Source organism: Dama dama, chromosome 2, assembly GCF_033118175.1.
Source record: "Dama dama isolate Ldn47 chromosome 2, ASM3311817v1, whole genome shotgun sequence".
NCBI classification, from domain to species: Eukaryota; Metazoa; Chordata; class Mammalia; order Artiodactyla; family Cervidae; genus Dama; species Dama dama.
The window spans coordinates 13,836,940-13,908,369 of record NC_083682.1 but is presented as its reverse complement, the minus strand read 5'-3'; the positions used below and the strand labels follow the sequence as shown (position 1 = coordinate 13,908,369).

The 71,430-nt window shown below is 48.2% G+C and overlaps 1 protein-coding gene across 4 annotated transcripts; it reads left to right on the top strand.

Moving 5' to 3' along the window:
• The first annotated feature begins 14,672 nt into the window (after window positions 1–14,672).
• Window positions 14,673–59,105, top strand: CD6 (CD6 molecule). Of its 4 annotated transcripts, none has more exons than XM_061166400.1 (13): window positions 14,681–14,960; window positions 45,657–45,725; window positions 46,683–47,033; window positions 47,579–47,890; window positions 48,611–48,913; window positions 50,386–50,451; window positions 53,053–53,193; window positions 53,539–53,634; window positions 54,846–54,968; window positions 56,550–56,621; window positions 56,845–57,108; window positions 57,395–57,496; window positions 58,007–59,105. In XM_061166400.1, exons 1-13 carry the CDS (start codon window positions 14,900–14,902, stop codon window positions 58,069–58,071), a joined length of 2,025 nt encoding a protein of 674 aa, XP_061022383.1. In that variant the 5' UTR covers window positions 14,681–14,899; the 3' UTR covers window positions 58,072–59,105. The 4 variants fall into 4 exon arrangements, with proteins under 4 accessions (XP_061022389.1, XP_061022383.1, XP_061022377.1 ...); XM_061166394.1 differs by having other exon boundaries at window positions 57,392–57,496; XM_061166406.1 differs by lacking the exon at window positions 54,846–54,968 and having other exon boundaries at window positions 14,673–14,960; window positions 57,392–57,496.
• Window positions 59,106–71,430: the final 12,325 nt, after the last annotated feature.

Below are 71,430 nucleotides of genomic sequence, written 5' to 3'. Positions count from 1 at the left end.
CATTCTCCACAAAGTGGGTAGCAGCACACAGAAGGCCCTGGTTCTGTTGGGTTTTTGCAGGACAAGGTTGAGAACTGATGGTTTGTTCCATTCCCATGACCACCAGCAGAGCCAGGGGCCTTTAAAGGAGTGGAACAGAGTGGATGCCTTCCCATGGCTATGAAAGAAAGCAGGATATTCCCAGGGCTGAAGGTCTGGCATGGATGCAGACTGGTCTGTGAATGGCCATGGCCCCCGGGGGCAGATGGCGTAGAGGATCCGCCCTCCTATTGTCTTCCTGTCCCCTGAGCACTCCTGAGTGTGAACATCCGTGGATTGAGGTTTGGGTTGGGAGGCAAAGCATCACAGATGATGTGCTGTGCTGTGCTTTGTCGCTCCCCAGTGTCTGACTCTTGCGACCCCATGGACTGCAGCCCGCCAGACTTCTGACAAACGGGGATTCTCCATGCAAGAATACTGGAGTGGGTTGCCATGCGCTCCTCCAGGGGATCTTTCCAACCCCACACTCCAGGAGAATTCTTTACCGACTGAACCTCCGATCAAGTTTCTTCTGATTTCCCGAGGTTGGGTTAACCCTCAGAGTCCCCTGCAGAGACTTGGTGTCATAAGTGCCTTTTTACTTGTCTCTTTCTCCCACTGGACTAGAGACTTGGGGACGGGGATCATGTCTTCTTCAGTTCTGTGTTCCCTGGTACCCTGCCTGGCACCTGGTAGACACAACCTCTCCAAGGGAATATATCCGGGGATTGGACACCTGAGAAAAGGCTCTACTTTGACCTCTTTTTTTTGTTTGTTTTAATATTTATTTATTTGGTTGCACGGGGTCTTAGTTGTGGCAGGTGGGATCTTCAGTCTTCATGGTGGCATGAAAACTCTTAGTTTCAGCATGTGGGATCTAGTCCCCTGACCAGGGATTAAACCCAGGCCCGCTGCATTGGGAGTGTGAAGTCTTAGCCACTGGATCACCAGGGAAGTCCTCTGTCTTATCCTCTTAAGAACTGTGTAATCTTCAGTAAGCTGCTAAACGTCTTCAGTTTATCTGGAAGATGGAGGAGAATAATACTCCCTATCTTCTAGAATTTTTTTTATGAGCATCAAAATGAGATAACCTAGCACTAGAGCTCAGGAAATGTCTTCATTTTAGTTAACGAATGAATTAATTAAATACACATTTGGAAATTGCTTACTGCATTCTGGGTGCTGTTCAAAAGGCTGAGGATATAGCAGTGAACAAAGCGGACACAAATCTCTGCCCTCATTGAGTTGATGTGTTGAGAGAGACAGACAACAAACAAATGAATAGAAGAGAATAGAATAAAACAGAATAGGATGTATTTAGTGTCACATATAATAAAGGCTATAATGAAAGTTAGATAAAGAGATAAAGTTGACCGTGGAGGCTTCTTAGACAGAGCATATACAATAATAATAATTTATTATAAATCATGGAGAAGGAAGTGGCAACCCACTCCAGTATTTTTGCCTGGAAAATCCCATGGATGGCAGAGCCTGGCAAGCTACAAACCATGGGGTTGCAAAGAGTCAGACACGACTGAATGACTTCACTTGCACTTTCATTATAAATCAGGGTTTCTCAACTTCAACATTATTGACACTTTAGGCTGGATAATTCTTTGCCTTAGAGTTGTCCTATGCATTGTCTCTCCTGCATTGCAGGTGAATTCTTTACCTCCTGAGCCATGGGGTTTCTCGGTGGTGCTGGTGTTAAAGAATCCGCCTGCCAAGGCAGGAGATGCAACAGACACGGGTTCTCTCCCTGGATTGGGAAGATCCCCTGGAGGAGGGCATGGTAACCCACTCCAGTATTCTTGCATGGACAATCTCATGGACAGAAGAGCCTGGCAGACTACAGTCCATGCGTTTGGACACGACTGAGCATATTCATGCACACTGTGCCTTGTAGGGTGTTTAGCAATATCGCAGGCTTCTATTAACAAGATGCTAGCTGAATCTTTCCCCCTCAGTTGTGACAACAAAAATGTCTCCAAACATTTCGGTACGTCCCCGGGGGGGCCCAATCATCCCTGATTAGGGACTATGGCCATAGATAGATATCTGCTGTGAGAGGGTGTAGTGGGCTGAATGGTGGCCCCCCTCAAAGAGATGTCCACATCCTAACCCCTGGAACCTGTGAATATTATCCCATAGGGCAAAAGATGGCATTTATGGCTCACTTGGATTATCTCAGTGGCTCCCATGCCATTTCAAGTATCTTTATAAGAGAAAGGCAAAGACAAGAGATAACAAGCATTGGTGAGGATGTGGAGAAAGGGAGCCCTCTTGCACTGTTGGTTGGAAGGTAAATTGGTGCAGCTGCTCTGGAGAACAGCATGGAGTATTCTTACAAAGTAAAAAATAGAACTATTGGATGATCTAGCAATTCCACTTCTGGGTATCTATCTGAAGGAAATGCAGTCACTATATCAAAGAGATATTTTTACCCCCCATGTTCATCACAGCATTACTCAAGACATGAAAGCAACTTAGGGATTTCCCTGATGGTCCAGTGGATAAGACTCCGTGTTCCCCATGTGGGGAGCCTGAGTTGGATCCCTGGTCAGGGAACTAAGATCCCATATCTCAACTGAGCCCTAATGCTACAACTAGAGAAACCGTTGAGCCACAAGGTAGACCCAGAGCAGCCAAAATAAATAAAGAATAAATAAATAAACTTTAAAAAAGCAACCTAAATGTTCACTGATGGGTGAATGGATAAAGATATGGATGAATGGATAAAGAAAATGTGGTACATATATATACACAGCAGAGTATTATTCACCCATAAAAAGAAGGAAATGCTGCTATTTGCAACAACATGGCTAGACCCTGAGGGCATTATGCTAAGTGAAATAAGTTAGAGAAAGACAAGTACTATATGATTCCTCTTATATGTGGATTCTGAAAAAAAGAAATAGAGTTTATAGAAACTGAGAATAGGCTGGTGGTTTTCAGAGGTGGGGTGGGGAGTGGGGGAAATGGGTAAAGGTGGTCAATTAAAAAAAGAAAGAAAGGCAGAGGGAGATTAGACAGACCCACACAGAGGGGACAGCACTGGGAAGAGAGACGCAAAGACTGGAGTGATGCTGGAAGGAACAAAGAGTGCCAAGGAACTCCTGTTGTCACAGGAAGGTGGAGGGTACTTCCCTGGTGGTCCACTGGTGAAGACTCCACGCCCCAAAGCAGGGGTCCGGGATTCGATACCTGGTCTGGGAACTAGATCCTGGATGTGCAAATAAGAGTTCACATGCGGCGACTAGAGGTTCTGAGTGCAGCAACTAAGACCCAGGGCAGCCAAATAAATGAATATTAAAGCAAACCAGGAAATCAAAACAAAAAGGTGGAAAAAGCAAGAGACAGATCCTCCCCTAGAGCCACTAGCAGGAGTGTGGCCCTGCTGACTCCTTGATGTCAGATCTCTGGACTCCAGAACCATGAGAGTAAATTCTTGTTGTCTAAGTTAACAAATCCTTGGGAATTTGTCACATCAGCCACAGGAAACAAATATAGAAAAGACATGTCATCAGTGAATGTGGATTCACAGTTAAATATTACAATCCAAGGTTCACATTTCCATGGGAGAATTTTATGAAAGAGGTTGTTGATATGGATGAGGGTGACCCCCATTTGCAAATCACACAAAACTGTGAAAACTTTAGCCGGTTTGGACTCCAGACCCCACATGTGTCCACAGAGCAGTTCTATGTGGATAAAGTAAACACATTTGAAGTTCAGGTCCTCTTCTCAGGGCCCCAGAGCCAGCTGGAAAGGGGCAGGATGACGTGGCTTAGAACTAGTAGGACAAAAAAAGCCTTGGGGATTTTCATCACTGGTAAATTCAGAACGAAATGACATTGTTTGTGGTCACCCTTGGCCACAACCTAACAGTGATTGTCAAGATGATGAGATTATAGTTTCCCCCCCTTTTCTTAATTTTCCAGAGAGTTTCTCTGCAGTGCTTCTAAGATTTTGATTGTTCACAAAGATCAAATTTGGCATTGGGGGTATCATTCTGCTTGACTCTGGGCTGATCAGGCCCCATATGGAGTGTTGGGTTCAGCAGGTACCACATTGCAAGGTTCACTGGGGAGCGATCAGTGAAATGTTGCCTGTGGGAGAGGAAAGACAATGGGGCAGCATGCGCCCGTTGTCAAATCTCCATAAGGCTGCTCCTCCGTGAGGGCTTCTGTGTCACCAGCAACGTTTGTGAGGAGAACCAGGATATTCAGCATGTTGGGTTTCAACTCTTGGTACCATAGCCCTTCTGGTCAAACCAGCAGTTCTCAAAGTGAGGTCCATGGAATCCTAATGGGTACCCGAGGCCCTTTCAGGAATCTGTGAGGTCATAACTATTTTCGTAAAGAAAGTAGCTTTGAAATAACCTACAAGGACCTGCTATATAGCACAGGGAACTCTACTTATTAGTCTGCAATAACCTACATGGAAAAAGAATCTGAAAAAGAGGAGATATATGTATATGCATAACTGAATCACTTTGTTGTACACCTGAAACTAACACAACTATTGTAAATCAACTATACTCCAATATAAAATAAAATTTTAATTAAATTTCAAAAGTGTGAAGACATAATTTGCCTTTTTCCTGACCTAATTTGGCTGGTACAAAAGCAATGATGGGTAAAACTGCTGTCTTAGCATGAGTCAAAGTGGGGGCATTATATTCTACTGAAAGTGAAAGTTGCTCAGCTGTGTCCAACTCTTTGCGACCCCATGGACTACACAGTCCATGGAATTCTCCAGGCCAGGATACTGGAGTGGGTAGCTGTTCCCTTCTGCAGGGGATCTTCCCAACCCAGGGATCAAACCCAGGTCTCCCACATTGCAGGTGGATTCTTTACCAGCTGAACCACCAGGGAAGCCCTATATTCTACTAGTAACCATTGAATGCTTCACTTCCTTGCACTCAGAGTAAAATACAAAAAAATTGCTAGCTTTACTTAAGAATGTCCTTAAGGAAGCCCCAGGAGTTGGTAATGGACAGGGAAGCCTGGCGTGCTGCAGTCCATGGAGTTGCAAAGAATTGGACACGACTGAGTGACTAAACTGAACTGAAGAAAGCAATAAGCATCACTACTATTATTTATTTGGCTGCATCAGGTCTTAGTTGTAGCACACAGGATCTGTCATTGCCATGCACAGGCTTTCTTGTTGCAGTGCGAGGGCTCAAGTTGCTCCTAGGCACGTGGAATCTTAGTTTCCCAACTAGGGATTGAACCCATACTCTCTAAAATTATGAATACTATTAAATCACAATTCTTAGGTACACAAACTTTTGATACTCTATGTGACAAGATGAGGAGTATGTACAGAACACTTCTGCTGAATATTACAGCATAGTGTACATATTGCAGCAACTGTGCTATTGTTTGATTTGCCAGATGAACTAGTTGGGTCTTTTATTATTTTTTCCATAGAATACCATCTTTACTCGAAACTATGGTTATTCAGACTTAAGGATTTGGCAGACAATTTTTTGAAAATCAATGATGTGAGTTTGTCACTTCAAAGAAAACAACTGACAGTATTTGTTGCCAATGATAAAACTGGAGCTTTTAAGTGAAAAATTGGAATTTTAGAAAACTTGTATTTGCCACAGTCATCTTGATAGACTCCCTATACTTAGTTTCCTGATGGGATCAGAGATGACATTAATTAATTGTATGATGAAATATGTCAAATTTGGAAGATCTACCATAACTCTGTGAACCAACATGTTCCAGAATGACCAATGTATGTTATTTCAAAATCACGTGCAGATAAAAGATCCATTAGAAGTGCAAGATAAACCAATGGATTTTAACAGTGCATTAAAGTTCATTGATTTGATTCCAGATTCCATATTGCAACTAACCTTTAGAAATTATCACTTGTTAAGTTTTGTAGAAGTATCAGAGAAGACTATCTAAAATTACCTAAAAAGGTGATTAAAATATTCCTTCTTTTTCCAAATGCATATCACAAGGCCAGATTTTTCCCATATTCTTCAACCAAAATAGCATATCTCAGCAGATTGAATGAAGAAGCAGATGTGAGAATCCAAGTGTATTCTACAAAGTCAGACATTAGAGAGACTGGTAAACATTCAATACAATGCTACTCTCCCCAAGAACTTTTTTGGTTTGGAATATATATTATTTTTTCATAAAAAGCATTCCTTATGTTGATGTGTAATAAGTTTCTTGTTGCTATTTATTTCTTGAGGTATAATTAAGTTACAATATTGTGTTAATTTCAAGTGTACAGCAGAGTGATTTAATTATGCATATGTATTCTTTTTCAGTATTGTTATTATTTTTAAATAAATTACATATTTTAAATTTCTCAGTTTAATTTCTCATATGGTATATATGAATAGATATAACCCACATAAACAAAGCTCTTCGGAGTCCTTGACAGTGTTTAAGACTATCAAGAGATTTTGAGACCAGAAAACTTGAGAGTTGCTATTTGTAGTGAAAGGTGGGAGATAACCACACGAAGATTTAGGTAGCTGCCAAACTGAGGAAGATTCAGGGGATACAAAGGTCTGGGGCCTGCTGGGGCATTACCTCTAAGGTGAAGAGCAATCTTTTGCACCTTATATCTATTCCCTGTAAGAATGGGGTAGTACGTGGTGAGCCTCTTTGGGTTTTGGTACATACATCACATTTGAGGATTCTGTTCTGACTACTTATCATGTGACTTGGGGGGCTGCTTATTCTGAGTGGGGCTCAGAGAAAAGAAATTTTGTTTTTTGTTGTTCATCATGGATTTTTTTTGTGTGTTAACTTTTTTCCTTCTACTTTGCCTAAAGATTCTCTTTCTTTGTATCAACTTTCATTTTTTATTTATTTTTTTTGCCACACCTTGAGGCATGCAGGATCCTAGTTCCCCTACCAGGGACTGAAACCATGCCCCCTACAGTGAAAGCACAGAGTTCCAACCACAGGACCACCAGGGAAGTCCCCCAAGAGAAGATTCTTGTAGCAGGTCCAGGAAGTGGTACCAGCCACTGTGCCATCCTGGCCATAAGACCCAGGTGGATAAGGATGCTGTGTGAAGGCTCTGGAGACTTCTAATGGAGGAGAATTTGCAGCTGGAAACTTTAGGGTCCTGGAGTAAAGCCATGATTCCTGCCACAGAGAATCATTTGTCATTTGAAAATCATCTCCTAGTATGTTACTGGGCCTTCATAGAGACTGTGCTTTGATGATAAGTTGCCAATGACTCATTGGAAAAGACCCTGATGCTGGGGAAGACTGAGGGCAGGAGGAGGAGCAGGGATGGAGGATGAGATGGCTGGATGGCATCACCAACGTGATGGACGTGAATTTGAGTAAACTCCAGAAGATGGTGAAGGACAAGGGAGCCTGGCGTGCTGCAGTCCATGGGGTTGCAAAGAATTGGACACGACTTAGTGACTACACAACACCACCACCAATGACTAAGCAACTTGAGCACCCAGCATGGTCTGGGTGTTATCATATACACTGGGTTGTGAGATCTGGAGGAAGGGTAGCAGTGATTCACTGGACAACAGCTTCGGGCCCAAACAGGCCCAGACGATGCAAGTAAGTTACATGAAGGAAGGTCCCCACCTCTGTGGTCTCCACGTTTCACTTTTAACTCAAACTTCTGGCCTCAAGGGGGCCACCCTTCTTAAAGGTGGCAAACCTCAGGACTGTTTCACAAATGGGACAGCACAATGGTTGTTACAAACTAGAAATGGACAGAAACAGCCTCACTTAGAGGTAATTCTAAAGGACAACGATAAAGGGAAATACTCCTGGTGGAGGAGATGTGAGAGTACCGTTGGTCGTCCACTGCCCGTGGAAGGAAAAGTGACTGAAGCTGTGGATATACATGGACTCCTGGGCAGCAACCTGGAAGGAGCCAGACTGGAAAATCAAAGACAAGGATACTTGGGGTAGAAGCATAGGGATGGGTCTGTGGGAGTGGGCATAAAGCATGCAGTTCTTTTCTTTTTTTTTTAAAAAGTATTTGTTTGGCTGTGCTGGGTCTTAGCTGTGGCACATGAGATCTTTAGTTGTGGCATACGGGATCTAGTTCCTTCACCAGGGACTGAACCCTGACGCCTGCATTGGGAGCTTAGTGTCTTAACCACTGGACCACCAGGGAAGTCCCAAGCAAGCAAATCTTTTTTTCTTATGTTAATGGCCAGTAGAGAAGGGCTACACAGAGATATCTAACAAGCAAGCAGGCATACTGGCTTTTCCTGCAGGGGTTTCCTGCATCTCTCCTTTGGCCACACTGGTGCTGGTACAGTGGGTGGCAGGAATGGAGCCTACACATGGGGTAGACGTTTCTGAGAACCATCTCATAAGTATGAGATGGAGTACTAGTTGCACATAGCGTGACCAATTCAATGGTGCATCCTTTTACTGACTTTCCTTCTTTTCCTATTTCACTGCTTCTTGTTCCTCTCTCTGCTCCCTGGGATCCCATTCCCAAATAACCTACCTGCAGGCAAAGCTGTATTTGGGGGAGGGGCAGGCTAAGCTACTATCTAATTAAAATTGTAATCCCCTCTGGCAACTTCTGCCGCCCCCACTCCGACCCACAGTGAGGCTGAATTGCCCTGTGGTTAGAGCTCAGGGTTTGGGGTCAGACAGACTGGAGTTCAGAGCCTAGCCCTACTACTTCTTAGCTGTGGGAACTTGAGTAAACCACCTCTTTAATTTCAGTTTCCTCGTCTTCAAGGATGTGTTAAGGATGGTACCTATTTAGTTGAGTTATTGTGAGAATTGAGGAGGGAATCCCATGTCAAGTGTTTAGTGCTCACTAAGTATGAGTGGGCATTGAACTTCCCCCTATGCCACATAGCAGGTGGTGCAGCCCCAAGGCCTCCCTTCCTTCCAGTCACAGTCAGATTTCCCTCAATAATGTTGCTTGTTCCTCTCTGCTGGGCCAAGGTCAAGAGAGAGATACAGGATGAAAAATGCCTGCACTGTCCACAGGATGCAGAAACATGAGGTGTTCTTGTACATTGATGTTCTGGCTTGAAGAAAGACATGGAAGCAACCCAAATGTCCCCCAGAGGAATGGGTAGAGAAGATATGGTACATATATACAATGGAATATTACTCAGTCATAAAAAGGAATGAAAATTGAGTCATTTGTGGAGATGTGGATGGACCTAAAGACTGTCATACTGAGTGAAGTAAGTTAGAAAAACATAGATCATATATTAATGCATATATGTAGAATCTAGAAAAACGGTATAGATGATCTTACTTGCAAAGCAGAAATAGAGACACCGACATAGAGATCAAACATATGGATATCAAGGGGGAAAGAGGGGAAGTGGGGTGAATAGGAGATTGGAATTGACATATATAATACACTATTGATACTAGGTATAAAATAGATAATGTTAGTCGCTCAGTCGTGTCTGACTCTTTGTGACACCAAGGACTATAGCACATCGGGCTCTTCTGTTCATGAAATTCTCCAGGCAAGAATACTGGAGTGGGTAGCCATTCCCTTCTCCAGGGGATCTTCCTGAATCAGGGATTGAACTCGGGTCTCCTGCATTGTGGGAACATTCTTTACCATCTGAGCCACCAAGGAAGCCCAGTGAGAATCTATTGTATAACACAGGGAACTCAACTCAGTGCTCAGTGGTGACCTAAATGGGGAGGAAATCCAGAAAAGGGGGGATACATGTGAACATAGAGCTGTATTCGTTTTGCCATCCAGTAGAAACTAACACAACATTTTAAAGCAACTGCACTTCAATCAAACCAATATTATAAAGCAATTATCCTTCAATTTAAAATAATTTTTTAAAAAAGGAAAAGATTAATTTAAAAAAGTCCTGGCTCCCAGAGTTATAAAAATGAGCACATGGCTTTGGGCCCCAAGCTTGTGTACCTTCCAGCTTCCTGGAATTTTGTGTCTACAAAACACAGGCTGCTTCTGGTGTATCACATCAGTTCCCAGTGATGCTTCCGCCATCTGGTCCTGCCTCTTCTTACACTGTGCCTTCTGCCAGGAGCACCCTATACCTGTTTCTGTCTGCTGAAACTTACCCATCCTGTGTGTCCTGCCTTTCTTATTTGACTTCTTTTTCTTGCCTTTCTTGGTTTTGTGTAAGGCTTTCTCTGCTAATTGTTCCACTAATTTAACATGCACATTTACTTTAACAAAGTTAAAAGCCAGTCAAAATTTTGTGTTCTTGCAAATGACAGGCCTTTTTAAACTCTGATTGCTCCTTACTGATTCCTTTGTTATTATTTCCTGCTTCTTTTTTATCTTGTTTTTTCCTAATCCAACAAATTAGACATTCTTACAATTATTTTATATTATTGATGCTTATTTAATTTATGTCTGTGTTCACATATTCCTTTGATCACAATTCCTATTTGAATCTTATGCTTTCCTTCCAAGATTATTTTCTTTGTCCGTAATTCTAGAAGAACATATTTCCCTATGTGAGCATCAGTTAGAAATGCTCTCAATTTTCAATCTGAAAATGTATCTGAAACGTATTCAATCTGGACAGTTATTTTCTCTCAGCATTTTGAGATGTTATTCCACTGTCCTCTGGCTTCAATTATTGATATTAAGAGGTTAGTTGTCTGTCTACTTTATAGATCGTCTTCTCTCCAGTTATTAGCTGTCTTGCTACCATAGGTGTTTGGTGTGTATTTCTTTTTGTTTATTATTCATGGGCTGGGGAGCTTCCAGGATCTGAGGACTGTGTCTTTCATGAATTCTGAAAATTTTCCATTTAGATCTATTCAAGTCCTTGTTCCATCTTCTATATCTCTTAAGCTTTGTTTCATATTTTCCACTGCTTTGTCTCTCTGTGCTGGATTTTTCATAAGTTCTTCAGATATATGTCCAGCTCACAAGTACTCTCTGGAGCTATGGTATTCTGATGTTTAATCTGTCCTTTGGATTGCTAGTCTTGAAGATCATATTTTTCCAATATAGAGGTATTATCTTATTTGTTTTTCAAATCTTCCTAGTCATTTGAAATAGTCTCATTCTGCTTTTCAGGATAAAGTGTGAGGTTGAAATGTTCCTTCTCGCAGGTTCTGTGTGGCACAGTCTGGGGAGGAGCTGGGCACTGAGTGGGGCTGAAGAGGTGGCCCAAACCTACAGACCAGCCTAGCCCTGGGTCCAGCCTCAGCCTGAGCTCCATCTTGGTCCTAAGTATTCTCCAGGCTTCTGCCCCTTCTCTTCTAGTTCTGCTGGGGAAGTCCAAACCTCCAGGTTTACTTCTCCCTATAAGACCATCAGAGACATGGCCAGAGACCCTGACTGTATCAGTCCAGGGGCCTGGTGGTAAGGTGGGGTCCCTGTCTATCTGAAGTGCTTAGCAACAAAGCAGACGTGGAAAGGTAAAAAAAAAAATAGCAACAACAACAACAAAAATAAAATAGTCTCTTTCCTCATTTATACCATTGATTACTAATTTTTATTTCTTTAAGCATATGAAATATCTTTATTTTTTATTATGTATACCATAATTCCAATATCCAAAGCTTTTGAAAGTTTGAGTTTATTATTTATTGACATGTGTAATTCTCACTTAAAATGCCTTGTTGTGATGGTTAATTTTATGTGTCAACTGGACTGGGCCATATGTCCAGATATTTGGTTAAAAATTACTCTAGGTGTGTCTGTGAGGGTGTTTCTGGATAAGATTCACATTTGCATCAGTAGACTGAGTGAAGCAGGTTGCCGTCCCCCATGTAGGGGGGCCTCATCCAATCCACTGAAAGTCTGAATGGAAGAGAAGGGCCAAGTAAGAGAGTATATCTCTCTCTGCCTTTCTTTGATCTGGGACACTGATCTCATCCTGCCTTTGGACCTGGACTCAGACTGGGCCTGAGTCATCATCATCAGCTCTGTCAGTTCTCAGGTCTGCAGACTTAGACTAGAAGTTCATCACCAGCTCTCCTGAATCTCCAGTTGCAAACTGAGATCTTGGGACTTCTTAGTCTCCAAAATCACATGAGGCAATCCTTATAATAAATCATATTCTACTTGTTCTGCTTCTCTAAAGAATCCTGACCAATACCCTTGTGTTTTGAATTTTATGGTTGGTTTTTTTTTTCGCATATGTACTCCTGTTCCTGTGAACCTTTTCGATGGGGATTCTTTGAGGCCTGAGTTTAAGCTGAGTTACTCCAGAGAGGATTTTCCCATTTGTTTCTCCCAAGTGCCTAAGAAACAACTATCTACTTTCTTAAAATTCTCCTGTTGTTTTTAAATTCAGGGTTGATGTTCCTTTTTCTCCTACTCAGAGTCAAGGCTGAGCCGAACGAATTCTGTACCAGCTCCCTTCCAGAGATTTTTCTCTCCAGGGTCATCCACTGTGGGTGTTGTTCACTGTTGTGCCTTGAACAGGAGTTTCCTGATTCTGTTTTATTCTTTGCTCAAGCTCTAGGTTTTGTCCCTTTAAACTGAAGTTCTTAGCCGCTTGGGATCAGCAGGTACCTCAAGTAACCTTCTGCTGTCAGCGATCTTTTCGGATTTGTGCTTTTTGTCACTTCTGAACTCCAACAATTAACCTTAATTTCCTGCCACCTCCGCTAGGCTTTTCTAAAGATGCTTTATACAGTGATCCCCCAAACTCTTTTCTTCCCAGTGGCTCAACAGTAAAGCATCCACCTGCAAAGCAGGTGATGTGAGTTGGATGCCTGGGTCTGGAAGATCCCCTGGAGGAGGAAATGGCAACCTACTCCAGTATTCTTGCTTGGGAAACCCCATGAACAGAGAAGCCTGACAGGCTACAGTCCATGGGATCCCAGAGTCGGATATGACTGAGCATGCATGCATGCACGCATCCCTAAACCTTTTTGACACCAGGGACCATTTTTGTAGAAGACAATTTTTCATTGATCTGGAAGAGGGAATGGTTTCAGGATAATTTGAGCACATTACATTTTTTATGCACTTTATTTCTAATCTAAGGCTGCCACTGATCTGACAGGAGGTGGCCCAGAGGCTGGGGACCCCGGCTTTATAATATTTTAATCCAGCTTTTGTGTATGTTTTTGTGTGTGTGTTGTTTCAGGAGAACTTTCCAGCACTTACCATCTCCTATATTGCCAGAGAGGGAAGCCTAACCATCTTTCCTGCCCAAACAAACATGTCTCTCAGGATGCTGCTTATCAGCAGGAGACCGCCCACTGTGCTCAACCTGTCCTGATCCGTGGTTGGTCACCTCTGTTTGTGAACTACCCGCTCTTTGAGGGCAGGGTTGTGGTTTCATCTCTTCCTCCAAAAGGGGTCTCACTAAGTGTTCCTTTTTGGAGCTGAAAATGGAAGTGGGAGGGTTATCTGCTGTATGCGCTACCAGAACTTTCCACAAGAGGGCAGCCTCAGCTGGTGCCAGAACTTCATCCACCTGGTGGGGTGGGCAGAGTTTACCCAGGGGGACCTGGTTCCCTGTGGCTCTACAAGCTGCAAATTCGGATGTCCTCTCCCCGTTCCACAGGTAGGGAGATGAAAACAAGTGAGGATGAGGGAAGTGTCAGGCCAGGCTTTGCGAATTTGAGATGGTGTCATATCAGGGAAGGGTCAGGAGAGAACCAGACTCCCCTGGACTTGGACTCAACTTCTTCATGGGTTCTGTATGGATGCCCGGATTAAGTGAGTGGTTCCTTCGTTGACTCAACAACATTTATTTGGCATTAGCTGTAGGTCCCCTGGGCTTCCTGGATGACACTAGTGGTAAAGAACCTGCCTGAAAATGCAGGAGAAAATGCAGGAGACACAAGAGACACAGGTTCAATCCCTGGTTTGAGAAGATAACCTGGAGGAGGACATGGCACCCCATTCCAGTATTCTTGCTTGAAGAATCCCATTGACAAAGGAGCCTGGTGGGCAAAAGTCCATAGAGTCACAGAGTCGGACACAAATGAAATGACTTAGCGTGCATGTAGACCCCCTAGGGAGCACAGTGGTGAATTAATTACACTTGGGCTTGGTCCCTGCCTCCTTTGGAGCGTTCTCTGCAGCCCAACTGGACAACTCAGCACTTCCCCAAAAGCCCTGGGCATCCCACCTCAGCCCCTGCAAAGCCCCCTGCCCCTCCTCTCCTGGCCCTCCTCAAGGCCCAGCGGCCTCCACACATGGCTGCCTGTTGAAAACCTGCTCATCCTTCTGGGCCCAGCTCCTGCGCCTGCCTCCCACAGAGGAATAAATGGGACCCAGTGGTATGGGGGGACTGGAGCCTTCTGTGCCATCTCCGGGGGTGGCTCCAGCCTGCAGAAGGAGGTGGGGGAAAACCATCTCTCAGGACTGTTCTGGTTTACGATATTCAAGCAGAGGCGGAGTCTCTCCCTCTTGAAAATGCAAAGCTACACTCTCCTTCCCATTCGTCATGGCACCTGAGAACAAGGGAAAGTGTGGGATTCAATTCCATGAGAGTCAGGGCTCATGGACTAGGACGGAACCGGGTCGCTCCTTCACTCTTCGAACATGTATTGATGGAGCATTTACTTACTATGTACCAGGTCTCCAGAAATAAGGCTTGCCCCGCTCTGCTCCCCTCTTCCTCAGGAGACCCTTGGGCCCCTGGGATGTGTGTGTGTCTCACTCTGAGACTCTTAGGGTTTAGCCAGTCTTGGTGGCCTTGAAGTAGAGGCAGCTGGGCTCTCCTCACCCATATTACCAGCCTGGCTTCCTGGAGACCGAAACCACAAGTAGAGCACAGAGGCGTGAGAGACACTCGCAGGCTGGGCTTGGCCGCATGCGTGCACAGGGTGCTGTCTCCTGCAGAGAAAGAGTTACAGACAGGAGCAGCCAGGGGCAGAGCAGCTGCAAGGGGCCCTCAGCGGCCTGTCCACCTCCTGGCCCTGGGATGGTGCTTCCCACCGGCAGGCACGCATAGCGGTCGGAGATGGCGGCAGACATGGCGCTCTTCTTCGTGGTTGCTGGATTGCTGACGGCAGCTCTCTCAGGTAGCCCCCTCCTCACCTCCTGCCGCTCCTGTGGGAGGGCCTGGGACCTGCCCGCCAGGCCCCCTTTCTGGCTGTTTTCTCATGCTCACATTTCTGGAGCCTTCTAGCTAAGACTACAGTCTGGTATGAGGATGGTCCCCAGCTGTGTCAACAGCATTCGGGGCCCAGGGAGGGTACAGGCACCCCTGTAATGGGCTGGGGCTGTGCCTGGACAGTGCTAAGAGGATCCCTGAGGGTCACATAATGTGGGCAGCATGCAAGTTTGTTATCGATGTCTGAGTGTCTGAGGAAGGAGACACCTCCCATCCATAGGCTAAAGATTTCTTGCCAACTTTCAGGAAGGAACGGTTTTCCTTCCAGAGAAGCAGGCTCACTGATGATTGTGTTTTCAACACCAAAGCTGAGGCTCTGGGTTCACCAGGCTTGTACTGTGCATGGTAGAGTTGTCCTGTAACAAAATTCGGGGAAGCCAAGCAGAGTAGGGGACAGTTGGCCACTGGTGACTCCACCGGGGATAGTTTAGGGCAGTGGTCCTCAACCTGTTGGGTGCCAGGGACCAGTTTTGTGGAAGACATTTTTTTTTCCACCAACCCAGGTGGGGGTGGGATGGTTTCAGAATGATTCAAACACATTCTATTTACTTGGCACTTTATTTCTATTATTATTACATCAACTCCACCTCGGATCACCAGGCATTTAGATCCCGGAGGTTGAGGACCCCTGATTTAGTGCACAAATGAACAGAAAACCTCTTGAGAGCCAGCTCCTTTCTGATCCTGAGGCCCTCATGGGGACCAAGGCACCGCCTGGAGTGACCTGGGCCAGGCATGAGATGGCGGAAAGGTTTGGGCATTGGGCTGTGCTCATCGGATGCTTGTTGGCCCCCTGAGGAGGGTGGGGCTCAAGGTGGCAGAGGTCCTGCTGCTCTGGGCCCTCACGTCTGGAGGGTAAGGAGATGGGGATGGAAACAGGATTCTGGGCCCAGAAGTCTGGGTCCACTTGGCAGTAGAGATGCTAAGTGCTTTCAATTTGATGTGAGGAAGACCCTGGAAGGTGCCGTCGGGAAGCCTGGAGCATCTGGGGGCTATGGAGGGCTCTTCTCTCTGCCTCCATCTGTCTAGAGGCATGGGCTTCCAGCCTCCTGACTTCAGACTGCTTCAGGAAAAACCGATTAGCTGTCGGAGTGGGTATGGGTATGACTTTGGCACCATATGAGTGGCCGGAAGAGAGGCCTTGCCTGTTCTCACTCTACCAGGAGCTTCCGGAGCTCGGCCCCCGAGCTGGACAGACAGATGGTCCGAGAGTGGGCCCCTCACTCTGCATCTCTGTCCTCTGTTTCTTATGAGCGGCTGGCTTCAGCTCCCGGTCTGAAAGGCCTGCAGGCCCTGGGATCAGGCCTCGCATGGTGTCTGAACGGAGGTAGGAAGCCGGGCTGGGCAGAGCCGAGGAAGGTGGAGTGGAGGGGCACCTGGGGCCTGTTTCCTAAGCTTCGCCTTGGCTCTGCCTGGCCCACTCCACTCTCAGGATAGTTACCTCATGTTTTCAAAACTGCACTTATACTCAATTGACTCACTTGTTACTAATACAAGTTCAGTTTTGAAAGGAAACTTTATGTCACAATTTACACATGGAAAACTGACATCATTTGCCACAAATAAAAGGTAAAGATAAGCATAAAAATATATGGCAGTGAAAACCAGTTCTTATCACTTGTTAGCAAACAGTTAAAAGAATGTAACGGCCCTTGAGCCCAAAGCCAGCCCTCTTTGTTAAAGGGGAGATGAGGAGGTGATAAAGACATCCTGCCTCCAAACTGTGATTTTTGTCTTGTGCTCAGTCTTCGTGACCCCATGAACTGTAGCCAGGCTTCTCTGTCTGGGGGATTTCCCAGGCAAGAATATTGGAGTGGGTTGTCATTTCCTACTCCAGGAGAAAGCCCTTTAGGCGGGAATAGTTTCTTTGCTCTGTGATTAAATGGCATTAAATGCTGCTCCCTTCAACCCTCCTAAGGGTGCCCAGCAGTATAGATCTTAGTTCTTGGAAATATGACCTGGCAATAGGGGCACTTGGGCAGAAGGGAACGTGAGAAAAGCAAAGAAAGAAAAACAGCAGAGAAGAGGGAGGAAGGAAGGGGAGCTGGGAGAATGAGGTCCATGAAGAAGTCCCAGGGCTTTGCCCCCATGGCTGCATGTGGCCTGGGCGGCTTACCGGGTATGTGGCACGTGGAGTCTGGCTCTCTCGTGTCGTGGTGGACCTGGTCATGGCTCTTTGGCGTCGGGTTGGCCTCCCCTGTCCTTCTCCCCTTTGCAGTCCCAGCTCCAGGCTCCATCCTGGGCCTTGCACTGCAGTTTCTCTGGCCAGGCTGGCCTGGATTCTGGGTTGGCCTCTCAGCAGGTCTTGGTCTGTCCTGATGAGTGACCAGGGCAGGGATCAGGGTCTAGAGACACATGTTTCCCAATTCTCCCCTGGTGCTCCCTAGAGGACTGGGCCGGGGACCTGTTGGTCCACCTGCCCTCCAGTTCTGCCTCAGTTTCCAGATCAGCCAGGGGGGGATGGAGAGATGGAGAGAAGGAGCCAGAAACCCCTGACTGGGGAGTTTTGGAGGGGTGAGTGGGGGAGTCAGGAGGCCATCGGATCTCTGCCACCCTGCATCTCAGTCACCTTGCCGTGGGACTTCTTAACTTTGGACCTCAGTTTCTGTGGAACAGGGAGCTTTGGACGGACAGTCCTTAAGGGCTCCATCAGATCTGACGCTACGACAGATGCAGGAACAGAGAACCCAGCCACTCCTGCCGGGGCCGAGCCGAAGCCAGTGACTCGAATTCCATCTGGACTGTGTTTGGCGAGGTCCTCAAGGGCTGCTGCTGTGCACTTGAAATGGCTATATGTGGTCACTTTAAAAAATAGTTTCTTAAATTAACAAATTTTAAAAAAATCTATTATTTCCTTGTCTTGTAAATACACGGACCTCATTTTCTTCATAAGTCCAGTAGCTTTTAAACAACGGCTCTCAAGGACTCTTTGATTAATATTTCAGCAAGTCAGGTTGAACAGAGGAAGCCTCCTTAAACAATAAATACCACTTACAAATGTAGCTGATTTAATTCCCTTAGATCTGTGATGTCTAATTTAGCTGCCACTACAATGTGCCATTTGGAATGTGGTCATCCGAAGGGAGATGTGTTAGGAATGTAAGATACACAGCAGAGTTTAGAGATTTGTTCAGAGAAAGAATGTAAAAATAACTCATTAAATAACTTTTATATTAATTACACATTGAAATGAAAATATTTTAGATATATTAGGTAAAAGTACTACTGTTATAATTAAGCTTACCTATTCCTTTTTAAAAATGTGGCTGATAGAAAATTTAAAATGGTGTATGGAGCTCATATTACATGTATATTGGCAATCACTGCCTTAGATATTCTACACTGCATTTATGTGTGTGTGCGTGTAAGTCACTTCAATTATGTCCAACTCTTGCAACCCCATGGACTGTAGCCTGGAAGGCTCCTCCATCCTTGGGATTCTCCAGGCAAGAAAACTGGAATGGGTTGCCATACCTTCTTTCAGACATTGCATTCATAAATTTAATGTACTTGATTGTCTTATAAATGCCTCAAATACCTCTAAGAAATATAACCTTACCAAGGGTTTAAAAGAATTCTTACAGATCTAAAAAATTAACTTATAAACAAAATGAATATTAAATTCTCTTAAGTAGTTTGATCATGTTTACAGATATTGCCAAATTCTTTTTTTTTTTTTTTGACAAATTCTCTTAATTTTTTAGGTTAAAATTTCAACTGGAGTCAATTACTCAGTCACAAACATGAGATACTTTAGTGGTCAAAAATTCTTAAACACTAAAATACAGGATTTTATACACCAATATGCAGAACTTGACCCAACTTAAAGGTACAAATACTATGGGTTTTTGTGTTTTTCATCACCTGTGTATTTTAAATTCTAATCTTCCTGGGCTTAAAAGCCACTTACCAAGGAGAAAAGAGTCATATCACTGCAGGTAACTTGACTTATCCCAAGCAGGCTGGAGTTTCCATATCAGTGGACTGAGATGAGGACAGCTTTTTTTGTTGTTTTGCCAAAATAGGAGATAGCATTCTCTTGTGCTGCTGAGAGATAGTTCATGCCCTCTGATTGGACTGGTCTCTCCACCCACAATCCAAGTTTCACAAACCTAATCCTCTCTATCTCCCCCAACCCAGGGGCTTTTACCACTTGATTGGATTAAATTAAGCAATATTCTTTTTTTTTTTTTTTTAATCTCCCACATTCTTCCTGTCTGGCAAGACTCACTGATCTATGAATAATATATGGCAGCCACCTCCATATTTCTCCTAGCTTAGTCTGGTTCTCTGGTCATACACTTGGTAGGGACAGTTAAGGTGGCGGTCACCAGGGTGGTAATGCAAGACAAGGCAGCTCCCAGGGGCTGGCATAGTCAGCCAAACATAAATAATTCCAGAGGGATCCAGAATGAGTGAGAAACACTACCCACAGCATCCCTCATTCAGTTCACATATATTGAAGCCTACTCTGAGTCAGCCTCATTTCTTACAGAAACACTCGAGAATTAAATTGGGACCCCAGCTGTCGGATTCTGAGGCTGAAGCATCAGCCGTCCCCCTGGGACAAGGAAGCAGGTGGTCCATTTGAGGTTTTGGGACAGAGGCCTGGAGGAAAAGAATGCCCCCCGCCCCCCCACCACACACACACCCTGGCATGCAGCCTTCACCATCCCTCTGCATGGACCACAACTAAATCCCATGCTGGACTCCCAGCCCTGCACTGAGCAGACTCTGGTGGGGCTGGAATGTCCGGGTCCCTCGCTTTCCCTCTTAGGGTCCTCCAACCCCTCCATCCCACTGTCATCACTGGCACCCCCACATCTGGTCAGGGCGAGGTGCGTCAGAAGAGCAGCATTTTCTGGGGGTCCACATTCCTGCCCCATCTAGGTGTTTACTAAAGCTGCCATTCTACCTGACCATTTGCTCAATAGTCTTAATAGATGCTTTAAAGTATAAAGACATTTACTTAAAAAAAAACAAAAACCCTACATATTGCTGCCTTAAAGCCGTTGTCAATCACCTGAATGGTAATAACGGTGAAAATAAACATCATGGAAAAATGTTGTTCATTTCTGGTCAGACCTGTGGTATTTAATACCATGTCAGTGACCACTTAAATGCGAATTTATAAATGTTACACAGCCAGGACAAAGATCTCATATATGTAAGTACAGGATTTAGTGGTTAATATAATGTCGTTTGTACCATAAGCTCGTTTACCCACATGAAGACCCCATTGTGTAGGTGAGGAAACTGAGGTTTAGCGAGGCTCAGCCCTGTCCGAAGTCTGTGGCTAAGACCTGCCGGGGCTTGAGCTGAAGTCTTCTGACTGGCAGCTCTAAGCTCTCTCTGCGGGGAAAAGGCAGCCTGGCCTGTCTCCCGCCTGGCTGCCCTCCAAGGATGAGGCATCTCCCCCAGATATTGTACTCTCCTAGGTTTGCAGCCTCAATACTGGGTCCAGAGATGGCCCAAAGGGGCCTCAGGGATGGGTCCTGGGGCCCCCAAAAGACTTTCAAGGGACAAATGGGAGCAAATGGGCTGCCTCCCTCCACAAGGCCCAGCCCTCATGGACTTGCTGATCATGTACCCTGCCCACCAGGCCAGGGATGATCTAAGTGAAGCTAAAGAGACACCGTGTCAAAGAGATACCCATAAGCCAAAGGAGAGCTTGCATGGCAGAGGGCTCCATTTATTCACATTTATTTAGCATCTGTCGGGAAGATCCCCTGGAGAAGGAAGTGGCAACCCACTCCAGTACTCTTGCCTGAAAAATTTCAAGGACAGAGGAGCCTGGTGGGCTATAGTCCATGGGGTCAGAAAGAGTCGGACACGACTGAGTGACTTCACACTCACTCACTGTGTGACAGGCCCTGAGCTGGCACTGAGATATGAAGGCTTGACGTTGAACGTGTTAAATGTTGAAGTGAAAGTGGCTCAGTCATGTCCAACTCTTTGCGACCCCGTGGCCTACAAAGTCCATGGAATTCTCTAGGCCAGAATACCAGAGTGGGTAGCCTTTCCCTTCTCCAGGGGATCATCCCAACCCAATGATCGAACCTAGGTCTCCCACATTGCAGGAAGATTCTTTACCAGCTGAGCCACAGGGGACGGTGGTAAAACATACAAGGGTCACCCGGGGATACAGGTGCAATCCGATGACAGTCATAGCCACCATCCATTGCAGGGGACTTACATTCTCCAAGCACCAGCCATGATTATTCTGTCCTCCCTTGACATTGGGGTGCTTGTCCCCATTTTATATTAATAGGTGGGGAAACGGAGGCTCAGAAAGTTCTGTACTTTGTCCCAGTCTGTGGCTGATGCTGAGTTTAATTCCATGGGTTTAAATCCATGATGCTGAGTTTAAAACACAGGTTTTAGAACTCCAAAACCCATGTTCTCCGTCACTGGGTTGCACTGTTTCCGGGAGCTGGAAATCAGAACAGGGAGAACTTGAACTTGCCAGAGAGGGGCTGGACACGGGGACGAGAAGACTTTGTATACGAAAATATGATGGCAAAAGACATCTTAGGCCCAAAGACACTTTTACAAAATTTATTTATTTTCTTCGACATTTTAAAAAAATGAATGCCCGCGAAAGCTGGTGAGATCCTTGACCTCCTGGTTTTGGTGAGTTACTCTAGTTATAGAGCAGGTCACCATCCGGGGAAGCTGAATTTTTCTGTGCTATGCTGTGCATGGGATTTCTCTGTGCTATTCTGGCAACTTCTTGTGAGTCTATAATTTCAAAATAAAAAGTTAAAGGAAAAAAAAAAGGCATTTCAGGCAAAAGGACCATTTGAGCAGAATCTGGAGAGCAAGGCCTAAGGCCTGTTGGGTGGGTAGGGCCCCAGAGCCCAGAAGAGCTGGGTGCCAGGCTCTCTATCTGCTGACTCACCCAGACTACTGTGCCATGAGGATGCAGTGAGCATGCCAGGCACAGAGACTGGCACAGAAACGACTCCCACAGACTATACATTTACCTGCGCCAGGCCAACCGGGCAGTGCTTTGTAAATTCATACACCTGTCTTGCCCTCCTCACAGCCCTGTGAAGTCTGATTATGAGCGCCACTTTACTGATCAAGTAGCAGGGGCTCAGAGAGGTGAAGTGACTTTTCCGGGATGGCACAGCAAATAGTTAGAAAGATAAACTGAGGCATATTAAAATCTTTTAATGCAATAAAAATTTAAAAGGCCAAAAAGCAGTTAGAATCGGCAGCATGCACTCTGACAGAAAGGACAGGTATATGAGGGGATTTTTATTTTATTTTCGGACTTTAAACTTTAAATTTTTTATTGGGGTATGGCTGATTAACAATGAGTGGTAGTTTCAGGTGAACAGTGAAGGGACTCAGCCATGCAAATACATGTATCCTTTCTCCCCAAAACCCCCCTCCCATCTAGGCTGTCACGTAACATTGAGCAGAGTTTACAATGTTGTGTTAGTTTTAGGTGTATAGCAAAGTGATTCAGTTATGCATGCATATATCTCTATGTTTTTCAGATTATTTATGCTTATAGGTTATTACAAAATATTGAGTATAGTTCCCTGTGCTGTACAGTAGGTCTTTGTTGGTTATCACAAAATTGCTTTCTTTTAGGAATGGCAGGGTCTAGTAGGCAGATGACTTAACTAGCCCTGGTCAGGTGAAACCATAAAGTCTCGATTTGGTGATGTGGGGCTTAGCATAAGCAATCCCATTTTGGGGCTCCTTGTTTTTAACAAGGCTCGCAGCTAACTATTAGGTACCAGATCTTTTTTTTTTAATTCTATTTATTCATTTATTTTTGGCTGCATTGGTGTCTTTCTTGCTTTATGTGGGGTTTCTCTTGCAGTTGCAGTGAGTTGAGGCAACTCTTGGATGCAGGCTTCTCATTGTGGTGCCTTCTCTTATTGCAGAGCACAAGCTCTAGGCTCTCAGGCTTCAGTAATTGCAGCATGCAGGCTCTGTAGTTGGGTGCACGGGCTTAGTTGCTCTGAGACATGTGGAATCTTCTTGCACGAGGGATTGAGCCCGTGTCCTCTGCATTGGCAGGTGGATTCTTATCCACTGTGCTGCCTGGGAAGTCTGGTGCCAAATCTTTAACTTGACTTATGACTCCAAATCCATAATGTTTCCCTGCCCTGGAAGATGGGCAGGGTTTGGGAATGGATCCACATCAATTTTTTCTAGGAAAGGTCTCCCATTCTCTGGAGAGTTTTCACCTCAGCTGGGCTGTCATGGAATGAGGGTGAAGAAACTCTAGAAGGGACTTATGTGTCAGAAGTCACTTCCTGGCCAGCCGAGCTTCTACCCAGCCTTGGTTTCCCCAGTTGTAAAGTGGGATCAGCGGCAACCTCCGGAGCCCAGGGTTGGGATGAGGCTGCATAAGATGTTGGCTGTGAAGTACCTGGGGAAACTCAGGGCTCCTTGGGGCCCCAAAGAGTCCCACGGCCAGGGCGTGGAGCTGGGCCTCAGGGCGGGAGCTCACAGGGACAGTGGAGGGAAGCCCGGGTTTCCGCCCACCATTTTGTAGACTCCTGCGGCCAAACTGCCTCTGCCTAAAAATGGCAGCTGAGGCAGCCCCCAGGAAGCCAGCCTGGGCAGGGAGTCAGGGCTGATGGGCTGGGGAGGAGGCTGTGGGGGCCTTGGGGGATGCTGGATTAGGGTAGTATGATGGAAAAGAGACCCCCTTCTTTTCCCCTGCAAGGGGGATGCCCCGGATCTCCACTGTGGGTCAGAGGTGGCAGAACACATCAGAAGTTCCAGCCTCTAAGTTTCCAGGTCACCCCGACCACTCCACTGTGACCGTGAACTGGGCTGGGCTCTCCCGGCAGGGCCAGCCCAGCCCAGCCCAGGGAGTCTGCGCCGAGGGTTGGGGGCCTGGGCTGCGGGGTCCTGAGTGAGGGGCTCCTCAGAGCTGACAGCTTCTCAGGGTGTCCTGAGGATCCTATCTGAGTGCCCTGCTTTCAATTTGAAAGTCACCTACTGAGCCCTGAGCCAGGGAGAACACAGAGGTGAAGTCACTGTGTCCTGAGCTGTGTGCAAAGCCACGCACGGCTCTGCCATCTTGCAGGAGCACAAAGTAATGCTTGGAAAACTGGAGCCACGCAGAGAGTTGCTGACAGAACTGGGACCAGAGTGGCTTTCTGGTCTCTGACCAACCCATCCCCACCAGCTGCCTCTTCCGAAATAGGGCTTCAGGAAAGATTTTCTCTATACTTCGGTATAAGTTTTTGCTAGTTGTGTTCATCTCTGCCAGGAGGGGTGCCTGGGAGCAGAGCTGGGTGGGGAAGTCAGGGCAGAGGTGGCAAAGTGTGTCCAGGACAGGGAGAATGTTCACTCCTCAATCTGCTTAGTGAGACCACCTATCTGTCTTTCCTTCTGCTAAAGTAAACATACTTGCCAAATGTTACAAGTTTCTTGGAGAGATATGCTGCACTCTCCAGATGGGATTCTAGAAATATCAGAATGAGATAGTTGGATGGCATCACCGAATCAATGAACATGAGTTTGAGCAAACTCCGGGAGATGGTGAAGGATAGGGAAGCCTGACGTGCTGCAGTCCGTGGGGTCGCGAAGAGTTGAACATGACTTAGTGACAGAACAACAGTAACAAGCTGAGTTGGAAGACTTCATCCCCAGAGGGCTGCCAGTCGCTGACATCTACCCATTCGTCAGAAGAGGAAACTGAGGTGCAAAGTGGGGAGTAAGGCACCCAAGGTCATGGTCAAGGGTGAGAAGTTTGCTCTGCAGGCTATGCCCTGCGTCCCTTCCACATATTATCCAGAGGGCCCACATGAGTCCTCGGTTCCCCCACCTCAATGTGGATATGTCAGGGGAGCACTGTGGGCCGACGTGGTCTGAGGTGAACACAGCTGACCCCGGTCTCTGAGACGTCAGCCTTGTGAGGCGAGGATCTGGCTTCCTGCAGCCACTTTGCCTCCACCATCTCAATGGCTCCTCAACTCCTAGCCTTCTTTCTAGCTTAGTATTTTAGGTTTTTTTAAAAAAAATTTATTTCAGCACAATTTTAGACTTCCTGCGAATCTGCAAAAATAATACAAAGATTTTCCTTGTGCTCTTTACTCAGACTCCCTGACTGGTTAATATTTTTTATCATTTTCTCTATTTTTCTACCACATTTTTCTTAAACCACTTGAGAGCAAGTTGTAGATATAATGGCCCTTTCTCTTAAACATGTCAACATGTCCTAAAAAAAAAAAAAGAGCGTTCTCATATGTAACCACAGTGCCTGTATCTAAATCAGGTGATTAACATCACCACAAAAATAATCTACAGAACTTTCTCAGATTTTTCCAAAACAATCTGCCTTAGAGGCAAAAGAAAATTCTATGGAGTGTATTGTGTTTCACTTTCCTGATTTTCTGGAGCAGTTGCTCAGATTTTCTTTCTCTTTTATGATATCGATCATTTTGAAGAGTCCAGGCTAGTTATTCTATAAAATGTTCCTCATCAGGGCTTGTCTGAAGGTCCCTCATGATTAGTTGTTCTTATTTTGTCAGGAGTGTCACAGAAGTGAAGCTGAGTCCTTCTCGGACATGGTATAAGCTCATCCCATTACCAGTGGTCTCATTTGGGTTGCTTGGATTAAGGTGTTGTCTGCCAGGTAAAGTCACTCATCTCCTTTGTAATGAATATGCCTCTCATGGGCAGATTCTCTGAGAATATTTTGGTCCTCTTCAAATCTTTACCCAGTAAAGATTTGTGATATTGTAAAGTAAAGTAAAGATATCAGTAATATTGTGACTGATTCTAGTCTGAATCAGTTGTTATCATGATAGTGTCTTGATGGTGATGTTATAAAGCCTTCATTCTTTTACAGGTATAATTGCTGACATGGCTTTCTCTGCTGGCTCAGTGGGTGGGAACCAGTCGGCTCAGTGTCCTGAAGGCTGGTGCTGACGGGGCCATGTGTGAGAGCCCTCAGGCTGAGCCTCTGATGGCCGCCATCTTGCCTGCCTCCTTGTGGCGCCCGGTGGGCTCCTCCTTGCTCCCTGGCCACCCTCCCTTCAACTTTATAGCTTCCTGCCGTTCATTTGTGGAGCTCCTATTATGAGCGGGCACTGTTTTCAGCCACCGAGGATGTGGGACAAAGCACCAGACTTTAAGGAGCTTATATTCTAGTGGAGAAAATAGACAAATAGTAAACACATTTAAAAATTAGTATTGGGACTTCCCTGGAAGTCCAGTGGTTAAGACTTTGCCTTCCGATGCAGGGGGTGCAGGTTCGATTCCTGATCAGGGAGCTAAGATCCCACATGCCTTGAGGCCAACTCCCCCAAAACATTTAAAAAATAGTATCATTTCAGAGAGGAAAATGTGCTACAAGGGAAGTAGAACCAAGGAAGGCAGATAGAGAGACTGAAATGGGGATTTAGGACAGGCTTCTGAGAGCCTGTGAGCAGAGATCTGACTGGTGAGATGAGCCGGCCTTGCCGAGATCAGGGAGCAGGACATTCCAGGCAGAGGGCATGGCAGGTGCAAAGGCCCTGAGGCAGAAGTGAGGTTGACACACTGGAGGAGATTACAGAGGGAGGGGGAGTTGGAGATGGAAAGGTTGGTAGTGTCAAGAAAAACATCAGTATGGACTTGGAATTAATCCAGAGGAAATGGAAAATCAGAGAGTTTTAAGTGTACAAGGATGTGATATGATTCATCCTTGTGCTTAGTCACTCAGTTGTGTCTGACTCTTTTTGACCCTTTGGACTGTAGGCAGCTGAACTCCTCTGTCCGTGGGATTTTTCAGGCAAAAATACTGGAGTGGGTTGTCATTTCCTTCTTCATGGGAACTTTCTGACCTAGGGACTGAACCAGCATCTCTTGTGTCTCTTGCGTTACAGGTGGATTCTTCACCTGCTAAGCCATCGGGGAAGTCCTTATGTATATACCGTTATTTAACAAATATTTTTTGTAGTCAGCTTCGTATGTAAACCTAGTAAGTTTATTTAAACCTTGAAATTCTCCAGGTTTCCTATATCTCAAACCAATGTTACTTCAATAAGTTGATTATATCCATATAAACAGATGAGTCCTTCAGAATGACTGTGTCATTCACTAGCCTGCTATCCAAACCTAAGTCAGCTCTCCCTGTGTTAAAAAGTCTTAGACATTAAAAGTAGAGAAGCATGACAATAAGACTTGCAATCCTCAGGAATGAAGAACTGGAAAAGGAATCATTTGCTTACTATGAGATTCAATACAATTTAATCTTGAATCTGAAGGTCATCTGGTTAGGAAATACTGCACAGCTGGTGGAAGGACCAGCTGGGTGGAGGTGGTGGGGACAGCGGGAGCTGTGTTCTGAAGCACTGTCTGCTCGGCAGCCTCAAATCAGGGGCCGTTGGAGGCAATAGAACCCGATCCCCTCTGGCTGACCCTAACTCGCCCAACTCACCCATTTTTACCGTGGAGACTCCGAGGCCCAAAATGGGACAGGGGCTCACCCAAGGTCATAATAATGGCCAGTCTCTATTCTACCATCTCTCCTTGTCACTCCCACCCAGTTCCAGCTGAGAATTCAGACACGATGTAAGCATTAATCACCCTTATTGTAAAAATGCTATAACAGCCACATTAAAAGCCATCTCACCCAGCACCCTCACACAACATGGCCTTTCGTTCTCGGAGAGGGACTGTGTGAGGCTCTGGGGCGTGGTGGGTGTTTAGTCTCATCAGGATGGAGGTGGGTGCGCTGAGGGGCACCGTGTTGGTTCTGATGAATATTTATCAGAATGGCTATGAGAGTGTGAATTCTGGGGTCTCAGAGGCCAGCATTTGCTCTTAAGCTCCACCACCTCCTCTGTGACCTTGGGCAAGTTTCTGAACCTCTCTGAGGGAAAATGAGTATGACCAGAAGGTCAGCATCCCAATTCTTGCTCTCTGAAGTGAAGTGTTAGCATATGTTATATAATATCTCAGTAGGGGCCTGAGCAGGCCCTGTAACCAAGTACATTAACATTTCTGCAGCAAAATATATGATTTTTCGCACATTACAGAATAAATAAATACCATGAAACAACCCTGCATCATTTCAGGTCGGGAAGGCCACTCACAGAGTTATGAAAAACCCAGTGGTATCTGAGAGCTTCAGAATTGCAGCAAAGGATTGTGTAAGTGCGTTGCCAAATAGTAAAGAAGAGTCAGGCCCCATGACAATCATTTTCTCTTTCAATCTCCCAGCATCGCCAGGAGGTGGCTGTTGATGTCACCACTTTCGTGGACAAAGGTCGTGGAGGATACTAGAGGTTAAGGAAGAGTGGCTATGTGTACACGTAAAACTGATTCACTTTGCTGCATGTCTGAAACTAACACCACATTTTAAGTCAGCACTGTATGCCAATAAAATTTCTTTTTAAGGAAAAGAAAAGAAATCCAGATCCTAGTATTAAGAGGAAGAGATGAGATTCGACTCCAAAGCCTGTGCATGTATGTTAAGTTACTTCAGTCTTGTCCAAGTCTTTGTGACCCCTTGGTCTGCAGCCCGCCAGGCTCCTCTGTCCATGGAATTCTCCAGGCAAGAATACTGGAGTGGACTGCTGTGTCCTCCTTCAGGGGATCTTCCCAACCCAGGGATCGAGCCTGCGTCTCTTACGTCTACCAGCATGGGCAGGTGGGTTCCTTACCACCAGCACCACCTGCTTCCCACCCTGCTGTGCTGCCCCCGGCCGTGTGGAGGTGGCTTCTTGACCTCTCTGCTCCCCAGGACTCTGGAGTTTAGAAACAGAGTTGCCAGCCAGTGGAGTGGATTGGGAGGGTGGGATGAAGCTGGGAATAGGTTGGGAGGTCAGTTGGCTGAGCCAGACACTTACACCAAAGCGGTGGGTATTGGTTGCTAGAGCCTAGGATGCCCACCTTAAACCTCTGCAAAACTTCCCAAGGGTCCAGCATACTTTGGCACTAACCAGACATTCAGCTGACTCTCTGGCTGCCCCAGTTTAAAGGTCTCTTTATTTTATCTTTTAAATTAATTTGTTTATTTCTGGCATCGCTGAGTCTTCATTGCCGAACACAGGCTTTCTCTAGTTGTGGTGAGCAAGGGATACTCTCTAGTTGTGGTGCGTGGGCTTCTTATTGCAGCGGTTTGTCTTGTTGCAGAGCACGAGCTCTAGGGTGTGTGAGCTTCAGTAGTTGCAGCTCGAGGGCTCTAGAGCGCCAGCTCAGTAGCTGTGGCTCACGGGTTTAGTTGCCTAGTGGCATGTGAAATCTTCCTGGACCAGGGGTTGTACCCACATCCCCTGCATTGGCAGGAGGATTCTTAACCATTGGACCACTCAGGGGAGTCCTGAAGGCCTCTTTTGACACCATGGGGAGAGACACTGGCCAGAGATCTTACCCATCATTGGGGTTCAGGGGCGGAGAAAGCAACAATGTCTTCTCAGCATTTAAGTCAGGACTCAAGCACTTTTGCAAGGAAGGATGGGGGAAGCCCCGTGGTGCCAGGCCACTGGTGGGGAGAAAGGGTGACATGTAGCGTGAAAGTTCACTGCCCCACGTGCCCTTGCCTCCAAGCCTGCTCACCCTCTGGAAAGATACAGGTTAGATACCCCCAGGTTGTTTGACAAAGACTTGGATATCTCCTGCTCTCCATGACATTCTCATCCTTGAGACCTCCTATTCATCCTCTAAGATGCCTCTCCACTGTCCCTGTCAAAGTTATGCCCTCTCATCTAGTTTTTGCAGAGCACTTGGTTCTGATGCCCAGACTAGCACTTCTACTTGATCATAATCAACTATGAGTATACCTGTTTCCCCAACCATGGTGAGGGGCCTGGTACAGAGCCTGGCTGAAAGCGGGGGAAGGGGGGAGGGAGAAGAGAAGGAGGCATGAAAAGAGGAAAGGAAGGAAGGGAGGAAGGGCACCTTCCTGACTAAGGGTTGGGATAAGCAAAAACGTGAAAGAAGTTTGAGCCACCTCGGAAGCTCCCTAGACAAGACTTATGAAGGAGAGTGTGGGGTGATGCTAGGCCCCACAGCCCAGAAGTGGGCTTGAATTTAGAGAGATCAGAGCTGAATTCCGGCTCTACCTCTTAGTGACTGTGACCTTGAGCAAGTCAGTTTGAGTTCTCATCTGGAAAACTGAGACTTCAGTGGGTCCAACGGAAAGTAATTAGAGAGCATGTGCTGTATGTAAAAGCAAGTGAACACACATGCTACCACCACCCAGGGATCCCAAATTTATTTCCTGGACTTGAACTCATGGGTCTGGCTGGCCACCTGGCCATTGACTGCTGCCGGCCTTCAGCTGCTAAATGGCACAAGATGGCCTTGGAGATCCAGGCTGAACATTCCCCCATGTCTTCTCAGCTTCCCCTCTGAAACTGGATTTGGGTCTGGATTTGTTTAGGGAGTGGAGGTGGGTGATGGTGGGAGGGGTGGGGCCCCTTGGGGCTGATGGGCACATACTGACCAGGGTTGGTCCCCATTCTGTTCCAAGTCCAAGGTACCTCCCACTGAGGACTAGTTGCCTTTCTAGGAAGGGTGCCAGTGACTTCCAACAGCTTCTAGATACTGACATTAAGGGCGCCCTTCTCTTAAGGGGGCTTTAGACCATCTCAGGAAGGTGTCAGCATCACCCCCTGAGAGTTGGGGGGATTTTCACCCCTTGCCCACACACAAGCTTCATTCACCCAGAAACTGCTGCTCCAGCAGCTCTCGGCAACTTCGACCCAGAGTCACTCCTGCGAGCCGGTGGGTGGGGACCGGCCCCCTGGAAAATCCTGCATGACCCAGCAGAGTTTCAGCTTCCACTGAAACCCAACCCTGCCCTTTGCACAGTGGGCTGGGCTCTGGGGGATTTTATTCTTGCATTTCACATACCTGAGTTCCTCGCTAAACATGGCAGGCCCTGTTGTGCCTCTGGGCCTTTGCACGTGCTGTGCCCCCCTACCCAGAATGCCTCTCTTCCCCCCTCACTTGAGGACGCTGCCTGGCACAGTGGAAAGGGTGACTCTGGAGAACGAACTTGGATTTCCATTCTGGCTCTGTCACCGCCAAGCTCTGCGACCTTGGATTAGTAATAGTTCCTTTGAGCCTCTTTGTCGGTAAAATGGGTCTCATAATAGCACCTCCTCACAGGGTTTTCATGTGGGTTCTGTGTGACAACGTATATGAAGCTCTTGTTTCAGTAAATATGCCCCAATGAAGTGTCCCTTGACCATCAGGGCCTGGCCCAAAGGTCAGCTCTCCTGCAGTAACTTCCTGAGCAGGCAGTCTAGGAAACCCTCTGTCTGGGTTCCAATCCTGCTTTGCCTCTTATAAGCCCTGGTTCTAGAAAGTTCCTTCACCTCTCTTGGACCCTAAATTTCCCCATTTGTAAAGTGGGAATAACAGTACTTTTCTGTGAACATCGTGATGAAACAAAAGAATTTAAAAAACACCCATGTAAGCACACAAGACTCATTGGCAGGGGCACGGATATGATTCAAGCAATTTACAAAGCTTTTTTCACATATGTTGTCATTTTTAAAAAGTGTTGCTTTCATTTTCATCATTTCATTACAGAATTCATCATTTCATTACAGAATTTTCATCATTCATTACAGAATTTAGCAACTTCAGGAATACAAAGAAAAATACCTACCTATAATAAAAGCTGTTGTTATTCGAGTGGCAACCTACTCCAGTATTCTTGCTTGGAGAATCCCATGGACAGAGGAGCCTGGCTCGCAAGAGTTGGACATGACTTAGTGACTAAACCAACACCACCAGACATTTTGTTAGAGAGAAATATTGCGAACACACGGAAGTGCACTGACAGTGTTTCCACAACCCCTAGGCATTCCTACCACCCAGACTGAAGAAATGCTGACATTTTTGCCATATTTTCTCAGATCTATTTTAATAAGGAAGAGAACCACACAGATGTGGTTGAAATATTTTCTTATCCCTCCCTCCCCAGAACACTCATGCTCCAAAGTGTGGTATGTCCCTTCTCTTCCATGTTTTATACTTTTATTAAACAAAAATGTATCAATACCAGATAGATAGTATGTCCTCCATATTTTCTATACACGGTATCATATTGGACATATTGTTCTACAACTTACTTCTCTTTCTCAGAATACATTTCAAAGATCTATCCAAGTGGGTAGATATAGATCTAGTTCACTTTTTTAATGAAATAATTCGTTCTATAAATATAGCACAGTTTCTTTAATGATTTCTTGCTCATGAGCTGTTAGATTACTTCTAATTTTCTCTGATTACAAGCAGTGCTGTGGTAAAAATCCCTCTCATGTCTGTGTGTGAACATGTCAGCAAATATTTTTCTAAGCTATAAATAGAGGTATCGTTTTGGAGTCAAGACATCAGCATCTTCAATTCTATGAGGTCTCATTGGCCATTTTTTCTCCACATTATAGTTACAAGAATGTGATCATTCTGTATACTTTTTTAAAAGATTTTTTAAATTTAATTCATTTATTTTTTGACTGTGGTGGGTCTTTGTTGCTGCACTCAGGCTTTCTTTAGTTGTGGTGAGCGGGAGCTACTCTTCATTGTGGTGCGCAAGCTTCTCATTGCAGTGGTTTCTCTTGTTTTGAAGCAAAGACTCTTGGTGCACGGGCCTCAGTAGTTGTGGCTCACAGGCTTAGTTGCTGTGGGGCACGTAGAATCTTCTCAAACGGGGGATCGAACCAGTGTCCCTTGCATTGCAAGGCAGATTTTTAACCTCACCCTTTGTATTTTATTTATACTCTGCTTTTACCACTTATTGCACACGTGCACACACACATCTATCACACACATACATTGTGCTTGTTGATTCTGCAGGTCTTCTTGGCTACTTACTGGGGCCAAGGTATTGGAGTTTTGTGTGGTCTTGTTTCAGTCCTGTGAGGTTTTTATTACCTGTGAGGTGAGGGAGGCAAGCTGGGCATATGAAGAGATTCACCCAAGGTTTCCATAATAAGGAAGAAGCTGGTTTTCAAACCCAAGTTTGTTCAGTTCCAATCCAGTGCTCTTTCTGCCGCCAAAAACCCGGTAGATGGTTCTACCCAAACCAGATTCTAGGACCCCATCCAAGACCGACTGAATTGAAATCTAGAGGAGGAACCTGGATGTCCTCCTCTTGCCATGGTCTGAATTCTTATTCAAGAAGATGCAGTTAGTAAAAGGCCAGTGTCTCTGGCCTGCTGGGCTCAGTTGGAGCCATATCCTTCCTGTTATGCCTTGAGATTTTTATTTTATTTTATTTTTCACAATCCTGTATGCTCTCTGGTGTCCCATCTTACCATCTGGTAGATGCAGGGAAGGTATTGCCTGGCATGGGAGCCTGAGCAAGCCTTGTGGCCAAGACCACAGAGCCTTTGCTTTTAAAGGAACTCGTTACCATGGAAACTGCAGTCCCCATCTCATCTCTAGGAATGCTGGATGACATGTTTGCAGAGGTGGGGAAGGGAATAGTGAGTTGTGAGTGTGAGGCAGCTCTGCTAAGCTTCATAAGAAAGATGGGGAGGCAGGAGGAAAGAAGGAAGTTTTGGGGCAACTGGAATTGTCCCTTTGCAGAGAAAACTGAGGCACCCTCGGACCCATCTTTATGCCTGGGATGAACATAAAGATAGTCAGTGACCAGCTGCCCTTCCATGTCCATTCAGGACTGAACAGGAAAAAGTGGATCAAAGCTTCAGAATGGGGGATGTAAGCGCAGCTGTACCAGTCCTAAGCATGTTACATATGCCACCCATGCACTCCTCAAAGCAATCCGATGCGACCCATGTATTATGCCCAGCTCCAGGTTAAAACCCATCTAACAGGGCCCAGAGACTTTCCCAAGATTGCACAGCTGGTGATTGACAGAGATGGGTTCAGATCGCTATTCTATCTGTTCCCAAGGTCCCCACTCTAAGTCATGAAAAAAGAACTTCCTGTTTGTTTCTTGTTTGGTTATTATAGATAAGCTTACTACTAACATATACGTAAAACTCTTTATATGAACATGTGGTTTCATAAAATGAATGACTGTACCCATTTGCATTCCTAGCAACACTGTGGGAGCATTCCAGTTCCCCTGTATTCCTCACCAGTACTTGGTTTGTACCATCAGTATTTTGAATATTGCCTGTTTTGAAAGTGTGGAGACGTAACTCACCAGCACCTGATTGCGTTTCCTTAATGATTCATGGGGCTTTCTGGGTAGCTCAGCTGGTAAAGAATCTGCCTAAGGTGCAGGAGACCCTGGTTCAATTCCTGGGTTGGGAAGTTCCCCTGGAGAAGGGGTAGACTATGCACTGTGGTATTCTTGGGCTTCCCTGGTGGCTCAGACAGTAAAGAATCTGCCTGCAATGTGGGAGACCTGGCTTCAATCCCTGAGTTGGGAAGATCCCCTGGAGGAAGGCATGACGACCCATTCCAGTATTCTGGCCTGGAGAATCCCCGTGGACAGAGGAACCTGGAGGGCTACAGTCCATGGGGTCACAAAGAGTGGGACACAGCTGAGCGACTGAGCACAGTACAGCACAATGATTCATGATGTTGAACGTTTTTGTGTTCATTTTTGTGTTCATATCAAATACCTGTATGTCTGAAAAAATGTCTGTTCTTTTATTAGTAACTGTTCCACTAGTAGCTAGCTACTAGTAACTGTGTTGCTACAAGACAATGAATGTGTTGGAACCTGAAAAAAGAATTTCCCAAGGGTGCTGACTGTGAGGAAGATGCATCGGTGCTAGGGAGGCTGTGGACTCTGCCACTCCCAGGATCATCCCATTCACTCTTTCCTCCCTAATACCTGCCCCAGGCCCTGCACGTGGTCCGAATTTGGCACATGTTAATGGAACTGAATGCAAACCAGCAATAGACTCATTTCTCAGCTTTCAGGATAAAGTCGCTCACACGCCCTCACTTTCTTGAGCATGAGAGAAAGAGGAGGAGTTCCAGGAACTGAACGTACCCCAAAGCCAGTGGTGTTGCTTGATCTAATCTTTGAGCTTCCTCTCAATGCAGGTTGTGAGTTGTTGTCCTTCACCTCCCCTGGGTTTGGTGATGGAAAGCGGAGGCATTCAGTCTGGCATGAAGGGAAGATGTCAGGCAGGTGAGCATCCTGGGTTGTACAATATGGTGACAAAAGACAGATAAAAAGGTTGATTTCTTTGACCCGGGTGACTGAGGACCTTCGGGTCTGGGACCGTTGAAACCTTTGCCATCACCTTGCTCTGTCAATCATGTGCTGCGTTAGCTTGGGCTGCTACAGCAAAATACCACAGATTGGGCGGTTTAAATGTTTGTGGCTTAAACAACAAACATTTGTTTCACATGGTTCTGGAGGCTAAGAAGTCCAAGATCAAGGTGCTAGCAGCTTCAGTGTCTGGTAAGGGTCCTCTTCCTGGCTTGCAGACGGCCGCCTTCTTGCTATACTCTCACAGGATAAAGAGATCTTAGGTCTCTCGCTTTTTTCCCCATCATGAGGGCCCCACGCTCATAAGCTCATCTCACCCAAGTTATCTCTCAAAGCCCCACTTCCTCATACCATCACAGTGGAGATTAGGGCTTCAACATATGAATTTTTAGGAAGACACAAATATTCAATCCATAGCCTGTGCCTTTAGTTTTCCTTGTGTCCCTAAGCCCTTCCTAGGTATAGTGAGAGAGAATGAGAAGGAACAAACAAAAATCTTGTAAAATGAGTTAAATACATTTCAGACACCAAGTTGCTGACTTTGTCTTTTTCCAGCGCGTTGCGGGGAGGGGAATCCAGTCTCATCTTGCTGGGTTTAGAAAGGCCCCAGTGGGTGCCGCCTGGTCTGTTCACTGTAGTCATGGATGTTGGTCACCTCTGGAAGCCATGAGCCATACTGTCCAACTGAGCCCCCAGGACAGCCTCGGTCTCTGTGATAAACTCAGCCTAACCTCTCCAAGTCCCTTCAAAGATGCGGCACAGCTCTTCCCTCTAAATCAAGTCATACATTACTTGTGTGAACCAGCTATGCTTCTTTCAATTTTAATGGAATTATTGCCCCTCTGGGCTTTCTTTCCAGTTGTTTTAACAATTGCCTTCCATCGAGTTTAGGGTTGACATGTACACACTGCTAGCGGGGAAGGAGAGGGTAGGACAAATTGAGAAAGTAGCGTAGATATATATATACACTATCAGGTGTAAAATCGAGAACTAGCAGGAAGCTGCTATATAACACAGGGAGCCCAGCCCAGCACTCTGTGATGGCCTAGAGGTGTGGAATGGAGGGGGAGGGAGGCTCAAGAGAAAGGGGAGATAGATATATATATATGACTATGAGTAATTCTTGTTGGTGTTCGGCAGAGACCACTAAAACATTGTAAAGCAATTCGCCTCCAATAAAAAAAAGAAACGAAAAAGAAAAAAGAAGAAGCCCAAATGCTTAGATGGAAGAGGAGGCAGTTGGCCAGAGAACAGGGAAAGAGTGTTCCAACCTGAGGAAGTTGCATATGCAGAGACTGGAAAGCAGAGGGAGGGGGAAAGACAAAGACAGAGGGAGAGAGAATATGAATGACTCCTTCTAAAGCAGAAACGTGTTCAGTATGTTCAGGGCACAGAAGGGGATGATGAGATGATTAAAGAAACCCCCAAAGGGACATGAAGAACCTCATGGGCCATGAGGGCACTTAGATCTCATTCTGTGGGCCATGGAATTTAAGAAGGAACGTTAGAAGAATCAGTCTGGGGAGAGTATGGAGAATTGATACGGGTGGGGAGCATGATGGCTGGGGTCCAGTGAGAGACTGCTGTAAGTCATCCAGATGGGAGCTGAGGGTGACCTGCTTCAGGTAACGGCGTTTGAGAAACGATAATACCTGATCTTGGAGCAGGTACAGGAAACGGGCATTCTAAAATCCTGTTGCTGAGATAGCTCATGCAACTTTCTGGAAAGCAACTAAGGAATACGTAACAAAGCTTAAAAAAACGGGTATTACTTTTGATTCAGTAATTCCCTTTCTAGGACTTATTCTACATAAATAATTAAGACTGTGCAATTCATCTCAATATTAATTATAAAAGGAAAAGGTTGAAAACAAATGTCCAGCACTGGATATCAAACATATGTATGCAAATAATATTTTAGACATTAAAACCATATTTTAAGAGAAAAATTAAAACAGATAACCAACAAGGGCCTACTGTGTAGCACAGGGAACTCTGCTAAATATTCTAATAATCTAAATGGGAAAAGGATTTGAAAAAGAATAGATACGTATATGTGTGTGCATGCGTGCTACAGTTGTGTTCAATTCTTTGCGACCCACATGGACTGTAGCCCACCAGGCTTCTCTGCCCAGGGGATTCTCCAGGCAAGAAAACGGGATTGGACTCCATGCCCTCCTCCAGGGCATCTTCCTCACCCAGGGACTGAACCCATATCTCTTATGTCTCCTGCATTGGTAGGCGGGTTCTTTACCACTAGCGCTACCTGGGTAGCCCTACCAGGAAAGTCCCTAAAATAAAGATTATAAAAGAAAACAAAGCATTTTAGAGGTTTACTGTTCCACTAGGGATCATTGTTGTTGTCAGGCACTAAGTCATGTCCAACTCTGCAACCCCATGGACTGCAGCATGTCAGGCTTCCCTGTCCCTCACTATCTCACTGAGTTTGCTAAAACTCATGTCCATTGAGTCAGTGATGCCATCCAGCCATCTCATCCTCTGTTGCCCCCTTCTCTTCTTGCCCTCAGTCTTTCCCAGCATCAGGGTCTTTTCCAATGAGTCGGTTCTTTGCATCAGGTGGCCAAAGTATTGGCCCTTCAGCTTTAGCATTAGTCTTTCCAGGGAATATTCAGGGTTAATTTCCTTTAGAATTGACCGGTTTGATCTTCTTGCAGTCCAAGGGACTCTCAAGAGTCTTCTCCAGCACTACAATTCGAAAGCATCAATTCTTAGGCACTCAGCCTTCTTTATGGTCCAACTCTCACATCTGTACAGGACTGCTGGAAAAACCATAGCTTTGACTATACAAATCTTTGTCAGCAAAGTGATGTGTCTGCTTTTTAATATGCTGTCTAGGTTTGTCATGGCTTTTCTTAGCTATTAGTAAATAAATCTAGTATTAAACTTAAAAAACAAAGAACAAAAATAATTGCTGTCCATCAACAACCTCAAGAGACTCTTCTAAAACAAAAAAAACCATTTGCTGGAATTCCACACTCTGGCTCAGGCTCCTCCCCCTAAACTCCCTGGGTGTATTAGTCATTGACTGGCTCTTCTTTTCCAACCCAGTTCTCTTCTGGCCTCAGAACTGAGACAAGGGAGTTCAGGTGGCTCTGCAGCCAGGCTGTGTGGCGAGCGGGTGGAGACGGGGTGGGGACGATTGTGGCTGGGCTGCCAGACCTCGTCTTGTCGTTGTTGTGGGGCCAGGGGACAAAAGCCATCCCAGAGGTTCCTGCCCTGGGAAAGGACAGTTTCCTCCCTTCTGCACATCTTTACAGTCAGGGCCCTTTTAGGACTTGGTCTCTGAGGCTTGACTGGGTGCTGAGTTGTATCACGTTTGCTGTTGAGTCGCTCAGTCGTCTCTAACTCTTTTGTGACGCCATGGACCGTAGCCCGTCAGGCTCCTCTGTTCACGGGATTTTCAAGGCAAGAATACCGGAGTGGGTTGCCATTTCCTTCTCCAAAAGGGTGGTACTCCCCCACTGGGAGTCGAACCCGGGCCACCTAGGTCAAAACCAGGAATCCTAACTGCTAGACATGTGGGAGACAATTGGAAATATCACCTTTGGGGGTGGGCTATCTGAGTTCAGGGCTGGCTGAGCATGGCAGAGTTGGGAGGAGTTTGGAAGCCCATTCGAGTGGTCAGAGATCTCTGCCCCTCACCCTCGGCATGGTCACTGAACCAGAAAGCAAGATGCTGGATTCCAGGCCAGTGGAGTAGACTGGCTAAGAGTGTGGGTTCTTGAAACAGTCAGCCTGGGTTCGAATCCTTGTTCAGTCACTCAGTTGCTGTCATGTCCGACTCTATAGGTTAGAATCCTAGCTATGCTATTTTCTAGCTGTGTCATCTTGGGCAAATTACTACTAAATTTTTTGCTCCAGGGTTTCCCTACTTTGTGGACTCTTTATGAGAATTCAATCAGTTAATTCATCTAAAGTATTTTTAAAAGGACTAGTGTGTGAAAGTAGTGAATAAATGTCAGCTGTATCATTGAGCTGTGCCTGGAGATTGTAGTGGGTACTCGGCATGTCTTAGGGCCTCCACTTTCCCCATCGGAGCAATGGGAAGAACCACAACATCCTTCCCTTATTCCCTATCCTTTGAACTTGAGATCCCTGAGATGGGCAATGACTCTCCTCAGTGTAGGTTGGAAGTAGAACACTAGATGCCCATCTGGTTGTTTCCCAAATGTCCGTCTGCAAACTGGGAATGGCAGTCCAGTGCCCACCCAGTGAATCTCAGGGCCAGGGGTCAGTTGGATGTTTCTGGACCACTCTCTGAAACAGTGCTGCCCTCTGTGAATATCTGGGCCCCCACCTCGAGACTAGGAGGCAAGCCATCCTGGGGTCAACTAGTCTTCATCACCTTTCTCAGGTAACAAAAGTGGGTTTGCATGAACATGATTCATGGCGGTGTCCAGGCCATCAGGCCCACACTGCTCCCAAAGCTTGTGGGCACCGCGGCCCCAGGGGCCTGGTCCCAGTCCTGGAGAGGTGGGCACTCTGCCCTTTCCCCAGCAGTGCCCTGGAGCAACAGCTGGGGAGAACACTGCACTGGGGTCTGTGGGCCTTGGGGTACACATGGGGCACTTAGACTCTCATAGGACTTATGGCAATGAAACTGCTCACAAACAAAGTACAGACTTGCCTGTTGGCTGGGGTCACAGAGGAAAAGCCCAGGGTGCAATGAGAGGCTATAATGGAGAGTTGAATTTGGAAGACCTTCAGAAGCTTAAAGCCAAGGGCGGGGCGGGCACTGGAGGGGAGAGAGAACTGTGTATCCTGCTTGTTGTTGTTCAGTTCCTCAGTCGTGTCCAACTCTCTGCGACCCTATGGACTGAGCACCCCAGGCTTCTCTGTCTTTCAGCATCTCCCGGAGCTTGCTCAAACTCACGTCCATTGAGTTGGTGATGCCATCTAACCATCTCGTCTTCTGTTGTCTCCTTCTCCCCCTGCCTTTGATCTTTCTCTGCTTAAATTGATCACTTAACCTAGCAATATATCCTTAAAAACTCTTGGTTACTTTTTTTGCAAATATTTTTTACATTTTATGTTTTCCTAATCAAACTCCCCTTTCTCTCTAGACAAATGAGTGGTCTCGGTTGAGGTTTTGTTGTTGTTGTTGTTGTTATATTTACTGTTAGAAACTACATAGCCTCAAGCTTTTTCCTTAGTAGGGCCACAGCTCAAGGTGCTCCAAGGCACTGAGCTCCCTGGAGGCATCACCTCCCTTAATCCTCACGGCAAGCCCACCCTGTGAGTACTTGCTCCTGTTATACAGAAGGGCCGCTGAGGCTCAGTGAGGTCAATGATTTGCCCGAGTCACATAGTTACAAACGGGCTCAGCTGGAAAAAAAGAATTGAGAACGTTCCAATTTCCGACTTCTGGATGCTTACTGCTGTGTAGTACTGTATTCCTGATCATTTCTTTAGGAAAGTTTCTCAGAAGTGGAATGACTGGATCAGAAGGGCCTGGTTTGTTTTTTTATTTTTGAGGCTGTTGCCACATGTGCTCACAAACACTTTACACTGATATCAAAGAAAGAAAGATATGCTTTCAGCAAATATCACCTTCCATGTTCCCCACACTGGTTCTTCTTTTTTTTAAAAAATACTTATTTATTTGGCTGCACCGGGTTATAGCTTTTGAGATCTAGCTCCCTGACCAGGGATCGAGCCTGGTCTCCCTGCATTGGGAGCTTGGAATCTTAGTCACTGAATCACCAGGAAAGTCCTCGTGTATGTTTTGTAGCCCCCTCCACCGTGCTTTCGCGTCTCCACAGCATCTCTCCATCCATCATCCACTCGGCGCGCATCTACCACGCACCTACCTGTTCCTGGAGACATCGATGGGGCCGGGGCTGCAGGTTCCCTCAGCCACAGTAGCTGGTGTTTATCTGACTCCCCTACGTGGGTGTGCGGGTGTGGCCAGGCCTGCGTTCCCCCAGCCCCTACGGGGACCTGAAACTCTCCCCGCAGGCCTTGTTCTGACACTGGGCTGGCCATCTGGGGCATCGGCTGGGAAAACACCCCACTTTCCTTCAGTGTCTGTACCTCCTCCCTCCCTGTGTCTCTCATTTCCCAGAAGCCAAGGGGAAATCCCACGGGCCTGGGTGACCCAGGAAGGGGAGAAGTGGCCCATTTTCTTGGGCTTCAGGAAAGGTGGCTCTGCAGTGCTTTCATTTTCCCTGTCCTCTGTCTCCTTCACTTCATCCTCCCCTGGTATCTTCCTCTTGCCACCCCAGGCAACGTCCTGCCCCACTCTGCTTGGGACCGGCCTAAAAAAGCCGCCACCTTCCTGGGCCAGGGGTAGCTCTCTCAGCTTCTTTCCTCTCTCACTGGGAAACCCTCCCTTCCTTTCCTTATCCCTCTTGGCCCATAAGTTTCCAGAATGTGGGCTTAACTCAAGACAGTTTTCTGGGTATACACGACAATTTGAGGCTTCCTTGATGGCTCAGAGAGTAAAGAATCTGTCTGCAATGCAGGAGACCTGGGTTTGATCTCTGAGTTGGGAAGATCCCCTGGAAAAGGGAATGGCAACCCACTCCAATATTCTTGCCTGGAGAATCCCCGTGGACAGAGAGCCTGATGGGCTACAGTCCACGGGGTCACAAAGAGCTGGACATGACTGAACAATTAACACACACACACAGGAGAGTTTCAGGTGGTAAATGAACTGAGCATTAAATAACCCTGAGGTACTTAGCAAGAAAAGTTTTCAATTATTTTATTTTCAGTGCTCTGTCATTCTTCCTGGTCTCCTCAAAGAGTCTCTATTTGATGAAGATGTATCTTTCAACATTTATAATGTGGCTTTATTTTTATTTATGGGGGGAGAATATGTCTTTATTCATTTTTATTTTTTGGCCACACTGTGTAGCATGTGGTATCTTAATTCCCTGCCCAGCGATCAAACCCACACATTCTGCATTGGAAGCATGGAGCATTAACCACTGGACCACCAGGGGAGTCCCTAACGTGGCTTTATTTTTAGTGTACTTATTTTTACAATTCCTTTCTGTTTTAGGCAAGCAGTACAAAATACCCATTTATATTGTTATATTTTCTAATTTTTCTGCATACCTACCTCTGTACCTAATCTCATATAGATGGAGTCTATATAAAATCATGTACAATCATCTACATACATGATTTTTTGAAGTGTAGCCTTTTTTCTCTTTCTTTCATCACTTGTTTCTTTTTTCTCTCCCTCTTCTCTTCTCCCACTGGCAAGACCAGCAGCATAATTTGCAGGGCCAAGTGCAATATGAAAATGTAGTACTTATGCTGCAAAATTGTTAAGAATTTTGAGATGGAGACGACAGAGCATTTGACCAAGTCCAAGACTTTCCTAAGTGCGGGGCCCTCTGATGCACAGGCCACCCGGCTTGTGGGATCTTAGTTCCCTCCGCAGGGATTGAACTCATGCCCTTGGCAGCAGAAGCGCTGAGTTCTAACCACTGCACCACCAGGGAATTTCCACTCACCTTTCTCATTTACCCATTTTCATAACCTGGTCTGTGTTCTTTCATACGTTCCTCCATGTTCACATGATCATACCAATTCCCATGGAAATCCCTCCAAATGGTATAAGTCTATTTTATTCTTTACAAAGGCTGCATAAGATGTCATGATGTAAATGGACCATATTTAGTCTGCAATTTTCCCAACACATTGGCATTCACTTCTTCCAATTGTTTGCTGTTCAAAAAACTGTAATGAATATTTTTACATTTGGGCATCTTTGCATTGTAAAGTGAATTCTCAAGACAGGGTAAAAGTTCCTTTTCAAATGAATTTATTGCAGCAAACATGTGAATCAAATTTATGGAAAAATGTGAAACATAGGCAGGAACAAGGTCTGGGAAGTGAGGATCCTACATTGGGCCCCCTGTGAACTGAGGCCTGGATGGAAGGAGGCTGAGAGGTAATGTCTACTTTTGTTTCTGCAGCACAGAAGTCCAAACACAAAAGTCAGCATCACTTCTTGGGATAAGGGACAGGAAAATGCCCATGACACAGAAAACAAATCGAGTATCGCTGATATCAATAAACTGCCTTGGCAACAGTTGTCCTTGGAGTTGACATCCCCTGCTCACTGTTTCACTCAGTCAGTCAATCAACAAACACTGTGTTGGGCACCCTGGGGGATGTGGGGCTGACCCAGACTTTGACCCTGCCCTCCAGGGTTTTTTTTTCACATATGTTGAAAACATATGTGCCTTTATGTATGAGAAATATTTTCTCAGACCCACAGAGAGGTGTACAGAAGTGAGCTAGAGCCCCCGTAATACACACATACAGTTACAGCCTCATACACACTCATATATACATGCAAAGACATACACTCAGGGTACACATACTGCCACAACCACATACACACACACACACACCACAATCACACACACAAGCACTGCAGCCAGCATTCCAATTCCCCCTTTTCCCAGCACACACAGAAATAACAATTACACTGGCGTGCTGGGACCATTGCTGTGGGAACTGAGATTCTGAAATTCTAACTTGAGGGCATCTGAATTCTTGCTCCGACTATGATATTAGCCACAGAGTCTGTGCTCTGAATTCTGAGTCATTTCACCCTCAGGAGGTCAGGCTAGGCAGCCAACCAGGGAGTTGGTGAGAACAGGCAATTAAAGGTCTGATTATTTTCTGTCTGAGTGATGGAGTAGCCTTGTCGGATGTTTGTAGGAAAGTTGTGTCTGCAGGCACACGCACGCATATATGTGTGTGTGTGTGTGTGTGTGTGTGCGCGCGTGCATGCGTGCGCATGTGCACAGGTGTGTATGCTCATCCAGGAGTGAGTCCATGGAATATTCTCAGATGAGGCCGAGATTGGGTAGCAGTCATGCCTGAATCTTCAGCTCTTGCATCATTCAGGCCAGGCCAGGCTAGGCTGTGATAATAAATACATCTCAAAAATCATTTCATTTCATTCATTTAGTTGTTATTGAGTCGCTAAGTGGCTTAATACTAAATAGCCTCACTTCTTACACAAAATTCAAGGTGGGTCAACATCCCCCTCCATCCTGTGGTTGAATCTGGAACCCAGGATCTCTAATTCGGCCATAACAGAGCAGAAAGGAGGCTCATTGACTCTCACCTACCTTGGCCTGGCAGTGGGCATATGTCTTTCTGCCTAGACATCAAGGGCTCCAAACTAAGGGCAGGGGAACCTGGAACCATAGAGGAGTTCCTTAGTAAGCACAGAGTCCCAGCCATATCCACCCTTCATGCTTCTGCAAAGCAGAATATCCCTGCCTAGCATGGAGCCCATTCCTTGAAGACAGTTCAGATCCTGGCTCTGCCACTTGCTAGCTGGGTGACTTCAGGCCATGTATCAGCCAGCATTCCAACAGGAAACAGGTGGTACCTTCAAAATAGGAGTTTGAAGGGGTGTTATTTGGAAAGAATAATGTGATAACCAGGTGCTTGGAGCAGCTGAGCTGTCACCACCCTTAGCCAGAGGAGATAAGACCACAGAGCAGTCAATGAGATCCAGAAGGAGAAAGTCAAGCAGAGGTGAGCCCCTGGAGATAAGCAATGACCTTCAGATGAAGGATGAGCCTACCCAAGGGATCGCATGAGCAGGAAGTCAGGAGGATACCACCACGACTTCACGGCTTCACTCCTTCCCTCCCTCCTCTCTCTGGGGGGGCTCCCCACTGGCTGAGCCCAACAGAAGCCCAAGGGCCCTACGAGATGCTGATTTAGTCCAAACAGGTCAGCCTCTCAGGGCAAAGTGGACAGAGGTTCTGGAGGAACAAATGGACAGTCTGGCACAGACAACTGATTTCTATTTTCTGGGCTTCCCTTCTCTAATTTCTTAAAAGTGGATGCTAATACCTACCTCACTGTGTTATTGAAGGAAAATGAAATACTGTATGCAAAGACCTGGCATATAGTCGGCCCTCGGCAAATGTTAGTTTCTCAGTGTGTGAAGATACTTCGTAGTCCAACGGCTTTCAGTCTAGGGTGTGCCAACTTCCCTGAAGTCTGGTATGAATTTCTCAAACAAATTTTTCAAACCAAAAGTGTTTTTCCTAATAATAACTCCCATTTTCGAGCTACTTATATATGTGAAGTATTTTACCGGTATTGTCTCCTTTTAGCCTTACAATACTTTCTTAAGTGTTACTGTAAATGAATTGGGACTCTGGCCGAGAGCAGTGAGTAACCCCTCTGTGGTCACTCAGCCAGTGAGTGGGTCTGGCCCCAAAGCCACAGTTGTTCCTTTCTGCTCTTCTCTGATTTCTGAGCACGTGTGCACTATAATAGATGAAGTGGGGGATGCTGAGAATTTCCGTGCCCTGAAGGAGGTAAATGCCCCCAAGGTTGAGGGCCCTGTCTTAGCAGAGGCCCCATGTAGACACTGCAGGCTCCAATGAGTGCCTCTACCTTTCACCTGTGTGCCCTCCTCAGGCCGGAGTTCACTCACCCACCACAGCTGTTGCTGGTTAATTTCAGGTCACCCATCTCCGACCCCATCTGACCAGCCCAACACCACCAGTGCAGAGAGCCAGACCTTGGAGCCAGGTGAGGAACGATCTTACTGGGCTCATCGGCAGCTTTCTGAGACCAAACAGGTGGTCTGCTGGTGTGATGGAAAAGGGAAATGGGTTTTTACGGTACCAGGGAGATTCCCTAACTTTAGACAACACTTCTCCTTCCTGACCCAATGACTAAAGTTCCACCACTAGATTCACTTTAAGATCTTAGTGCTACCATCTTTGAGAGGCTATTGATCAAAAATCATGCACATGTGGGCAAAGTATTCAGTGAGCATTTAAAGAGGATTTGTTGAGAACAAGCTAAAGGACTCTTGGTAGGGGTAGTGGGGTTCCATCAGATGGGGCCTTGATTAACTCAACAGATGTTTAAGGATCTACTCTGTGCAAAGTTTTGTGCAACCCTGGGCAGAAACAGGAGGCAGGCTCTGGGGAAGAGGGAATCACCATCCACTGAAATGGCCCATCTTTAACTCCATCATCAACCCCATGTCCATCCTTCCAGGCTCCGGGGTCATGATGGCATCCTCCTTGGTAGTAACCTCAAAATAGTGGAGGAGCCTGGGAGGGGAAATATGGCCCCCATAGTACCAGGAGGAGGTGGGGGTGAGGGAGGGGAGGAGGGATGGGGGTGTCTCTGAGCCCACAACCTCCTTTCACACAAAGTGACTCTGGAGGCGGAGGCAAGAGAGAAGAGTTTGTGGGGACTGGACACCCCAGGGTTAACTCATCTTAACCTCTAATCACCTTCGGCCCTATCCTCTCCTGATTCTAAGGAGGATCAAAGGGTCAGGGGAGGAGCCAGCCCAGCCCCCATTTTGCAGACAGGAAGGCTGAGGCCCAGAGAGGGTAGGGGACTGTCCAAGGTCACGCAGCAGATCCTTGGTAGCGCCCTTGGCCACTCCCCTCCCCCCTCCCCCATTTCCATCCCTGGGTCGGCAGCATCAGCATCTGCCGAGGTTCAGGTGGTGTCTGGCGCTTCCAGGGGAGCGACTCCAGGTCCGTCTGGTGAATGGGAGCAGCCGCTGCGACGGGACAGTGGAGATCTGGTTCAGGCAGTCGTGGCAGCCCATGTGCGGGGCGCTCTGGGAGCTCGATACCTCCCACACCCTGTGCAGCTGGCTGGACTGCGGCCAGGCTCACCCGCTGGAACTGCCGGTCCTACAGACCCCGGAGCCGCCGCTCGGGGCAGCCGCGGGGAACGCCAGCTGGGCGCCGAACACCACGTGGGTCCTGGCCCCTGCGGTCCAGTGCAGCCGCCCCGAATGGCTGAGCTGCAAGGTGGTGGAGCGCGGCTGCCGCAGCGAAGAGTGGCCAGCCCAGGTCAACTGTACAGGTAGGAGCAGACCAACCCGCACCTGCCGCCCGGCCCCTTGCCCGTCCCACCTCTCAGGCCTTCGGCCACTGACCCTCCCTCCCGTCCTCAATTCTGGCCCCTGGGGCCCAAGCATCGCCCTCTGAACTGAAATCCCACCCACCAGGGACGCAGATACAACTGGTTCCCACACCTGAGGCGCCAGCAGGGCCCCAGGCCCCTGGTACATTAAACACACCAGGTTCCCAGCATCTCTTAGCTCTTAGGCTCCCCAGGCCCCAGACCTGTTTTTCAGGCCCCGCCCACCGGGTCTCTAGCCCCACCCACTAGTCCTCGGCCCAGAGAGGAGATTCCTCAATACCGCCCACCAGGCTACTAGCCCCTCCCGCGGGCTCCCCAACCCGAGGTCCCCAGCCTTGACAGGCAGTCTTCTCCAGCCCCTCTCACTGGGTCTACAACCCTGGGGAACCACTCCCCTGCCCAGTCCCGACAGACGATCCTCTCACCCCTTCCCTTCCTCTCCCTCTTTCCTCCCATCCCCAAACCCCTTCTCCTCCCATCCCCAGAAAAACGCGATTTGAAATTGGTGGGTGGTGGCAGCCCATGCGAGGGCCGAGTGGAGATGCTAGAGCTCGGCCAGTGGGGTTCGGTGTGTGACGACACGTGGGACCTGGAGGATGCTCACGTGGTGTGCCGGCAGCTGGGCTGCGGCTGGGCAGTCCAGGCCCTGCCCGGCTTGCACTTTGCCCCTGGCCAAGGACACATCCACCGGGACCAAGTGAACTGCAGCGGGTTGGAGACTTACCTGTGGGACTGCCCGGGGCTGCCTGGAAATGGGTATTGTGGCCACAAGGAGGACGCTGGAGTGGTGTGTTCAGGTGAGTTGGCGATGCTGAACCAGGGTCATCCAGGACTCACTGTAGGCCTGCTGGGCCTCCGTGAGTGCTGGAGAGACCCACCCTGCCCGCGGGAGGTCCCAGCCCAAAGGGAAGGTGAGACCCAAACAAACATAATCCAGGAGAGAGAGTGGCACATGACCTAAGAAAGGCAGCCAGGTGGAGTTAAGAGGCAGCAGACAGTGCAGAGCTGGAGGTGAAGCCTGCCCTCCTCCTGGAGTGGGTGACGTTAGAGATGAGGCTCTTCCTGAGCGAGAGTTGGTCACCTGGTTCAGTGCAGCAAGGGGAGCTGGAGGCAGGGAGGTCCTGAGGAGGCCGTCAGCGGCCCCCCGATGAGGACCGGAAGTTCTGGTCCAGCCAGGGCTTCTCTTCTTGTGCCCGAGAATGGAGAGGGAAGAGCGATCTTGTCCAAGGTATATTCTGAGTCAGTAGGTCTGAGGCAGGGCTTTAAAGTCTGCATTTCTAATAGGATCCCAGGTGATACTGAAGTTGCCGGTCCTCGGACCATGCTTTGAGCAGCAGAGATGTAGACAGCACAGGGTCAGCCAGAGCAGATGGGGCGGACGAGAGGGGCATGCAGAGGCAGAAGGGAGAGCATCTGGAGACCCTGGGCTCTGGGGAGTCTGCATCTGTAGGTCAGGGCTGCTGGGGGTTTCCACCCAAAGGATCCTGACCTGACTCTGACCCCCCCACCCCCTGCAGAGCACCAGTCCTGGCGCCTGACCGGGGGCACTGACCCCTGCGAGGGGCAGGTGGAGGTGTACTTCCGAGGGGTCTGGAACACAGTGTGTGACAGTGAGTGGTACGACTCAGAGGCCAACGTGCTCTGCCAGGACTTGGGCTGTGGGACCGTGGCCCGGGTGCCCAAGGGGCTGCCCCACTCCTTGTCGGGCAAGATGTACTACTCATGCAAGGGAAGGGAGTCCACCCTCTCCAAATGCTTCTGGCGGTTCAACAACTCCAACCTCTGCAGACAGTCCCAGGCAGCCAGGGTCCTCTGCTCAGGTACCCCTCCTCGTCCTCCCCACTCCACTCCCCCATCCCCAGAAATTCCATCTGAATTCACAGCCTAAGAACTTGTAGCCCAAGGACTAGAGCTTGGGCTAGATCAGGAATGGCAAATACTGGCATAAGAGGGACCGTGGCCCTCACTGTGCCCAGGGTACACGGTATTGATCAGGGTATTCTTTTCCCCAGATCCTTGACACAGCCCTAGAATCATGAATCCAATCTTTATTAAGGCATTATTATATATGAAGCAGTGTTCCCTAGTGACTAGACTTGGCTCAGGAAAAGAAACCAATTTGCCATCCTAGGGCTGGTGATCACCATAAAAAAAAATTAGAAGACACTAATAATATTAGTCACAGTGTGTGGAGCCCTAATCAGATGCCAGGCATTCCTGGGGACTTGGTATGTATTTCAGTAAAGCCTCCTACCTGCTCTATGAATTAGGTTTCACCGAGTCTAAGATGGCATCGATCATAAGTCACACTATTATTGGGTTTCCCTGGTAGCTCAGCTGGTAAAGAATCCTGCAATGCAGGAGACCCCGGTTTGATTCCTGAGTCAGGAAGATCCACTGGATAAGGGATAGGCTACCCACTCCAGTATTCTTGGGCTTCCCTGGTGGCTCAGCTGATAAAGAATTTGCCTGTGATGCGGGAAACCTAGGTTTGATCCCTGGGTTGGGAAGATCCCTTGGAGAAGGGAATGGCTACCCACTCCAGTATTCTGGCCTGGAGAATTCCATGGACTAGTCCATGGGGTCACAAAGAGTTGGACGTGACTGAACAACTTTCACTTTCACACTGTTATTCTTTTATGCACCATCCGGGACAAAAATGCTGCCAAAATAAACTCTTGATGTGCCATCAATTGAATTGATTGATATTATGACACCCTATTTCCAAGGTGTTAAAATGTGAAGAAGCAAAAGCGTTAGACTTGAACAAACACAGTGTCAGCATCTCTGTGGAGTTCAGACACCAGGCTATGAATTCCGGCTCTGCTAATTACCAGCTGGGAGGCTTCATTCATGAATATGCAGATGTTGATACCAGGCACTTCACAGAGTAGCTAGGAAATCAGACAGTATCCACTATGGAATGTTGTAAGCCCCCTCCCTTACCAGTCAAATGATTATGATAATGATGAGACTGTCAGTTTCCCACTTCCTGAGGCAGGTGTGAAGAACAAATTCAATACAAGATGGAAATATTTGTGTTGTCTAGCAGATTATACAGAAGGAAGGGCTAATTCTTTCATTAGCCCTTTATTTTAACCAAAGAATCATCCTTGCCTTTAATCCATCAGATCTTCTTTATTGTGGGGTGTGGGACTCAGCCATGTGCCCCGGTGGGAACACACCCCCAGTTTCAGGCCACTTGTCTGTCCTGTCCACTTTCTAGCACAAAGCCCGGCCACCTAGGTGCTTGGGTGCATGTGCTGAGTGAATGAGCGGTGCTTTCTAACAGGTTCCCGGAGTCTGCTCAATCTGTCCACTACTGAAGTCCCTGCAAGTGGTCAGCCGGTCACTGTGGGTGAGTATCTCTAGGGGCAGTTTTTCAGAAGCTTGGGTGCATGCATGCATGTTGTGTGTGTGTGTGTGTGTGTGTGTCTGAGAAAGGGGTCTGATGGTCTGTCCCCTATCCCCCACCTCCAGACAATGAACTTAACTCCCCAACTGTCCTTGGGCTCTCTGGATGTTCTGTGCTCTGCTCACTCACCTGCCTCTGTATGTCAGCTCCACAGTTCCCTGAATCCTGACCATTCCATGGGCAGGAATCCTCTTCCCACTCTCCAGGAGCTGGTGTAGGGCAGGAGGATAGAGTTGGAGAGAGTCAGAGCTGATCTGACACCAGCCAGAGAGTGGGGACACCGAGGGTAGCAGCCAGTGTGTTTATAATGTTCTGGGCACTGGCTAGGGCTTTACAGTCATTATTTCCCAACACTTTAATCCTCCCAGCAGCCCCCTGGGGAGGTCTTCCCATGACCCTTACACAGAAGAAGCAGCTCAGGCTCAGAGGGTGGGTTGCCAGCCTGCCACTGTTGCCTGGAACCTGCATCTGAGGCTCTGAACTCCGAATCCACACTTGGTCTGTCCTCCAGCTGTGTGTAGCTTAGCCATCTCGGGAATCAACTTCTGGGGTCCAACCCTCAGCTGTACCTCTTGCTAGTTGTGTGATGCTGGGCAATTCTTAACCTCTCTGAGCCTCAGATCCTAGACTACAAAATGAGGATGAGAATCACAGTACTTCTCACCTAGCATTGTTGCTGTGAGTCTCCGGTGAAGAGCACACGTCACAACAGGGCTCAGTACACAGTAAGCATTGCCTGGGCATCAGTTATTCTTGTTTATTGATTCAGTCCAGGCGTGGAGCCCCTTGGCAGCCCCAGGATAAGCACAGGGTTCAGCCCTCATTCATAGGCTTACCCCTCCCTCTGCTCCTGGCTCCCTCTTTCAGATCCTCTCCAGAGGCGGTGGGTAGCATGGGGAGCGGACAGAAGGCCACCAAGTCCTGCCAGAGAACCTGGCGATGGATGAGGGCACAGAGTGGGAATGAAAAACTTTAGGGTAAACTCCTGTCAGGACCCCTACACTTACCCTCTCACACTTTTAATTCCTGAGGTTGGGGTAGGGGACCACGCTGCCCTCAGAGGAGCAAAGCACTTATGGAGACCTATTCTCCAAGGATCACACTCCAGCCCATGATCCAGCAGCCCCTCCTTCAGCCTCTGACCCTCTTGGCTCATGTTCACAGGTCTCCCCCAGACCCCCAGCCTAGTCTTTCCCTTGCACCTTCTTCCTGCTGCTAAATCCAGTTCCCACCCTGGCCCAAACTGCTCCATTTTCAAGAGGAGGGGAGAAAGTGAGGACAGGGAGAGGGTGATCCTCCTAGGGGGAGCAGACACTGCTGCCAGTCAGGGGGCCTGGGTGAGCTTGTCCCCCCAGCCTCCCATGTTACTGTCACTCCCCTTCCTCCAGCCCTGAAGTCTGCATACCCCAGGCCTTCTGCACTGAGCAGGAGCATGGGTGATGAGGGTTAGGGTTTCACTGTGGCCTCCATCTGTTCTCCATGCTCTGCGTTATTTTCAGCCGGGGTGGGGCCAGGAGGGAGGGGAAGGCAAGCAGTCACACCAGGGCTTCAGGGCCGGAAGGTCTGGAGTTCTGGCCCTCACCCCTGCCCTCAGGGAGTGCAGCTCCAGTAGGGGGGATGCATCTGGGCCAAGGGAAGGAGATCTCTCTCTCTCCTGATGATCTGTTCCCTGCCTGCAGAGGCTCAAAGCCACCTTCCCTGGGAATCCAGCCCTGGTCTAACCCACAGAGAATCAGTGTCCCTTGGAGGGATGCACGCCTGTCCGTACCTTCATCACACCAGGCATCTCACTGAATTGGACTGAGTCAGCTTGTCCATCCATCTTCCCATTAGACAGAGACAGAGACCCTCAAGGCCTGTGACACTGCTATCCTATTTGTCTCCCCAGGTCTAGTGCCTGGCACATTGTGGGTGCTCAGTGATTATTGAGCAGAGACAGATCCATGTGGGCTGGTGGCCAGGAGAAAGTTTCATTCAATGACTCATTCAGTATGCATTTCTCAGGCACCTACTATATACTAGACGGGCTTCCCAGGTGGTGCAGTGATAAAGAATCTGCCTGCCAATGTTGGAAATGCAGGAGATGTGGGTTTGATCCCTGGGTTGGGAAGATCCCCTGGAGAAGGAAATGGTAACCCACTCCAGTATTCTTGCCTGGAGAAACCCATGGACGGAGGAGTCTGGCGGGCTACAGTCCATGGGGTCACAATGAGTTGGCCACAACTGAGCGACTTCACTTGGGAAGATCCCCTGGAGGAGGAGATAGCAACCCACTTCAGTATTCTTGCCTAAAAAATCCCATGGACCGAGGAGCCTGGTGGACTATAGTCCAGGGGGTCACAAAGATTCAGACATGACTGAACACACACTATATACCAGGCACCTAAAAGCAGATGGGAAAATTGGAAAAAAAAAAAGAAGGGAGGAAAAGGAGAGGTCCGAAAGGGAAGTGGGTCAGGTGCAGAGAGGAAGGAGAGGTGAGATAGACAAGGAGAAGTCCATGTCCATTCCTCTTTCTCCCTGATTTGGGGTTCTTTCTTCCAGAATCTTCTGTGATGGTGAAAACGAAGGCCTGGGAACCTCGAGAACTAATGCTCCTCATCCCCTGCATCATTCTCGGAGTTCTCCTTCTGGTCTCACTCATTTTCATAGCCATCATCCTCTTGAGAATTAAAGGAAAATACGGTAGGTGCAGAGTCCTCGGAGCCACAGGAAAGACCCAGGGATGAAAACAAGCAGACCTGAGGCACAGTCTTCCCAGGGGGATGTGAGCCATGGGGGTCGCCAGCAGGACTGAAAGTGATCCAGCAATGGCCACCCAGCCCTGGTCCCAAGATGCACCTCCTGATGGGAAGGATTTTCCCAGCATGCCCTTCAGAAGTGGTCCACGGGAGGACCGCATTGTGTGTGTGTGTTTAGGGGCATATGGAGGCAGGGAAGGTGGGGAGGGAAGTGTCTCTATCAGAACAGAAGCAGGAAGACTGGAAAGGCACAAAAAGTGACTTGTAGAATCTCTGCCTCCCCCTCCAGCCCTCCCCGCTGTGGTAAACCACCAGCACTCACCCACCACCACCCCGGCAGGGATGGAAAGCTATCAAGAGGTCCCCATCACAATCACCAAAGAAGGTAGGATGTCGCCTGCCCTGGGGGTGGGGAGGGCAGGGGAGGACAAAAAGGGAATACTTTCTGGAGGGTCAGTACTGCTTAGGTCAAAGCAGTGCCCCAGCTGGAGAAGAATCCTGGACCAGCCCATGCATACTCACGGGTCCTTGAGCAAGTCCAGCCTCAGTCTGGGCCTCAATGGGCAGAGGACCTTCCAGTGCATCATCCTAGAGCTCTAGGCTTTTGAATTCTGGACCAAAACAGGTCCAAGGCATTTTGGACCTTAGTTCTCAAGGAGAGCTGTGTTCTGCTAATTGGCCAGTAGGTTTGTGACATTACCACCTCTTCTAATAGTCTGCCCAGAATCAGCCTGTCTGTAGAGCCCCATCAAAGTTTTCCTGGAGCATAACTGTATTTCATATTTTCCAAATAAAAAAAGGAATCAGTCATCCATCTTTAATGATATACTCTTGAAAGTCTTGTGAAGGAGTTTGAGTTTAATCTCATGTGTTATGAATGTTTTAAATCACCTTTATTTGAAAGAGTTCAATGAGACAAAACCAATACAAACCTCAGGCAAATATTATAAAGATTCTTTGCACACAGGATCCATATATTTGAGAAGAGAATATGAACACAGAACCTAGCACAAGGGTAAGCCCAGAGCAGCCACTCACTGAATATCATGGTCTAGAGGTTAAGAGCCACACTGCCTCTTCTCTGGGCCATGTGAGACTCTCTCTGTGCCTCAGTTTCCCCAGCTATAAAATGGGGACCCTAACGTAGCGGCCTCACAGAGTTATTACGAGCACTAAATGAGATATTATTGGATTGACCAAAAAGTTCATTAGGGTTATTTTCCATAAGATCTCCTGCATTGGCAGGTGAATTCTTTACCACTGAGCTACCAGGGAAGCCCTCTGTAAGATCTTATGGAAGAACCTGGATGAACTTTTTGGACATCTCAATATTTGTAAATGTTGGAATAGGGCCTGGCATGTAGTGACTACTATGTGCTTGTTAAATTTAAAAAAAAATTGTTATTTGGTTCCCTGTGTTTGAAATGGATGGGGGGAGCTTAGACAACCCGGGCCTGACAGTCTTGCACAAGGTGGGCTGCCTGGCATGCTCCCCGCCCCTCCATCTCCGGTCCCCAAAAGCCGTGCTGTCTGCCGCCTCTCTCTGCTCCTTTCTGTCCCCTGCCTTGCCATGCCCCCACTCTGTTCTCTCCCCAGTTCCCAAGCTGCCCATCCAGGTCCAGGCCCCGTCCCCCGAAGACTCGAATTCCAGCTCGGACTCAGACTATGAGCACTATGACTTCAGAACCCAGCCTCCTGTGGCCCTGACCACCTTCTACAGTGAGTGCCTGGGCCCGACTCCTGAGGGCCCACCTGCCCGCTCCAGGGAGAGGGCCCAGCTGGCTGGGGAACTGCAGTAGGTTCCCCCCCAGTGACTCCTGCATGTCGAGGGTGGCACCTCCCTTGTTGTGACCACCGGACTGACTCTCCATGGTCCTGCACTGAGGTTTTCCAAGTGTGTTGTGACCCTGGAGACATCTCAAGGCATTTCCTCTTGGACCACCTTTTTTCTGGTGTTTGTGACCATGCAGGGTCTCAAAGTCAGTCTGTCGACATTCACCTAAATGTGGCTGCATCTCTGTACGATATGAGGGACTCCGGTTCAGATGGCTTCTTGCTCGCTCACACCCCTCCTGTGTCCCATTCTGCTCCATCAGTCTCACCTCCTCTCCCACCTCCACCATGAGCCCAGCTCGCACCCCTTAGCTGGCTTCTCCAGCTCTGCTCTCTGCCTGCTGGGGATGTAGGAGGAGGAAAGGCAGTGCTCAGACAGGGCACACGTGATGCAAGGAGGTCAGAGGAAAGCAGAGACTCTCACAGCCATCGTGAATCCCTTGGGAGCTCATCAAAACTTCCTGAGCCCCAGCCGGGACCTACTTTATAAGCTAGGATGCGAGTTTGGTTGTGTGGGACACAGCCTCCAAATGACATCATCCGGAGAAGCTGGAGGGGCCCAGGCTCCTTTCTGGCTGCTCTGCAGTCCCTAAGACGTTGCCCTGTCCTCACGGTCCAGAGTGGCTCACTGCCATGTCTGCATTCTAGACCAACGGAATGGGGGAGGTAAGGCATGCCCCACCTGTAAGGCAGCATGCCAGGGACACCCACACGGCTCCCATTCACTTTCCACCTACCAGAACTTTAACCCAGCAGCTACAAGAGAGGCAGGGAGACAAAGCTCTTGTCCTGGGCAGCTGAGTGTCCAGATGAAGGCCAGAGATCTCTTACTACGTGGTGGGCAGGATGGACACTGGGAACAGCAGCCATCTTTGCCTCCCCCCTGACCCCTGGCTGAACCAGGGCCTCTGGAGGGGCCATGTGGATGATTCTAGTCTGTGGGGCCATGGAGCAGCCTTGGGGAGCCATAGAAATGAGTGTCCTTAAAATCTGAGATTCTGAGCCCAGTCTTGTAAGATGCAAGACTGGCAGTCCAAAATGCTATTAATATGACACCAAGACTAAAAGTCAGTAGTAACACATTTAAAAGAGCTGACTCCCAGATTCCCAACATTCAAGTCCTTAAGATGCTATGAATCTGCATCTCTCTGATTCTGAAATGGAGGTACTACAGCCCAGGATGCAAAGATTCCAGACCTTCGGCTTCCACTCTGGGAAAGCTCCACTTTCTGGCCAGAAGAAGCCTGTCCCCAGGCTGGTTTAAGATTGAGGTTCAAGGTCTGCCTGGATTAGGATGTTAGCCTGGGATTTGAGGAATGAGACTAAGCCTCTCCATACGTCAGGGTGGTCCTCCTGCCCTGTTCAGCCTCCCGAATCCCACAGAACACCAGCCTCTGCTCCGGGCTCCTCTGGACAAGGAGGTGGAGGCTTCCCCACCTCCTTCCTCACCGCCACCTCTGCTTGTAGATTCCCAGCGGCATCGCTTCACAGAGGAGGAGGCCCAGCAGAACAGGTTCCAGATGCCCCCCCTGGAGGAAGGTGAGTCAGCCTGAGGAGAGACGTGGAGGGAGGGAGGTGACTAGGATGCCAGCACTGCCTCCGGACCTATCAGCTCACTCACCTCGAGAAGCATCAGTGCAATCTCCCTCAACAGGTCCTTCCTGACTTTAACCAATTCCCATTGGCAGTAAGTTCTTTTTCAGGTCTAACTTAAAGCCCTCTTGCTGCACTGTATCTTCTTGATCACCATTCTCTCTTTCAGGCCCAGGACTAGAAGAAGTGCATGCTTCCGAGGTCCCACCTGCCAACCCTGAACACTGCATTGCAAACCCTCCCTCCCTGGACCCTCTTCCACATCCTCCAAGAAGCAAAAGCAGCTCCAGCACATCTTCAGGGGAGGTGTACTGTAATAGCCCCAACAGCAAGCGACCTCTATGGAACTCTCAAGTGTTTTCATCAGAGAGGAACCCCCTCCTGGAGCAGCCCCCCAACTTGGAGCTGGCTGGCTCCCAGGCAACTATTCCAGGTAAGGCAGGCCCAGGACTGTGTACCTCCTCCAGCCTCCTATCCTATATGAGACCTGACTGGAGGAAGTGTAAAGCTGGAAGCCCTGAGCCAGGCTGAGTTCACGATTCTAGTCCCTGCTCAGCAGCCACTTGCTGTGTGATTGTGGACAAGTTTCTCACCCTCTCTGGGCCTTTGTTTCCTCAGTTGTCAAGCTAAGGACTTTACTGAGTCTTGAGGGCCTTCTAGCTCTGGCACTTTGTGAACTAGCCTGGCAGAGGGTGACTGGCTCTGGGGTTTTCCAGCAGGGCCCTCAGCTGATGACAGCTCCAGCACCTCCTCTGGAGAGTGGTACCAGAACTACCAGCTGCCGCCCCAGCCCCTTCCTGCTGAGCAGTTTGGATGTCCAGGTGCCAGTGGTGGGGGTGAGGAGGGATCCTGGGAGGGGGCACAGAGAGGGACTGGAGGGTAGATGAATGGGGGAGTTCTGGATACATCAGCTCAAGGGGAAAAGAAGAAAAATAGTGAGTTTTATTTTTTTTATACAAAAAAGAATTTGAGAAGGTAGAGAAAATGACTGAAGGTGGGATGGAGAGAGATTCAAAGAGATTACCTTGAGAGGAAGTGAGCTCCCCATTAGTGGAAGCATTCAAGCAGAAGCAGCCAGATGGCTCCATGGGAGAGATGGTGGTCACAGAGTGGTTCCCAGCACTTGGGGACCACAGCCCTGCTCTACAAGACAAGACTCTGCCTTCAGGACTGACATTCTATTGAGGGCAGTAATCATGAACAAGATGATAAGATGGTCTCATATAGCATCATGGGGGAGAAGGAGGTGGGTCCAGATCCACTCAGCTCTGTCCCTGCTTAGCAGGGGCAAGACTGGGCCTCTCGCTGACCTGAGCCTCCCTGTCACACAGGGTCCCGCGCTCCCCAGCCTGACTCCTCCTCCGATGAAGAATACGACGACATCGGAGCGGCCTAGCCCGGGTTCAGCTCTGTGTGCTCCCTCTTGCCAGACTCCTGCTCTGCCAAATCCCTCTGCTCCATGCCCCACCCCACCCCCATCCTCCCCGATCATCCCCCCCGGGGCTGATAGTCCTCCCCTGGAGACAGGAAAGGAAACTCCATACCTCTTATGGCTCAGCCTCCACCCATCAACAGAACCTCCCAGCACAGCCCTCCTCCAACCCAAACAGCAGCCCCACGGCACAGGCACTACCCCTGAGAGGTAGTGAGCTCTCTGCCTCGGGGGTGAGCAAGCAGCAGAGTCTGGGCCACTTCTTGGCAGGCCATGTGGAGGGGCTGGACTGGATGATTCCTGGGGCCCCTTCCAGTTCTCGTGTGTCTGGGGCTTTGGTTGCCTGAGTGTCTGACAACTCAGGGTTGAGAGGTACTGCTGGGGGCAGGGGAACCTCACGTGCAGGAGCTGTTGGGCTGGTGTTGCTCTGACAGGTGGGTGCTGGGGCTTGGGGAGGCAGGCAGCAGCTGATACAGGCTAAGCTCAGCTTGGTACTTGCATCAGCAAGGAGTCCAGCCATCCTGAGCACAGCCAACTGACAGCAATCAGGACGGCTGCCCCTCCCCAACCACTGGGGCTGGGGCTAGAGGCCAGCCCTGCCTCTAGAGATGCTTGGAGCCCATCAGGGACACAGCCCTGTTCTGCAGTGACCATCCCTGGACAGCGGATCCTTATTCTGAGCCTCCTACAGTTTACAAAGATGGTCCCATCCAGGCCCCACCCCCACCCCCATCCCCAGAGGCCCAGAGTGGGGCCCAGCCCCCGTGGGGGCAGAAGCACAGAGACGTCTTTCAGGAGGGACCCGGAGGCTGCACTAGGCCCTGGGTCCCCACCTGTCTGCTTGGATTGATGGGAGTGTCCCCATGAACGTTGTCATCAGTGTTACTCCTGGAGCTGTAAACGCGTCCAGGCAGCCTCCAGGGAGAGGCTTGAGGGCTCAGAGCTAGCTTCTGGTGTCCTTTTCTGAGTATCCCAAGATTAAACTCATTGCTGAATGAGACTGGGGCATGCAGTCACAAGTCCTTGAACCCACAGAACTCAGGCTTCGTGTGTATGTGTGTACGTGTGTGTGTGTGTTGTGTGTGTCGGGTGGGGGCAGCTCTGTCCACTGAGGTGGAAATGTCAGGGCAAATTGGAAATGTACTGTGGCCCGGCACCATGAAAAGTGCTAGGGGTACAGCAGGCACAGAGCCTGCTCTCCTGGAGGAGATGGACAGACGCCTGTGAGTTCAATACCACCTGCCTCCCTGATCTGCCAACCAGCCCTGGATCAGTGGGGCCAGGGGGACACTGTCCCCCAGGGGGACATTTTGATCTGGCTTCTAAGAGCTTCTGAGGCAGGGGAGGATGAGTAGATTTTATCTCAGACCTGCCTGGAAAAGGCATGGATCCCAGGCTGCTCAGAGGCTGAGGTGTTACCCGAGCTGCACCGGTCAATGCCCAGCTCTGCCTTCGGGGAGACGGCTGGGGGTCAGATTTTCTCTGAGCGCTCCCAGAGCCGGGGGATGGAGCAGAAGGCCACTCAGGCTCCTGCACCGAGGGACTGGGCAGGCCTGTTTTCTGTTCACCTGTCTCAGAGGTGCAGAGAAAGCTGGCATTCTCCAGGGCAACCGTCACAGGATGTGGTTGCCGCTGTGAAGGGGCCCCCTCTTCAGGCCCTCCGAACCCTTCTGGGGCAGCGGGGGATTCCTAGCGGAGGAGCTGGTGCAGGGGTGGGTGGGGTCAGACTCCCAGGTTGGTTTGTAGAAAGTTTTTTTTGGCAGACAGCCAAGGTTCAAATCCTGACTCCACACTGTCCTGACTGTGCGGCCTCTGGCAAGTCACTCAACATCTCTGAGCCTTTGCTATGAAGTTCATCTGCAAAGTGTCCACAGCAGCAGAAGGCACCACATAGGTGGTGGCAAGGGTTAGAAGCTTGGCAATAGATGTTCCCTACTGACAATAGATGAATCTAATGGGTAGATTCACCAGTAGAGGAGAGAGATCTCTGTGAAAGAAGGAGGAGGGGACGAGAAGACCCCTCTCGTGGTCTTCATGGGGTCGTAGTGTGTTGGTGCTGGAGGAGGTTTGTTCTCACTCTCATTTCACAGGTGGGGATGTTGAGCCCTGCCAGGGGAAAGGACTTGTCCAGGGTCACTCAGCAGAGTTAGTGGCCGACTCACACTTTGGCCCCGACCCCTCCCCAGCTTCGTCCCTTGGGGTCCACCTCTGCGTTCTCCCTCTTTTCTCTCTGAAGCCACCTCCCCATCCTTGGGCCCCTCCTTCACACACACACACACACACACACACACACACACACACATACCAGTCTCAGAGAAATTGCGAAACTCTGAGACATGTCTCTCTGGCTCTCTCCCAGCCTTCAGGCAGCCTGGGACCCCCATGGTCGCACGTGGCAGGGACTTTCTGAGGGCTGATGTTGTGACCCACAAGCCCTCCAGCTCCTGGGCTGGGTGAGGGGAGCTCCTCCCGGGGAAGACCCTTCCCCCATCTCTATGCCTCCAGGGCACTCAGACCACTCCTTACAGAGTCAGACCTTGAGCTGGAACTGAAGAGGCTGGGATGAATGACATCCCGCACTGACCAGAAGGAGTGGAAGCCTGGCAGGGGAGTCACCATCATAATCAGGTGTGCTTACCCTTACTCCATGGAATTCTCCAGGCAAGGATGATGCAGTGGGTTGCCATTCTCTTCTCCAGTGGATCTTCTTGACCTAGGGATCAAACTTGCGTCTCTTGCATTGGCAGACAGGTTCTTTACCACTGAGCCACCAGGGAAGCCCTATACACTTTACCCTCCACTCTTTAGAGACCTGGTTTCCCTGGTAGCTCAGATCATAAAGAATCCATCTGCAATGAAGAAGACTTAGGTTCGATCCCTGGGTCGAGAAGATCCCCTGGAGAAGGGAATGGTAACCCACTCCAGTATTCTTGCCTGGGAAATCCCATGGACAGAGGAGCCTGGTGGGCTACAGTCCATGGGGTTGCAAGAAGTCAGACACAACTAATTGACTAACACACACACTTTATAGACCTTACCCTATATATACCTCAAGGATCTGGGAGAGGAAAAACAAAGATGTTAAGTGGATGGGGAGCTGAATCCCAATTTCAGAAACACTGATTTGGAGGAGGGGCTATATCTGAAATGGAGGCGTTCCAGCAATTTTCCGGCTCTGTGAGCACAGGGAAAAAGTGAGGCACAGGGAACTCATGGGGCGCAAGAGAGCCCCTGTCCCTGCTGGAGGGTGGCCATCATGGAAGGCTTTCTGGGGAAGTGATGCTGAGCTGGGTCATAAAAGATGGGTAGGAGTTAGCTATGGGAGTGGAGACGAATGAGCATTCCAAGTTGAAGACATCGCATAAGCAAAGAGAGCAAGAAACTGGGTGTCTTTCAAGGTAGAGGGTGGCCCAGCTTGTGAAGAGAAGAGGCTGAAGACCACCAATTCTCACATCAACTCTATTTCATAAGTGAGAAAACTGAGGCCCAGAGAGGTTAAGTAAAATGTCCAAGTCACACAGCTAAAAAGCAGCAGTGCTAAGATTTTGATACATGCCATCGGACTTCAGAGTCTGAGCATTAACCGTGGCACTTCTGACAGAAACCTTTCTCTGTACCCCCCCTGGAGCCACGCTTCTGGTTACAGAGCACCAGCTGGGCTCTGAGATCTGGAGACACCAGCCTGCCTGTCCACCAGCAGCACAGGTACCTGCTGGGTGCTCGGATGCTAAACTCAGGGATGGGATAACTAACAGTCTGGGCACCATAGGCAACAGACTCTTATGCAGGCCTTGGGGCACAGAGAGGAATGAAACCCAGGCCTTCCCTGAGGGAGACAGACACAGGGATCAGTAACTGCAGTATATCCCATGGGTGTGGCGGCGGTGACGATGATGGTGATAAAGATGACAGTGAGTGGCACTTACTATGTGCCAAGCATGTACTATTTCTTATAATCCTCATAAGAGTTCTCTGAGAAGTTAGTATCCTTTCTAATTTATACAGAAACTAGGGCCCAAGCCAGAGAGGTTAAGTGATTAGCCAGAGGTCACACGGCTTGGCAAGTAGTACGACTTTTCTACCTGACTCCAAAGCCCCAAGGTGAAACCACCGCACTGCACAGTGGGGGCGCATCATGGGCATATTTAAAACCACAGAAACTTAAATGTCTCTACTCAGCAGCAAAAGAGAAAGAAAAAGAACAACGAACCCAGTATATCCCTCAGTGAACAAGCGCCCAGGAGGAAGGAGAGAAGTGGGAGCCGGGACTCTGTTGCCTCAGACCCTGAAATCATCCCCTGAGTGTGGCATCTTGCCACACTGGATGGGATCTCGGTTGCTAATGATTCACATTTTTCATATTTGATGGGCCTGAAATGAAAGCCCGAAGCTTCTCTGTTGATCCAACCTGCCTCCATCTAGGTTGGAGGCAGCAATGGGAGACTGAAATGCAGGAACCTTCCTGTGGGAGCTTGTATTTTCTTTCCCCTTCCTTCTTTCCTCCCTCCCTCCCTTCCTTCATCCTTGTTCCTTCTTTCCTCCCTTCTTCCTTCCTTCCTTTCATTTTTCCCTCCTTCTTTTAAATAGTAAATATATTCATGTGGTTCAAAATTCCAAACAACATAAAAATGCATATAATTAAAATCTTGTTACCCACCTCCTACCCTCTCCCCAACCCAGGCTCCAAGTAAACGCTATTATTTCTCTGGTTTAAACATCAGCAAATAGGAATACCTCTTGCTTCCCCCACCGCCCCACATCCTTATAAAAAAAGGGCATTCTATACACACTTCTAAGCACTTTGCTTCTTTAACTTTTCAAGGGATTTTTCAAAAGTAACATTGACCGTAATCAAGTTGCATCCTACGTGCTACCCAAGCATACAACCTCTGCCTCATTCAGGACTCCAGCACTTTGCTACCAAGGGCCACGTGAACAGAGGAAAAGAAGCCACCAGAACAACCAGAGTTTGTTGGGGATAGCATACAAAAAGGGAACAAATGAGTAGGGTATTGAAGGATGTATAGGAGTTTGCTGGACAGAGAAGAGATTGACAATGTGTGGTGCCTGCTGACTGAAGCCTGGAGGGCAGGGAATGCATAGGTGGGAAGGGCCACTGCAGAGCATCTCAGAGGGTCTGTGACACTTGCCCAGGAGTTTGGTCATTGTTCTAGAGGCACTGGGGGATCCTGAGTAGTTTCTAAGGCAGGAAACTGATCTAATGAGATGGATGCTCTAGAAAGATGACTGCTGCAATGTGGAGGTGGGTTTGAGAGGTGGCCATGGAGCTCTGGTGGCTGGGACTCAGGGATGGGCAAGGATTCTACGATTTGGAGAGCAGTCATAATAAATACAGCAGCCTCCAGCCATGATGGAATAGGACAGTGACATTAATAATAGCTTCCATCCCTGAGTACTTGCTCTGAGTCAGGCACCACTCAGGGTATATTACAGGCACTGAGTCATTTGTGCTCACAGCAGCTCTGTGGGATATTAGTGTCATCGCCATCTTAGGGATGAGAAAACGGACACTCGGGATGCTTCTGAGTTTTCCCCACGGCTGCCAGCTCATCATGGTGTGGCCAGGCTCCACGTGGCCTCCTGAAGTGGTCAGGTCCACACTTTAGTGGCTCATTTCTGTGCTTACACATCAGAATGCCTAGGCGAGCATCTTATCATTCTTCCCCAAGGTTCATCTACGTCCTCCTGATCTGGGTCAGCCCAGGGATGAGGCCAGAAGGGTGCTTGGGCTGGTTTATCCACCAGGATCCCCAGCTTCTGCCTGCTCTCTGGGCCACATTGATGTGGTTTCAAGGCTCTGAGACCACTCCCAGGACCACAGGCTCAGGCTTCCCAGCCCTGGCCAGGGCATTGCTTGCTGGTTCCTGACCTTTTCCACTGGAAACCTCACCTTGGAGGCACATCTGCCAAACCACCACCCAGCTCCCCATCCCTCCCTATCGACCCATCTGTGGTTTCCACTTCCGCCTCTCCCTGAGACCCTCTCGGAGGGTCTGGAGACAGGCAGAGGGGACTGGAGCCCTGTTCGGCCAGTCAGCACGGATGCCTCTTGATCGTGGTCCCAAGCCCTTGTCCATCACTTCATGAAGATGTGATGGAGTCTCCAAAGTAGGGAGGAGCTGGGGAGACCCATCAAGGAAGGGATGAGTTCAAAGCAGCCTCAGTGGAAAGTTCATCTCCCACCACATCCTTCAGCTGTTTACCAGTTTGGCGGGGTTCTGCATACTGACATGAAAAGAGGCTCACCCCTCACCGCCAGCATCATCGAGGAAGGACCGAAATAGCAACAGAGGAAGACAAAGAAGAGAGAGAGACAAAGGCAGGAGAGAGAGAGAGTGCATAATGAGACAGGCAGATAAGAGGAGGCAGCGCCGTCCAGAGCAGACAATGGAGATGACTGCAAGGCCCGCCCCCCGCGTCCCCACCGCAAGCTGCCTTCATCCCCAATCGGTTTCCTCCGAGCCAGGTGCTGTCCCGAACCCCTCACACACATGGACTCACTTAATCCTCAGACCTTCCCAGGGTAGTGAGATATCCTAATTTCCATTATTTTTCCAGGTAAGAAAAATGAAGCCAGAGAAATCATGGAACTAGATCAAGGTCACCCATCTGGAGCCGGGAGCAGCCCATCAGCAGGGCTCCGCACAGCAACCAGAAAGGGGGACAGGAAGGAAAATGGGGAGGTCGAGGTTGGAGAGCCAGAGGGTAGGGTAGAGGTTGAGGCAGGATGGTGATGTACCCTTTCTTGGGGAAGGACTGCCCTCCTCCCAAGGACCGTGGCCCATCCTGGCTAAAGGCCCGTGCCCCTTCCTGGCTCCCATTCCCTTGCCCACTGCACCCAGCCTGGCCATCCCCCAAGTGCAGAGGAAGGGAAGCCACCCTCCAGGGTGGCTTTGCCAGAGATGCAGTTTCCTTCTGGGCAACCGGTTCCCAAGCATCCTCTCTGCCTAGGGGTCTCCTGCCCTCCAGGCTGAGCGGAGCCAGGCCCACAGCCTCCCCTCCATCCTCACACGGTGGGGAGAGAAACATGAGCCATGTCCCCACGCTCACGGACACATTGTCCCCCATGGCCTCCCAGGCCGAGCATCGCTCTCCCTCCAGAACACACGAGCATTCAGCAAATCCCAGTCTCCCCTCTGGAATGTGGCCACCCTTCCCCTGGGCCTCTCTCAGACTCCCCAGACTGGCATCTAGGCAAGTGGAGATGGCTCTGGTGAGGGTGAGATGCTAAAATACCCAAGCATCAGTAACTCCCCCCCCAACTCTTTTGCACAACCTCGACACGGTGACACCCCCCCTGTCACGTGACCATGACGGTCACCCTCTTCTCCCCCAGCCCGGTGGCCCCTTCTGCGGCACTGCCCTGACTTCCTGCAGGTGGCTGCATCCTGCTTTCACCCTTTCACCCTCGTGCATGAGAGGCACACAGTAGTCCCAAGTCTGGCCCCCCCAAGACCACCCCCACAAGACCACCACAAGCCCATGCCCACACTCATCCTCTTACAAGGGCAACCCATCCCTAAAGAAGGCTCTGATGGCATACAGGGTCACAAAAAACCATCCTGACCTTCTGTTTCCAGGCCATCTACCGTGGAGGTCAGGCCAGAGACAGCTGTGGGGAACCTCCTGGATGGTGGGACTGATGGCCACCACATCGACACTGGAGGTCTGCCCAGTAAAGATGCTAAGATCCCCCACTTCTGGTTCCAGGAAGCTTACCTCCTCTCCTGTCCACACATGAGTCTTCAGCTGCTTTGTCAGACTTTCTTCTCCATTCCTGACCTTATGGACTATTCTCTGGTGACCCACACAGCTGGGATTTGCAGGCATAATGGACCCATAGGACAGCACACCTTCTTCCCAGTACCTGGGAGAAAGCCCAGCACCCCATCCCCCACCCCCGCCCCAGCGAGCTCTGACCCAGAGTCTGGAACAGCCTTTGTCCCACATTTAATCCACCACTCTTTACCCAGCCAACCATGACCACGCAAGTTGTAAGCACCCTGGGGCAGAGCGAAGCTGATCTAAACCAATAGTTCTCAAACTTCGGTTTTCTGTGTGTTTACATGTTTTGTTTTGTTTTTGTTTTTTTGCTTTACCTGTGAACAATTTGTTATCCTGCTTACTTAATAGTTTTTCTTTAAATGGAGTCACATTTTTAAAACTTTATAAAGAAAGCTTAGCCATTTTAGAAAATATTAATACCACATGCTTTTCAAAAATGCTACTATCATAAAATACAAAGACAAGAACTATTTCAGGTTAAAGGAGCGAAAGAGACACAGCAGTTGAATGCAAGGCAAGATCTGGGATTTTCTTTTGCTGTGAAGGACATTATTGAGACAGATGGTGAAATAGGAATGAAGTCTGCAGATTAGATAATAATGTATCAGTATTATGTACTATAGTTATGTAAGAAAATATTCTTGTGTTTAGGAAATACAAACTGAAGTATTTTAGTTTTAAGTATTTAGTATTAAGTATTTAGCAGTAAAGGGACAACCGATTTTTAAAAGGTTAAAAAAAAATAACCTGTGATGGGGGTGGGTAGGGGAGAGAGACAGACAGAGACAGAGATAGAGAGAGAAAGAGGGAAAAGCAGTAAAAAATTAACTCTAAGGGAATCTGGATGAAAGGCATCCAAGAATTCTTTGTATTATTCTTGCAACTTTTCTCTATGAAATTGTATTAAAATTTAAAAGGAAACTTTGTCATTGCTGTTTTAAATAGAAAATCCATATCACTTGCTACAAATGGAAGGCAATTCTAAAATAAAGCAATGCTCTTACTCTTGCTAGATGAATTGGTTTGCTGAAACTGAGCCTAAGACCTGCCTCTTCTTGGTTACATGTGGTGATGGGCAAGGGTGGGGGTGAGGCATTCTCCTTGATGTCAGAGACATACTGGTGCAGAGCTACAAAGAGCATTGCTTTCTCACTGTGTGAGCGGATGGGGTCTGGAGTCCTGTCCCACAGCTACAAGCTCAGGGATGTTCATTTCATGACATTTTCACAGGCACCTTTGGGGCCAGGCCTAGCAGGAAGCCCCAGCACCGAAGGAGGATGGGGTCACTGCCCTCAGGAGGATCACAAGCTGGGCAGAGACAGTTACAAGGGAGACTGCGATGGACGTGCATCCACGCAGGGCTCACGTCTTGAATTTCCAACATTCCTAGGCTCCCTGGAGTCCAGAGGTGGTGACCCAGGGCTAGCAGGTGCCCCGGGAGTAGGTACACTGCAGGGGTGCCTCAGGTTGGTGAGAGTAGAACATCATCAGAAGGTGGGAAAGGAGGTGGCAGGACCCAGCCTGCATCTATCACACCCAGGAAGATGGAGCCGACTCAACCTTAGTGTCTGAGCTAATTCCTCTTGATCCTCATGCCTGTCCTGTCCCTGCTCAGATTGCAAGCGAGGCTTCTCCCCATTTTTCTTACTTCATTTTTAAAATTAACTTTTAATTTTAGAATCATTTAGATTTACAGGAAAATTGTAGTACAGAATTCTACACCCCGCCCTCAGTTTTGCCTCTTGTTAACCCCCTACATTAACATGGCAAATGCATTACAATTAATGAGCTGATATTGATACATGATTATTAACTACAGAAAAGTGAAAGCATTAGTCACTTGGTAGTATCTGACTCTTTGTGTTCCCATGGACTGTAGCCTGCTAGGCTCCTCTGTCCATGGAATTCTCTAGGCAAGAATACTGGGGTGGGTAGCCATTTCCTTCTCCAGGGGATCTTTCCGACCCAAGGATCGAATCCAGGTCTCTCGCATTGCAGGCAATTTCTTTCCCATCTAAGCCACCAGGGAAGCTAAAGTTGTATGCTACTCAAGTCTCTTTAATTTTTACCTAAGGTTCTTATTCTGTTCCAGGACCCCATGAAGGAAACCAGATTACATGGACTCATCATGTCTCCTTAGAATCCTCTTGACTCTCACAGTTTCCTAGTCTTTGTTTTTGATAACGATGACAACTTTGAGTACTGGCCTGGTGCTTTGCAAAAATGACCCTCAACTGTGGGTTTTTTTCCCTCATACTTAGAGTGGGGTTATGGGTTTGGGGGAAGAAGACCACAGAGGTATAGGGCCATTTGCATTCCAGGCCATCCAGGGTCCATCTCTCACCATGATCGTTATCACTGCTGATATTGACCTTGATCACCTGGCTGCGGCAGTATCTGTCAGCTTTCTCCACAGAAAGATCTTTCCCTCCTTTTCATACTGTCCTCTTTGGAAGGAAGTCGCTATGCACAGCCCACACTTAAGGAAAAGGAAGTAACTGTCCAAACCCTTGAGGATGAAGTACCTACATAAATTATGTGGGATTTTTCTGCATGGAAGGTTTGAGTGTTTTCCTCTATTTATTTATTGAATCATGTATTTATATTGGTGTGTGCTCCGGGGGTTTCACTTTGAACTCTAACACGGCTTTATTTTGTTGGTCAAGTTGTCATCTTTGGCCACTGGGGGCTCTTTTCATTGGCCCTGGGACCACTTTACCAACCCTGTCATGGTGTATTACTTTGTCTGTTGAACACTTTCTCACTTTCTGGCACTAAAAGATGCTCCAAGTTCCAGCTGGTATAATCCCTGCGCCAGTCCTTGAATCGGCCATATGGCTAAGGAGCCCTGGTTCCTCTTGTTGGAAAGTAACATTAGAAACCAAGATAGGCACTGGGTGTTAGGTATACTCCTTGCCCCTGGAGCAGAGATGTCTCTAGACCCACTCAGCTGACAGAGCCAGGAAATGCATGTGTGTGCACTAAACTCTGTGTATATATCAACCCATAAACACATCTACCTTCAGCCACCTGCATGCATATTAAGGTAAACACAAGCTCATACTGATGCCTCCAGCTCTAACCCGGTACCACACGAATCCTTCCAGCCTCCTTCTATTCACCCATAATCTGTCTCTCCAACAAGAAGAAACCTGGCCCTACCACCCACCATCCATTTACTTAATCTTTCCATTCTATGCATTATTTCACCTCCTTCTATTTTTCATATTTTGTCCATCAAGATTATACGTTCCTCAGGGGGAAAGCTTGAACATTTTTTTTTCCAGTCTCATTGCCCCACCCCCTGACCAATTGCTAGCAGAATGTCCTTAAACTATATATATATATATATATATAATTATTATTATTATTTTATGTGTCCACTATGGGTCATTTTCTGTGCTTGTCTCTAGGGATGCCAAGATGGGTAACACATGGTACTGATTTTCCAGTCGTTCTGGTGCTGATAACCATTTGCTGAACATTAAATGAAAGATCATGGCACCTGCCTGGAATGATGAGACACTCATCACAAGGAGAGGACAACAGAGAGAGAAGGGGGAGGCTGGAATGGCAGTTCCATGTGGGCAGGGATTTTTTTGCCTACTTTGTTTGCTGTTGTATCTTTGGTACTCAGAACAGTCTGGCATATAACATCTGCTCAGTAAGTGTTTGAGGAAGGGAAGGAGGGGAGGGCTGTCTTCCACTTTTGTCTGAGTGCCTCTCAGGCCCCCTGCACTTTGGTTCCTTGTCCACAGACACCTCTTAAATATCCCCATCTGATGCCGAATCTGAGTCACCCACATCAGTGGATGACTGAGCGCTAGAGCTACCACTGCCTGCCATCCACCTTCCTAGTGTCGTGGGCTTGTGTTGTTCTTTCGATACTTGATAAAGCGTTATTCCAAATAGGAAAAGGAGTACGTCAAGGCTGTATGTTGTCACCCTGCTTATTTAACTTATATGCAGAGTACATCATGAGAAATGCTGGGCTGGATGAAGCACAAGCTGGAATCAAGATTGCCAGGAGAAATATCAATAATCTCAGATATGCAGATGACACCACCCATGTGGCAGAAAGTGAAGAGAAACTAAAAAGCTTCTTGATGAAAGTGAAAGAGGAGAGCGAAAAAGTTGGCTTAAAGCTCAACATTCACAAAACTAAGATCATGGCATCTGGTCCCATCACTTCACGGGAAATAGACAGGGAAACAGTGGAAACAGTGTCAGACTTTATTTTTTGGGGCTCCAAAATCACTGCGGATGGTGATTGTAGCCATGAAATTAAAAGATGATTACTCCTTGGAAGGAAAGTTATGACCAACCTAGATAGCATTATTAAAAAGCAGAGACATTACTTTGACAACAAAGGTCCGTCTAGTCAAGGCTATGGTTTTTTCAGTGGTCATGTATGGATGTGAGAGTTGGACTGTGAAGAAAGCTGAGTGCCGAAAAATTGATGCTTTTGAACTGTGGTGTTGGAGAAGACTCTTGAGGGTCCCTTGGACTGCAAGGAGATCCCACCAGTCCATCCTAAAGATCAGTCCTGGGTGTTCACTGGAAGGACTGATGCTGAAGCTGAAACTCCAGTACTTTGGCCACTTCATGTGAAGAGTTGACTCATTGGAAAAGACTCTGATGCTGGGAGGGCTTGGGGGCAGGAGGAGAAGGGGATGACAGAGGATGAGATGGCTGGATGGCATCACCGACTCGATGGACATGAGTTTGAGTAAACTCCGGGAGTTGGTGATGGACAGGGAGGCCTGGCGTGCTGCGATTCATGGGGTCACAGAGTCAGACACGACTGAGCTACTGAACTGAACTGAACTGAACTGAAAGTGTTATTCTGTCAAGATGAATGGAGACACATTAGGGCGAGTCGCAGTGAGAAGAGTAGGTCTCACTAACCGAGTACACTTAAGGCAAAGTGGAAACCATCTGAGTCCCTCACTCTAGGAAGATCCCTGAAATGGGTCCTGAGCCTCCTGCCCCCTCGTGGCACAGTTTCTCCCGTCTAAGGGAAGGGGGTCAAATAAAGAGATACAGCCTGGCTTCTGGCCCTTGGAAAAAGCGACCTGGCAGCTTTTACACAGCATCGGCAGGTCTTTGGTTCATCTCTGAGAATTCTTGCTTGTTCCTCTCATGTGAGTTTCTATAAATAGATCATGCAGCAACCTGAACATCTGTGTCCCAAATAGGTTTTTTTTTTTTTTAAAGTCGTAAAAGATTGTCACCATCATCCTTCATTTCTTCCCCAATTTAAAACAATGAGAAAACTCCCTCCTGCTCCACTTACCCCAGCACACACTCCCTCAACCCACCCCCCCCATCAGACCTGCCTGATGAGGCAGGGTCTTCTGAGGGTCCCAGCCCCACCCTGGGTTGTCTTTGCTCATCAGTAAACCCAGGCCCCATCTGAGGGGCGAGGAGACGCCTCATTCGGGCACAGAACCCTGCATGGGATGTGAGTGACACAACCGAACGCCAAGGACCTCAGTGTTTTACTTCTTAATTAAG

Coding starts and splice junctions, on each gene's coding strand:
- CD6 (XM_061166394.1), top strand. CDS start 14,900: ATGGCGGCAGACATGGCGCTCTTCTTCGTGGTTGCTGGATTGCTGACG. Junction 14,961..45,656: donor GCTGACGGCAGCTCTCTCAG/GTAGCCCCCTCC, acceptor GGTTAATTTCAG/GTCACCCATCTCCGACCCCA. Junction 57,109..57,391: donor CTCCCAGGCAACTATTCCAG/GTAAGGCAGGCC, acceptor GGGGTTTTCCAG/CAGGGCCCTCAGCTGATGAC.